This window comes from Panthera pardus, unplaced genomic scaffold (assembly GCF_024362965.1).
Source record: "Panthera pardus isolate Hobbes unplaced genomic scaffold, ASM2436296v1 HiC_scaffold_148, whole genome shotgun sequence".
In the NCBI taxonomy this organism is placed as follows: Eukaryota; Metazoa; Chordata; class Mammalia; order Carnivora; family Felidae; genus Panthera; species Panthera pardus.
The window spans coordinates 1-72,089 of NW_026526708.1; the positions used below are offsets into that span (position 1 = coordinate 1).

Consider the following 72,089-nt stretch of genomic DNA (forward strand, 5'->3'; position numbering starts at 1 on the left):
ATCTTTCTGCATTGGGTCTTGCCTGTGCTCTACCTTTACACTTTTATCAGGGCTATAGGTTTGGCTAATGGAACATGTTATAGTAATATTCTCAATAATTTTAAGTGAAATTGCCCTATCAATGCTGATCTAAGATTTTAGTCAATTTTCCTCTATTGTTTTGTGAACCAGCAATAAAGCAAAGACAGTATAGAATCCTCTGATGAGGGATAACACATAATTAACCAAGAGTTAGTCAGTGATTACCCTGGAAGTAACCACATATAATAAACATGGAGGACACTGACCATTCTCCAAAGCCTTTGATGGACTAATAAAACATCCACACACGATTGCCACTAACTGCTTACTTTTGAGATGTGATAAGAAACAAAATTAACCAGTAGACAGTTCTTGTACCAATTTGTATACTTGAACCTGAGGACCGTTCTTTTCACCTAAGATGTATACAAACATTGAAACATATTTATGTTTATATCTCTTATTTTCACTAATAAAACATTGAGGACAGTATTTTTCTGATAGTCTTTTAGTTTTTTCCTGTAAGTCTAGTAAAGATGGATTCTTAAGTAATCAAACACTTGATAGAGACAACAGAAAGCACAGGAAATAATTCTGATAAAGCACAGATTACTTAGAAGAGAAATAAAAACTCTCACAATCTTATCAAGATAGAGCAATAGTCCAAGAAACCTTCATGGCTTAGCAGATGAAGGAAAATTAAGTTTTAGTTCTACGTAAGCACACCTCGTCTGCCAGCCCCGAAGACAGCAGAGGGTGGACACCTGCCCTTTCTTCTCAAACCTCAGCTCTTCTAACTTTCTAACGCAAGCGTCAGTCTCTAGCTGTGTGTAGGTGACTAGGCAGGCTTCCCACAGCAGAGGCCAGCCCACCATGCAGCCACTTCTTTCGTACTTTGCAGCAGTCCCACAAACAGGGGCATCGAAGCAGCTGACGTCTGGGGGCATCTCTGCACTCAAGCGGCGGTCCACCAGCATCTACACACAGGCCACCCCTCCATACAGAGGTCACGGGCCAACTTGAGATTTCCCTCCCGATGCCTCTTTCCCGAGACTCCATTCTTAGGTCTCCTAGCTGGCTCACCAATTGTTGGTTCCTAAACTTGGGAATTACCTAGGTAACATCTAAAACTGGCCACTGTAGTCAGAGGGCAGGAGAGACTGAGGAAAGAGGCAGCCCACATCGTATGGCAGGTGGCAAGTTTAACAAAGAAGAAAACTTCCAGATAATGCTTCTTTGGGACAGCAGCATGATGAGCATCTCTCCACACCTGCCTGCTGGAATCTTTTAAAGTTTACTAATTTTTTGAGAGAGATAAAGATAGAGCATGAGCAGTGGAGGGTTAGAGAAAGAGAGAGGAAGGCAGAAGATCTCAAGTGGGCTCCGTGCGGTAAGTGCAGGGCCGGATGTGGGGCTCAAACCCAGGAACCATGAGATCATGACCTGAGCTAAAATCAAGAGTTGGACACTTAACCGACAGAGCCTCCCAGGCGCCCCCTTAAACGTTTATATAGGGGCCTTCACTGGGTTCAGTCACATACGCCATCCAGATCGTCTCAACAACACATTACTCCCTTGAGGATGCCTCCTTGAAAACAGCTCCCGCTCTGGACAGGTGGGCAGAGTGTACATTCCAAGGACCATGGGTGGGGGCCTCAGAGCCTCTGATTGCCCAGGTCCAGCTAGACAGTCAATGGGTAGCTACATCCTCTTGACGACCACCTCTAGTCAGCCAGTTAGCTAGCCATTATATTAAGCAATTATATCTTTTTTTTTAGTGTTTACATTCTTCAGAGGGAAAATTTTTCTCAATGTCAAAGTGAAGCATTTTCCTATAATAGAATTTGCTTTATCATCTTTTTCATATCATATCATTTCCTTCTCTTGAAGTTTCATAAAGTGTCATTTTCTTTATCTTTTCTTGTTGTTATTGTCCGTTTCCTTACCAGTTTTGGTTGGTTTCAAGTAGAAGAATGGGGCAAAATGGCTTTATACTACTTGATTAAAAAAATTAAGTTCATTTATTTATTTTGAGAGAGAGAGATAGAGGGAAAGAGAGAGAGCTGAGGAGGGGCAGCGAAAGAGGGAGAATCTCAAACAGGCTCCACAGTTAGCACGGAGCCTGATGCAGGGCATGAACCCACAAACCCTGAGGTCATGACCTGAGCTGGAATCAAGAATCAGATGCTTAACTGACTGAACCACGCACGTGCCCCTATTCTACCTCCTTTAAGCAAAGTGTATGATATAATTTAAATGCTACATTCAAATTATTATGGATTGTGAAATATTTTTGCTTTAATTTACACATCGCTCAAAAATGCTTACAGAATATGTCTTCTCAGCAACTCTCTGACATCAGGACTTCATAGGATATAGACCATTGTAAGACCATGTCCTTGACTCTTAAAAGTCAGATGACACTGGAGACGAGCTACTGGGGAAATGTTATGGCAGTTTCAGAGGTGGGAGATCATAACCCTTTTAGGGGATCATAGAAGGTTTTTGAGAGAAAGTGGTGACTGAGGTCATCCAACCTATGTGTTTTAGTTTCTCAATGCTGTCCTGACAAATTACCACAAGTTCAGTGGCTAAAACAACATAATGTTGTATACACAATGTATTGATTTAATGCTCTGCAGGCTAAGGAGTCCTACATGGGTCTCACCAGACTACAATCAGGTGTTGGCAGGATTGCATTGCTTCCTGGAATCTCTAGAGGAAAATGTTTCCCGCTTTCTCCAGCTATTAAACCCTGCCCACATTTCTTAGCTGATGGCCCCTTCCTTCATCTTCAAAACCCTCAGAGTTGCATATCTGCCCATGTTCCTTACTTACATCTCCTGAGAGAGCTCACAGATAATCTCATTCCAAGGTCCTTAAGTTAATAACATGGGTAAAGTCACTTTTTACCATGTAAGGTGACATGATCACCGGTCCCTGGGGTTAAGAGGTGGACATCACTGGAGACCATTATTCTGCCTATGCCACTATTCCCTCAATGTGATATTTTCTCTTCTCCTTCATGAAGCTTTATTCCAATCAAGTTGAATGTTCCTGCCTCCCTGCCTCTGTTCATCTCCTTAGTTCTACCTGAAATGTCTTTCCTCTCAATTTCAGGTCATCTCAAACTTGTCCACCTTTCCAAACCAATCTGCCCATGAAATATTTCCCAACCATTTTAGTGCACAATGACATCTCCTTCTTTGAAAAGTCTGTGCTTTGATTTACCTTGAACTCAGCCAGGGGTACTATGAACTTAAAGAAATGAGTATCCCCCATATTGATTAATAGCAAGTTTTGAAATACACTAGCAAGACTTCAGAATGAACCTGATCTGTGGGAACATAAACTCATTGTCCCAGTACCCCAGAGAGAGTGGTCTTTGGTTTAGTCCAGCTCTTCAGGTCACTAAATAACTGAGGTTTTGATCCCGATTTTAAGCCGGATCTTCTTCTCTCTTTCTGATACTTCAACGTCCAGGTAAATTCTCGGGTCACCGAATGTAGAAATGCAAAGGTCATAGAAATCGTCCCCCTTACAGGGGAGGCGGAGTCTTATTCCTGTTTGCGTGCTGAGCAATAGAAGGATGGAAGCACGTTCCCCTCACCAAACGCCCTCCCCTTGTTAGTCCACAAATGTCCACAACCACTGCCTGCCATTGCACGTAGATTTTGAACTGTGTTAGGCATGAAACGAAAGCAGTGTTTTTCCAACCACTTCAGCTCTCAGTGAAGAAGGGAGCTTTCTCTGAAATGCTGCGGCATATGTCGTCTTGGATTTATCAAACACTGCTTTGAAAAGTGGGCTTTCTTTTTATGCCCAGGCACTATTTCCCGCGATTGATTTTAGTGCTGCCATTAATAAGCAATTGCCCTGTGGAAAATGCATTCCACAGATAATTCTCAAGTAATGATAAACTCAGGGGGCACAAACATTATATTAACTATTGTTTTGTCACTGTAGCATTTCAGGGTTCACATCTTAATCACTGTATCTTCAAAGTGTGAATACTTTTTTTAATATAGGAAATTGTTTGACCTGGTAACAAACATATGAATCTGGACTCTTTCTTACGGATAATCCCACACCTTGTGTTTCTTACTGTCATTTTAAACAGCTTGATGTGTTTTTACTCAGTTGATGAGTCAGAAAAATACTTAAAAATTTTGTAACAATAAAAATGGTAAGCATTTCACACATTGTGTTAATAACATAGAGATCACCTGTCAGAATTTATGCCTTAAATAGGTTTATAAACATTACAGGGAATTAGGGGAAATAATTTTATTTCAATGAACAAAATATATTCATATATTCATGGAAATGTATGGTAACATTGCCGCTAATGATCACGTCAGTTGAGACTAGAGTGGATACTTATTTTTCTCTTGATTTCCATGGGAAGTTCCTATACAATATTTAATAGATTAATTAATCTCAAAGGAAGGGCATCTCAGTGCCTCCCAAACCATTATATTTCTTTTTTGAATTATATGATATGATTATATGAATTACACGATCTGGAAATTTCTTTGATTCATTTAACCCCAAACATGAATCCTCTGTTCCTATTTCTTTCTGCCATTTCTGTATTCATGATGGTTAAAGAGTAAATGTATCCAATCTCTCATTTGCAGGCCTGTCCTTTATAAATATAAAAATGACTATTATGAGTTTCCATAGAACTACCCCTTGTAAAGAATGCTACCGACATTTGTTGACATTTCTCTTTGTAAGCCTTTTATAAGGGGAAGAGATTAATATACACAGATATGAATGTTGTCCTCATTTCATCTGAATGGCACTATCCTCTCCATCAAAACAGGAACGGAAAGGGCTTTATTTCTGTTCTGTTTAGCCGGTCCCAAATGTCTATTATCAGGGTCTGAATTTTTCATCATTTCTTACAATCTCACTGGTTACGGTATTCCTAGGTAGGCATTGTTATTCTATCATGTGATAAAGATGAAATACAGATACTTATTCTCGTTTCAAATACAATTTTAGAACCCAAGGGAAATTTAGATTTGATACTTAGACTGCTCTTTGGATGGCAGAGGGTGCCGAATCCAAAAAGATCAAGTATAAATCGCCCAAGTTTGCACGGTGTCCCAAGGGACAGGAACTATTCCTCAGGAATACCGTTGCCAGTCCAGTGCTGTTTTCCTAACTGCCTCCTTTAGATTAAAAAACACTTGTAATACATTGAAGAAGCTATGATGAATATGGGGCAGCTGGGCGGCTCAGTCAGCTGAGCGACTGACTTCAGCTCAGGTCAGGATCTTATGGTTTGTGGTTTCAAGCCCCGTGTCAGGCTCTGTGCGGAAGCAGGAGCCTGCTTCAGGTTCTCTGTTCCCCATCTCTTTCTGCTCCTCCCCTTTTTGTGTTCTGTCTCTCTGTCCCAAAATAAATAAACATTAAATTTTTTTAAAAGAAGCAATTTTGTGTATGCTAATTAACATTGCAAAAATAAAATGTACTTTTAAATTTCTTACACAGGTTACAACTGACCAGTGAAAGTCTATGTATTTTTCTTAGCCCCTCGACCTTTTAGGTATTGTTCCTCTTCTTCCATTGCCCCCAAGATGCTGTGTGATATCTTTGCATAGAAAAAAGTCAGCTCTCTCAGGGTTGTACCACACAGATGTGGTTCTCTGGTTTCTTTGTGGTATCTGAATGTTTCTTCCTGACGTCCATGGCACATGACTGGTATTTGGCCATCGGTAAGCCCTTGTTGCATGCCCTCATTATGTCCCAGAGGGTCTCTGTGCAGCTGGTTGTAGGGCCTTATGGCATGGCTCTTCTAAGCAGCATGACCTATATGATATTGACTTTTTGCTTACCCTTGTGTGGTCCAAATATCATCAATCATTTTTTCTGTGATATTTCCCTTCTGCTTTCTCTTACATGTGCAAACACTTCCTTGACTCAACTTACATTTTTCTTTTTGGCTGGATCTACAGGAATCCTCAGTGCCCTGATCATGATGGTTTCCCATGTTTGCATCCTGGTGGCCATCTGGAAGAAGACTGCTCATGGGAGGCAGAACGCTTTCTCCACCTGCTCCTCTCACCTGGTAGTTGTCTCCATCCTGTATGGGACTCTTTTCTTTATCTCTGTTCGACCTGGCTCAAGTCCATCCCTGGATATCAATAAAGTGATTTCTCTGTTGTATACTGTGGTGATGCCCATGTTGAACCCCCTCGTCTACAGCTTGGGGAATAAGGAGGTAAGATATACATTTGGGACGAAGTTTGAAAGGAAAACTTCTCCAGCAGTTTTGGTAATTAGAACTCTGTTGTGTTGTACCTTAGATGTTGGTTTATAACATGCAAAAGAACACTGGGCTGAGAACTAGAAGTTCCCTTTATTCCTGAGTACTTACCAGGTTGCTTATAGACTACATATATTTTTTTCATCAGTCTTCTCCATTCCCCTTCCATAAAGTGAAGGGGAATACAAAATAATTTACAGATATATTAAAGGTACAAATGTACTATATGCCAACAGAAAGTACAGAGGAGCATTTATATAGTCTCATATGTGGGAGGACATTTATTCCAGATTAGAAGAGCAAATGTTGTAAGAGAAAGGTCAACAGTGTTCATTAATAAAGTTTCATACACTTTGTTCTGTTGAACAATGGAAAGTGAGAGGGCTTTTGCAAAGTAGGTGACTTACAATAAGGTAATGTCCCGATGAGAAAGTCCTGAACCCAAACGTACGTGTGTATGACACACAGTAGAGACATGGACCAGTAAATGGCTGTATGAGCAATGGGTACAGCAGGAAATGGGAATGGCCAAAAATATAAATATACTAAAAATTGCTGAACTTCACAATGGCTGGGAAAAATGAAATCACAATGACAAGACAGTGTTTCTTTTTCATTTGTCACGTTAGCAGACATCACAACGATTTGTGCAATGCTGGTAAGGTTGCCCACGAATGTTGACCACGACATTACACTTAGCGACATTGGCTAAGTATAGAACAGCTACATTTTCAGAAAGTAATTTGATGATTTCTGTTAAAATTCACATACTCGTTGACCTGGCTCTCTTACATTTGGAAATCTGTGCTGTCGCAATATCAACACCAGACATAAATGCTGCAACATCATTTGTAGGGGGGGAAAAGGAAACAACCTCAATTTGTATCATTAGGAGAAACATACATTCCTTGAAGTGTTGGGTGGCTAATTATTAAAAAAAGTAAATTAAATATTAATGTTTTGGTTCGGAGGAAACGTCCTGATACGATCATTGATAAGAAAAAAAATCAGGTCAAACCTTAATCTGTAGAACCGATCACAGTTTGTGTGGGTTTGCAACTTCCTGGGGAGCTTCCGCTGAAATCCACAACCGGCCCCATCACCAAAGGCAGGGAGAGACCAAAGAGAGAAGCAGGCCACTCCAGAATGGTAGGGAGCACGTTGACCAGACAAGAAAACTTACTTGCGAGGTTGTCCTGGTCGCAGCAGTAAGACCATAGCCCTTCTGCCTCCTGCCCAATCTTGAAAGATTAGATAGAGGCAGTCACACATGCCGTCCAGAGTGTCCAAGAACACATCACTGTCTCAAGGCTGTGTCCTTGGGGCAGCTTTTGGGAGCCGAGAAAGCAGGCAGAATGCACGTTCGAAGGACAGGGTCTGGGAGAGGAGCCTCCAGTTGCCAGGGTCCAGATCACAGATCAACCAGAGGTCAGATCTTCTCGTTGACCAACCCCCCAACATGTAAACAAAGGTGAACAAGGGGGGCGGGTAAAACCCACCTCATGTGTAAAAGACATTGGTGTGTGCCTATGGACATGATCATAGAGAGAATTGTGCAAAGTCACTGGCCACGCTGTTAACGTTGGTTACTTTAGTAACATGACATTGAAAGGAGCCACAGAGAGTGGGGGTGCTTCATGCTTGTCTGAGTGGTCGGACTTGTTTTGCAACAAATATGCTTAATTTCATAACTAAAATTTACTCTTGAAAAGCTGCCATCTGTGTCAAAACTGAATGAATGAATAAGTGAATGAATGAAAATAGCCATAAGTAAATAGATTTAGGCAGATGGACTCAATGACTTCTGGTGAAGCTATTTCTCCATGCTAACACTCTCTGGTTTAATCAAACACTTTTACCTACTGGTGACTGAAATCTTTGTCAAAAACTAAGTAAAAGCAAGAGATTCTTAGCAACTCTCTGCTCCCATCTCACTTTTTCCCTCTGAGGACCTGTGTCTCCCCTCATCCCTCCCCCTTCACCCCAGAACCTGTCATTTTTATACAAGGTGGTATGTTTTCTCCTTATTAAACACTTTGAAATGATAAAAAAAAATGCTGAATTCAAAATGACACAATGCAAATGATGCAATTTGAAAAGTAAACTACTAAGTGAATTAATTATTAATATTCAGGTAAATTTTATAGTTTTTGTAGCACAGCATTTCATACAAAGAATGTATGCTTCTCCTAGTGATACCCCTTCAGCTGGTTTCCTTTTATTCTCCCTACAAACGATGTTGCCACATGTGTATCTGAGATTTATATTTCTGTAGCACAGATTTCCAAATGTAAGAGAGCTAGGTCCCAGATTATGAATGAGTAACTTTGTCAGTTGTTGGGGGCGCCGGGGTGGCTGGGTCGGTTGAGCGTCCGATTCGGCTCAGGTCATGATCTCACAGCTCGTGAGATGGAGCCCCGCGTCAGGCTCTGTGCTGACAGCTCGGAGCCTGGAGCCTGCTTCAGATTCTGTGCCTCCCTCTCTCTGCCCCAACCCACTCACATTCTGTCTCTGTCCCTCTCAAAAATAAATAAACATCATTAAAAAAATTATAATTTGTTAGTTGCCAGTTTTGTGACATTTCCCAGCACCATTTTACTAAGACTTGATAAAACTTGGGCTTAGGTGAGCCAAAGGGAAATGTATTTTCATCGAGAAAGATCAACACTTTCTTCCCGGTCACACTTTGCCTTAAAATGACTCTGTCCTGCGTCTTCATTATATGACAGGCGTCAGATCTGTCACCTATTGAGATATGCATTGCCTAGTAGGAGAGCTGAAGTGTTTTCTTTGGTCCTAATTGCTTGGTAAACATTCGTGATGCAGGTGCTATTGAACGGGGATTGGGAGGAGAACAGCAGGAGGCAAGTGATAATTATAAATTTCCTGAATTGCTGTAAGGTCCTTGTCTAAGTGTATGCAAATATATTCAAACCAACTGTCTTCCTCTAGCTCTGGTTATTGCTGTTCTGATCTGCTCATGTATTCTGCCTACAATTCTCTTCCTGCCATATTCACATGGATTAACTACTTGCTTTTCATATACTGTTTCAGTGTTACCTCCACTGGGGACTCACCCTAAGGGATGATTAGAGACAGTGTCAGTTAGAGCCCGTGTATTGTCCTCTTACAGCACCATCTTCTTTTCCCTTAGACTTTATAGCTGTAACCCAGTGCATCTTAAAATACATTTTTGTTTTGTTTTTATTAGTAGGAAATGTTCCCGACTGATTCTTCCTAGAGGGCAGGGACAGAAATTCAAGTGCAGGTGCATTTTGCCCTTCATTTGTTTGTTCACCCCGGAAGTCGTTAAGTGGTTCTGCCTATTTTGTAAAGAATCGCCAGTTAGTCCCAGTATCAGAGGGAAATTGCCTGTCAGTTAAGGCCTCCACTCACTGAAGTCTCCCGATTTGTAAATTTGGCGCCCAGTAGACGGCCACTGACTTTTAGGAGGTGCGGTTTCTGAGAGATCAACTGTGATCCTTTGTTCCTCTGTAGGTGATGTGTCTTTCTGATTCTGCCTTCTTTGAAGACTGTTTTCTTTATTTCTGATTTTCTGTACTTTAAAAAGTGTATGCCTGGGGTGGTCTTTGCTGGCATTTGTTCTGCTTAGTGTTCTTTATGTTGTCACGCGGGGTGGGAACTCGGGGATGGTCACCCTGATGTGGATGGATTCCTGACTCCAGAAACCCATGTAGTTTTTCCTTGAAACGTTGTCCTTTGTGGGTGTATGCTCCTCTTCTTCCGCTGCTCCGTCGATGTGGTGTGATCCCTTTCGGGAGAGAAAAGTCATCTCCTTTGTGAGCTGTGCTGTACTGATGTGGTTTTTGGTCAGCTTGTAGTGACTAGCCTGTTTCCTCATGGTCGCCAAGCATGTGACCGGTACACAGCCATCTGCAAACCCTTGCCGCGTACAGTCATCATGTGCCAAAGGGCCCGTGTGCAGCTGGTGGCGGGGCCCTGTGCCACGGGTCCTCAAAGTGCCTTTGTCCATGAGACCTTCACTTTTGCTTAGGCTTCTGTGGTTCAAATGTGGTCAACCACCTTTTCTGTGACATTCCCCCTTTTCCCTCCCTGGCATGTGCTGCTACCCAGAAGAGTAAGTTGGTTCTTTCCATTATGGCTGGATTCATAGGAATCCTGTGTGCCCTCATCATCCCGGCCTCCTGTATTTTTATCCTTCAAACCTTCTGAATATCCAATCCGCTAAATGCAGGCAGCAAGTTTTCCCTACCTGCTCCTCGTGCTTGGCTGCTCTGGCCATCACGCATGGGACACTTTTCTTCCTTTGCATACTTCCTCGTTCAAGTTCATCTCAGTACGCTAATAAATTCGATTTTGCATTCTATTCCACATGGATGCCCACGTTGAGTCTGCTCCTTTACTGCCTGAGGAAGACGGATGTAAAAGAGGCATTTACGGGGACATTTGTTAGGAAGAATTTTCTACTGGGGAGGGAATTCGGACGGCGCTTTTACCAATGTTCAGGTGGAATTACAAAACGTGTACTAAGAAAGAGGTGGACTAGACTTAAGGCGTTGTCAGTTTGAACCTTGACTCTCCCCATTAGAAAGAGGATTAAAAGTTAACGTGCAGTGTTGGGTTCGTTTCCCGTGTACAACCTAGTAATGCGACAGTCTTCAATTTGCGTGTGCCTGGATATTAATTGGTAGTTACACTTTAATCATTCTTATTTCAGAGTGTACAGAATCATGACATGCTGGAGTTCTCTTTCAGATCGAAATAATTTTTAGACTAAAACCGTGCCATTTAAAATAAATTTCTCTGGCATTTCAAAAAGAAAAAAAGGATTAAAAGAGGATAAATTCTATACCATTTCTGGTTCTCAACGTCTTACTTTGTAAACTGAGGGTAATAGACTCAATGTCATTTATATTACTTTTTTATCTAAAGTTCTGCGATTGTACACAATATGTCCAACTCCTATGAATGCCATCTTTTTATACACTGGGAAAAAAAGAGAAAAAGAATTTCCTGGCAATGATACCACCCATTTTTCCAGTTTTCCTTTCTAGGGACTTGTTCTCCCTTTCCATTCCTTGATTCAATATATCAAATGCGAGACTTTACAACTCAGTATCTTATAGTCTCACACATCTTTGTTAAAAATAACTGAGCGCAAAAAAGTGTAATGAAACTATAACCTTTTAACAACAATACATTGAAGGCTTAGGTGGAAAATTGCAAGGAGGCCAGTGTCATGTGTGGTTTGTACACAGATTAATCGATGATACATATAAGAGCACCTAACACATAGGAAGTTCTCAAGAAAACATGTTAAGTGAGCGAGTGAACAAAACAAATATAAGGCACATAGTTACTTTAAGTCCTAATTGTCATCTTTCTTAACAACCTGGACCCAGGTGTGGTTTAAGGTCATACGTCTTTCCACATCAACTTCATCTCATTCTTTTTCTGCTCATTGATGTCTTACCTCTTTTAAATTTTTTCCAGCTTTATTGAGGCATATTGACAAATATAATTGTAAGATATTTAAATTGCAAATAATGTAATAAGGAAGGTTTGATATACGTGTACCCTGTGACGGGATTCTCCCCATCGAGTTAAATCGCACATCCCTCACCTCACATAGTTGCCTTTCGGGGGTGGCGAGAACCTTTCAGTTCTACTCTCTTGGCACATTTCACTTCATACAATACAGTGTTGTCAACCACAGTCACCATGTTTTCCATTAGATCCTCAGGCCTTATTCATGTTACAAGGGAAAGTGTGTGCCTTTGATGTCTTTTGCACCCAAGCTGTCGGAGGACCCTCATCACTCCTCCGGGAAGGATCACGCGCCAGGATTACTCTGCGTGCAAGTGCTTCTAGGTTACAGTCGAGTGTATTCCTGGCGATTTTTATTTCCACTGCTCTAGCTGCTGTGGTACTAGCAGCCTACTCTGCTCTTACATGGGATTTTGGAACTAAAGTTGTCTGTCCTTTCTTCCACTCTTCAAAGGCCAGCCATGGCCATTCGTCTCCTCAAGCAACATTTGTTCTTTTCTCCTTTCTTTTGTTCCCTTTTCTCTGCCTCTTTTCCCTCTGTTCCCATCCTTTCCCTTTCTGATCTTTCTCATGAGATTGGTGTATGAGAGATGATGTAGATTGCCCTTGATTTTCTTTGTTTTTTTTTTTTTTTTTGCCCTTGACTTTTGAGGAACTATCTCACTTCTAAACTGAGTCCTCCACAAATAGCCCAAATCATTGGCTCTATTTTTCTTTTTAATGTTACAGCATCTTGCATCTTCCTATGAGGAAACTCTTTTGTTTTTTCTTTTTTGAAGTTTTCTCTGAGACCTCAGATCAATTTCCTGGGTATTCGGAATGATTTGATATTTATCTCCCTGTGTTTGAAGGATAAGGCAAGCCTAGGGTCCTGCTAGTACTCCGCCATCTTATTCCCCCCCTCACCCGCCTGTTTTTTGTTTTGTTTTTTGTCCTTTGATGTCCTGAAAATAGCAAGTTTTCTCACTAAATGGTCCATGATTAGACTTCAACTCTCTCATGTGTTTCATGAGACCCTTCTTCTTTGAGGCTGGCACTCTTCTCAGAAAAATCACTTGCACACTATGGCTATTTGCATTAGTGCCTGTGGATTTGTAGGCTGGCTAAATCTAGGAAGGACCGGAAAATACGTTTATCGAGTTTTAAACTCAGTCTCTTGCTTTCTGCCACATCAGGGTCACACTTATGGGTTGTTTCTTCTGATGGTTCATGGAATGATAATAAATGTACAATGTCAAATTTATTTATAGACTCTTAAGTCTGTAAAGAAAAATAATGGGTTTTCAGGGAAGAGGAGTGGGCCTATTTTAGATGTCGTAACAGGAGGACCTGTGATGCAATGTTTATCTAATGCAGCAATTTGACTAGGCCACAAACAAGCTCATGTGATTGTTGATGAAGTTAGTTGTCCTGTTTCTTAGGAGGTTGATCATATTTTCAGAAGAGGTTTTGTGAATGCTGACACGAGGACTGACACATTCAACATACATGGAGCCCCAAATATTTTCATGGCTGTGATGTTGAGGATTTAATCACATCAACGGTTTTTTTTTTTTTTTTTTTCCTTTTAACTGATTTGCTCACTGATGTATCCAAAGCACCTGGAACATGCTTGCTACATCATGGGTAATCAGTAAATGTTGATGAATTGAATGAATACATACAAGGGTTTCATATGGAGCCAAAATATAATCCAGCATTTTCCTCTTAACCCCTTATTCAATCTGCTTCCACCTCTGTCCCCTTCATTGCTGTGACAACAGGGGAAATAAGAGGGGAAGTTCTGGGTCAGCCTCCAAGATTATCTGGTCTATCATCAATATGTTGTGATGTATACATTTAAATGGTCATTTAACCTCAGAAATCTCTGGTATTCTGAGTTCTCAGCTGTCATACTGTGCTGTCTATGGCTTCATGAATTCTACACCTCCTAATTCAGATATATTAAATTCTGTTAACCTTACATAGCCGAAGCAAGAAATATCAAAGTGTAGAGAGTGAGAGAAGATAGTCTCTCCCATAAAAATGAATTCCTTACCATGACACTAGCTGTCATGATAGTAGAACCGAAAAAAAAACAAAACCCCAATATAATAGAAAAGGATATCTAAAAACAGATAGATGAGTAGTTTGGGAATTTATGCATGATATGTTTAGCACTTCACATTCCATTTTTCAGTTTTCTTGTATAGGAAATTCACACCAGGCATGACAATCGGAAAGATAACTATGGAGCATCACCCTATTAGATAGAAAATATAAGATAACACATTAGCAATTAGAAATGTGGCAGTAAATTCCTTATTGTAGTATAACTGGGATGGCAGGAAAATAGTAAAGCATTCAAGTAAATACTAGAGAAGATGGGAGAATAAAAGATTTATGTTCTTTTAGTTAGATCGTCTCTGCCTGCTTTCTGGTAGTTTAGTGCTACAGACTGGTCTTTACTGTCTGGGGATCCTATTATCACCACGGACATTAGTTATCTCTGTATTTCTGTAACATTGTCTCCTACTGCCGGTCTGGTATAGAGAGAAGAGATACCACTAATCATATCAGTGAGACTAGTGTCCCATGTCTTTTCCAAAGACAGTAGAAATGGACTTGTATCTCTAAAGCCCAGTGATCTGTGCGGTGAGACCAAGTTTTGATCTTTTGGGCCAGTCGTGATCTTGGTGGAAAATAATTCCAGAAGGTGTATAAGGGAAGAAGTCAAAGTTCAGCTAGGCAGTTGAGGCCAAGGAAGATAGATAAGCATTGTCCCAAATCTGGCTCTTAGAATTGAACCTTGGCTCATCTCTCGCTCATCCAGCTGCAAACATATCCATCAGGTTTGATCTCCCTAGGATGGTCTCTCAAAGAAATAACTTAACTCCTTTCCATTCGCACAGGAAGTTCACATTACCCAACACCTAGAAGAAGTTAATCTCCTGATTTCTGTTCCTGCAGCCACATTCTTAAAATTATGTGTCCACTTATTAATGTCCTCATTGGTGTAAAAATATTAATTGAACACTTACTCCTTAAAGCACTAATCCAGAAGCTGGAGGTGTATTGTGGAAAAACGAAACAAAATTTATACTTGTTGTGATAGAGTGCTATGATGCAATACAAATTCAATGGTATGTAACGGTAATTGATTGAAGAAAAATAAACTAGATAAAGAGGGGAAGTGTAGGAGGGTTGGGGTGTGGTGAACTGTACTCTTTTACAAAGGATGATTAAAGGTGGCCTCCACGATGAGCAGAAGTCTGAAGAAAATTGCACAGATACCTGGAGGAAAATACAACAGGAGCCGAAGGACAAGAGAGGAAGATTCTGAGGTAGAATCCTGTTCTGCCTGTTCCAAGAATAGCAAGTGGACTGCATGAGGTGATGGCAGCTAAGAGAATCTAGATCTTTCTATTCATCCCCTCCATTGAGCTCTTAGGAGGACTAAATGGGTTAATACTCTCAAAGCACTTTGAAGAATGCCTTGCATAGAGTAAACTTCTCCTGTGACAAGACTGACGTTCTGTGGCAACTTTTCTTGTGTGTGTGTGAATAAATAGATGTCACCTGTTTTCTGAAATTCCTTGAAGGATTCCTTACTGCTTACAGATATAAATTCAAACTGCTTTGCTTCATGAAGTGTTTATGAAGTTTGATCCCAAACCCAGTCTTCTACCTTTGTATTTGAAATTTTTGTACCTGCAATGTCGACTGCTTTTGTCTCTCAAAAATTCTGTCCAAAGTGATAGCTCTCCTCTGCTGCATAACACCCCAATCCACCTTATTTTTATGTGCCTAGAGCTTCCTTCCCTTGAGATTAGTCACAACTAAGAGACTCTTTTCAACATCTCTGGTCACAACGATCCTACCATCCTCGTAAGTCATGGACTGACCACGGGGTCCCTCGTGCTGCTGTGTGCCCAGACTCACCTTCTGATTACAGACTTTCTGAGACCAGGCTTAATTTTAGATTCTCCAACCTGCACAGCACCAAGGGCCGGTGCTCATTATGCAACAGGGAAGGCTCAAAACGGGATTTGGAAGTGTGTGAGGGGGTAGTCTCAAAGGGAGAGGTAGGTTTATTTTGTACAATGACAATGGATTCAAGTCACAGTACTGTTCTCTTGAGAGAACTTGAATATCTTCTCTATAGGCCCAATCTCCTGAGCTTTTGATGCCCTGAGGGACTTGGCTCCAATTTACACACAGCCCGTTAGAAAAATCTCTCTGATGTGTTGTGCAGAATGGAGTCAATGAACCCCGTTTTAAAGCGCTGTTGGAATGCCCAGGCTTCAAGATGGTATCATTGTGTTGTTCATCTCCCTAGACACCTGAAGAAGCTGAGAAGAATGACCAGTCTACTACGTTTGTAGGGTAATTCATTTTCATGTCAGGGAATGCTACTTTCATAACTTACTATGACATAAGCAGGCAACGGCTGTAGGGATGTTTCTTCAGATGGGTACATTGAGTGAATTCCTAAATGGCTTTCAGGAGCGTAGGTATCAAAAAATATCAAAAAATGATTTTAGATGTCTGGAAAAGCATCGTCTCTAAGCTTACCACGAAGAACAATTTGGTGCAAGGGAAACATTCCATCCGTGTCTCTTGCTTTAAATGACCTAACTTGAATGAACATGTCGGTTGAATTTTGTGTTTGGCATAGAGGTAGTGAAATGTGCTGCAAGATTTATGGCGAATGGGACGCTCACGGGAACGAAGAGGCCTTGGCCTCTTTGGCTTTTAATTTCTTCACTTGCCCTACATGGAGTTTGAGAAGTAGAAAACAAACCACTGAATCTGCTGACCTGAATTCCATGCTGCTCTTACCCTAAGTCACACGCATATCTAGGATCACGATGGCTCTATGCTAGAATTTTTGCGTTAAGCAAGGTTGGAAAAAAGAAAGCAATATGCTTTTTGACAGTCAGAAACTATGGTTTTCACACGATAGTTTGAGTTGGTTGAGATCATAGATGGGGAAATTCTAGTTTCATCCTCATAAAATGTTTTCATAACCCAAATCTACTGTGGCACTGAAAACACTTTGTTTATACCTTCTTTGAGTAAATAGCAAATACACACATAAATGACCTGCAATGGCTTTGCATGTTTAGAAAATACTAAACTCTGGAAACATGTCACTAACTACAGTATAGCTTTTCTGACTATTCTTAAATTCTGCCCCACCAGGCCTTTCCTTTCCAAGCTCCATTGCTTCTGGGACAACGGGAGTGGGTTTTCATTTCATTACTTCCTGTTATTCAACTTCCTGTTAAGCAAAACCCCTTTCAAGCTTTCTTACCAGGGAAAAATGTTAGAATCCTGTCGATACTTCTCCTGCCGCACAGCCCATTGGTATTTTTGTGTGATTGTGCTGTTGTAATCATGATGATTATTTCAACATCCAGAATGTGCGTTTGTCTTCCTCAGTTTCCCGTTTTATTTGGGTATTACCCTTACTTCATGTTTCTCTCACTTCCCGTTCATTCACCCCCCTTTTCTTTTATAAAAGAGTGTTATTCTGAGATAAATTTTCATAAGCAGCTTCAAAGGTAGTACAGAGAGGCTCCCATCCCCTTCACCCAGGTTTCCCCAATGGCTACATCTTACCAACTACAGCGCAGCATCAAATACAGGAAATGGAGATTGGTGTGATGTGTGGATTGCTCTACACCATTTTTCTTCACGTGGAGAGAGATTTGTTTAACCAACTCAACCATCAAGGTACGGAATTCTTCCATCTCTACATGGATGTCCCTGTGCTACACCTTTACAGTCGCACCTTCACCCTCCCTGCCTTTCCCAATCTCAGACAACTACTAACCTGTTCTTCCTTTCTATAATTTTACCATTTTGAGAGGATAATGTAAAAATAGAGTTCTGAACTTTGAGATGGGCTTTTTTCAACTCAGTGTAATGACCTTGAGACTCATTCAGGCTTGTATCTGTATCATATTTTTTCCTCTTTCTGACGGAATAGTATTCCCTGGTATGGACATTCCAGATTGTGTAACCATTTATGTGTGGTAGGAATTTGCGTTGTTCCAGATTTCTGGCCATTATGAATAGAGCTTGTGTCAACAAAATTTACAGGCTTTTGTGTGGGCATAAATTTTCTTTTCTTTGGGATAAATGCTCATGTGTGTCCTTTTCATCCCTAAATTATTGTTTTTCTTTTCCAGCTCCTATTAGTACTTAATTGGTTACAACACTTACTCAATATTTAAGAACTAGTTTATTCTTTGATGAACTAACAAATTTGATGGACTTTGATGAGATTAATGGGTACACACACCAATGGCTGGAGGAATGTAGCTGTTTGTAAGGTGTCACCAAGGAGATCCTGTGGAAGATTTTAATCCCTGGTCGAAGCCATCCTCCCAGGTATGAGCTTGCCCTCCTTTTTGGAATCACAAGTCTGTCTTTTACACACCACAACTGACTGTTTATCTAGAGTCTAAAGGAACCGGCAAAGAAGTTACATTTCTAATACCCTGAACCTACAGTTAGGGTAGATAAGGTATTTGCCTGAGTTCATAAAAATTCACATAATGCTTTTTGTCTAGAAGATGTTTCTTAAAGGATACTGTGTGCAATGTAGGAATTTTAAAAAATGGGATCTGGCACAGTTAGAGGACTTGCTTTAGAAGGTCACCAAAGGTCACATCGCGGTCTAAACTTCTGTGATTTTCTTCAAAAATCTTGTGATCGGGAATAAAGTCAAGTGCTGAGAGAGGTTCAGTGTTTAGTATCACACAGATAGCAAATACTGAGGATGGCCATTTGGAGGTAGAAGTCAAGAGTGTGATCTCTCAGTCTACCCTATGAACTTGAAAAATGTTGGAAGTTAAATTCAGTTTTTTACATTGATTTGTTTATTTTGAGAGAGAGGGTGCACGCCCGAGAGTGAGGGAGGGGCCAAGAGAGAGGCAAGGGAGGGAGTCCCAGGAGGGTCCATGCTGTCAGCTTGGAGCCTGACTAGGTGCTCAAATCCAAGCACCATGAAATCATGACCTGAGCCAAAATTAAGAGTCAGACACTTAGCCAACTACTTAGTCAACTACTTAGCCAACGACTTAGCCAACTCCCAGCTACCCAGGTGCCCCAAAGAAGTTAAATTCATTTTTAAAAACAATTTAATTATAAATTAATTGTAATGAAAAATCTTTCTCTCATTACAGATTAAATCAGAGAAATGGAATTCAGAAATCAAACTTTGGTGACTGAGTTTTTATTCGTGGGCTTAACAAATTGCTTCCAGCACCAGGTTGTTCTGTTTGTGGTGTTTCTCTTGGTTTATCTGGTCACTCTTCTGGGAAATGTGGGGATGATCACCCTCATTTGGATGGATTCCCGGCTCCACACTCCCATGTACTTTTTTCTCAGCCACTTGTCCTTTGTGGATGTCTGCTCCTCTTCTGTCATTGGTCCCAGGATGTTGACAGACATCTTTGTGAAAAAAAAAGTAATCTCTTTCTTGGGTTGTGCTGCCCAGTTATGGTGTTTTGGTCAGTTTGTAGTGACAGAGTGTTTCCTGTTGGCCTCCATGGCTTATGACAGGTATATGGCCATCTGTAAGCCCTTGTTGTATACACTCATTATGTCCCGGCGAATCTGTGTGCAGCTGGTGATAGGGCCTTATACCATGGGTCTTATAAGCGCCATAACGCATACGACATTTGCCTTTCGTCTGCCTTACTGTGGTCCAAATACCATCAATCACTTCTTCTGTGACCTTCTTCCTGTTCTCTCCCTGGCATGTGCAGACACTCAGGTCAATCAGGTTTTACTTTTCATCTTGGCTGGAGCTCTAGGAGTGCTCAGTGGTGTGATCATCCTGGTTTCCTACATTTACATCATGGTCACTATCTTGAGGATCCGCTCTGCTGAGGGGAGGCGCAAAGCCTTCTCCACCTGCTCTTCACACCTGACTGCTGTCTCCATCCTGTATGGGACACTCTTCTTTATCTACGTACGCCCCAGTTCTAGTTTCTCCCTGGACATCAATAAAGTGGTTTCTGTGTTCTACACAGCCGTGATCCCCATGTTGAACCCCCTTATCTACAGCCTGAGAAACAAAGAGGTCAAAGATTCATTCAGGAGGACGTGTGAGAAGAAGAATCTTCTTCTGAGTAGGTAAACTAGATACCATTTGTACTACAGATTGAGAGGTGATATAGACACAAGATGTAGGGCATGGGCTGGGTGATGGGAGTCCTACTTTTGTGTTAAGATTCAATTTTTATTACTGTGTGTCATTGAGAAGTGATATATCTTCAGATTACAATTTTCTCACTTGTTATTGAACAGAAATGAGTTTTAAAATGTTAAACTGAAGTACATGGATTATTGAACCCCAATGCTTTAAGAATACGTTCCGTGTTGGGGCGCCTGGGTGGCTCGGTCAGTTCAGCCTCCAACTCTTGGTTTTGGCTCAGGTCATGATCTCATGGTTTGTGTTCAAGCCCTACATCAGGCTCTGCACTGGTAGTGCTGAGCCTGTTTGGGATTCTTTCTCTCTCCCTCTCTTTCTGTCCTTCCCATGCCTTCTTTCTCTTTCCTCTGTCATAATAAATAAAATAAAATAAAAAATATTCTCAGTGTTTGTGACTAGGGTATGAGAGGCTCTTTGCTAAGTCCTGTTAAATTATTATTATGTTAGAATCATAATCAGTGACTTGACGCTACTTCTGTTTAGCTCACAAGGTGCTGAGATCCCTCAATTTTCTGGAAGCTTAGCCTTGACTCTTTAAACAAAAGCCAATAACAAGTATATTATGGTTAAAGATAGAAACTTCTACTTGCAAGGTAAATATGTCTTGGGAATGTAATATAAACATGGTGACTATAGTTAACAATAGTGTACATTTGTTTGTTGTTAAAAGAGCAGATCTTAAAAGTTCTCTTCACAAGAAAAAAATTAATAACTACATAAAGTTATTTATGTTAACTAAACTTATTGTGGTTATCATTTTGCGAAATATATGTATATCAAACAATTATGTTGTACACCTGGGACTAATACAATGTGATATGTCAACTATGTATCAACAAAATGAGAAAAAGTTAATTATTCAGGAAGTATGTAGCCATAGCACTCTCTAATAGCACCTTCCCGTTTGGAGTAGATAATTTGCAAAGGGCCTTTTACATTCCTGATCCTCTCTACTTATATAATACCTTGCTGAGATTTTGTCACTGTATTTACACTTATGCATGTAAAATTCAGAATGCATTGCAAGTCTTTAATAAAGTGTTGTCTATGCTCTAGTGATTTATTGATTTTTGTGTCCTAAGAAGGAGGTGAATTCTATTTTTACAGATGTTCAGCCTGGCACACATGAAGAATCAATGCCCATGACCTCATAACTTGGGTCACACTCTTATTTTTTCCAGGTACAATACTCTTTCAACCATACTTCTGTGTTTTGTTTTCTGGAATGTAGCAACAAATCCAAGAAATTAGCAGATAAACCATGTTTTGTGTAACCTATGACTCATTGAAAGCCACACTCTGTCCTCTCTTGAAGGCCTTTTTAAAAAAAGCATTTAATATGGCTCAAATTAACAACTCAAAACAACAGATGTTGGCAATGATGCAGAGAAAGGGGAACACTTCTGCACTGTTGGTAGGAATGCAAAGGGGTGCAGCCACTCTGGTAAAGAGTATGGGGGTTCCTCAAAAAATTAAGAGTAGAACTACCATATGACCCAGCAATTGTACTACTAGGTATTTATCCAAAGGGTACAGGTGTGCTCTTTTGAAGGGACACATGTACCCCAATGTTTATAGCAGCATTATTGACAATAGCCAAAGTATGGAAGGAGCCCAAATATCCATCGACTGATAAATGTGTAAAGAAGATGTGGTAAAGAAGATATTGCAACAACATGAATGGAACTAGAGTGTATTATGCTAAGCAAAGTAAGTCAGTCAGAGAAAGACAAATATCATATGATTTTACTCATATGTGCAATTTAAGAAACAAAACAGATGAACATAAGGGAAAGGGATGAAAAAATAAAAAGAGAGACAGAGGCAAACAATAAGAGACTCTTAAATACAAAGAACAAACTGATGGTTTCTGGAGGAGAGGTGGGTAGAGGGATGAGCTAAATGAGGGATGAGCTAAATGAGCTAAATGAGGTGGGTAGAGGGATGAGCTTAATGATGGGCATTAAGGAGGGCATTTGTTGGGATGAGCACTGAGTGTTTTCTATAAACTGGGTTTATAGAAACCCACTGGGTTCTACTACTAAAACCAATACTACACTGTATGTTAACTAACTTGAATTTAAATAAATAAAACCTTTAAAAAAGCATTTAATTTTAGTCCACTGACTTTGAAGGAGGTCAATTGCCTCTAAGACCTTAGAATATTTTGGCTTGTCTTTATTGTTTTCATCACGATTTCTGCCAGTTTTTGTGCCTGTGTTGGGTTATGACATGGGTCAAGATGCTATTTAATAAATAGGAAATGGGACTCAAAGAATGTTACAATCAATAATTAATTCAACAAATTTTTACATATGCCTCTCACGTGCCTGACACTTTACTGGGTACTGTTCACATTGAGAGGCAAAGTCCTCCTGGAGGTCAGGCTAGTGCAGTTGAAAGACAAACAAAGAGATTAAAAATGGTTATATACCCATGGTTATTTCGGTGATAAAGATAATCAAGGAACCAAGAGAGAATGTAACAGAATATTTTAGCCAGGGTAATAAAAAAATAAAAGCCTCTTTAAAGAAAGTAGGGATTGAGAAAGATGAAAGAAATTATTTTTACAGTACGGCTTTCCAAGGAGTCCAGAGGTCACTATTTGGATCATAAATGAAGAAAGGGCCCAGCAAAATAGTAACAAACCCTACTGGGGTGCCTGGGTGGCTCAGCTGGTTAAGCATCTGACTTCGGCTCAAGGTCATGATCTTGTGGTTTGCGAGTTCAGGCTCTGTGTCAGGCTCTCCCTGTAGATGAGATTAATGAAAAAGGACGTTCATGGTCATCACTTAATGCTTGATGCCCCAGCCTGGCATGTAATAGGTGTTCAATGTATGTTTGGTGATTGAATGAACAATAAATATATAGTCAAAACTATATTGTTTTATTCCATGAATGCTATAGCTTGACAGACATAGGCTCAATTATCAACTCTGGCCATGTTTCTTTGCATAGTTTATGGCTTATATGCAGATTTAAAAATGCATCTGAATTGAATAATATACATATGCACATAAATACATGTAATTATCTTCTGTTTGTTTTACTTCCTTGCCTTTCACATCTGATCTCCAGCCCGCAGGAGTTCATTAGTGTGTGTTGTGAAATGCGGTAATATTCCACTTGTTTTCCACGTAGTACTTAGAAATGACACCATACTATATCATTCTGTTTTTCCATTATTTCCTTTGCTTACCACACGTTGGTAGGGAAACTATCATATTTTAGGATTTAACAGGCATTATCAAAGTCAGTTATAGGTGTATACTTGTATGTTCTGAGTCATCATGTATATGAGGATGCTACTTATGTAGGGAGAAACCTGCTGTCAGGCAACCAAGCCACTCAAAGTGTACCTGCATTTCCAAAGAAAAATACATTAAAATTCACAAAACATATTTATTAGAACCAGTCTGCAAAAACTGTCTTCCCAAAGTGTACTGCAAAACTTGGAAAAACTGATAACCTTTGGTTCTTTAAACAGAATTCTTTTATTTTTATCTTTCAATGGACATTTATTTTGTTCCCTTATCTTGGTTATTTTGAATCACACTGCAATAAACACGAGAGTATAGGTATTGTTTTGAAATCTTATTACAATTCTTTTGAATAAACACTCAGAAGTGGGATTGCCAGAATATACGGTAGTTCTATTTGTCATTTTTTGAGGAACCTGTATATTGTTTCCCAAGATGAATGCACAAATGCACATTCCCATCAATAATATAACAGAGTTTCCTTTGCTTTACATCCTCACAAATATTTCTTAAATATTGACTTTTTCAAGCCTTCTAGCAAGCCCAAGATGACATTTCACTATGGCTTTCTTTTTCTTTTTTCTTTTTGTATTTCCTCCCATATTTTGTGTTATCTTTAAGTTTTTATTTAAATTTCAGTTAGAGTGCACTTTCAAGAAATGATAGACGGAAGAGCCAAGATGGCGGAATAGCGTGGAAGTTTTTTGTGTGCCTCACATCCATGCAATATAGCCAGACCAAAACTAAGTCATCCTACACACCTAGAAAACTGACTGGAGGATTAACACAACAATCTGCACAGCCTGAACTACAGAATTCAGCAGGTATGCAGCACGAAGAAGTGAACTTGGGGAGTGAGAAGGTACAGGAAGGGAGGTGCTTTAGTGAATGGAGAGAGGATGGAGACGGGGTTGGGGGGGGAGAGAATACAGAAAATCACCTCTCCCCAAAAGCAGCTGGAGTGAAAGTGGAAAATTGGAAACAGCTGCAGTGACTAAAATAAAAAGGGAGAAAGGAGAAAGGAGAGGGTTTAAATTCCATTAAGACTGTAAACAAGGGGACAGCAGTCTGCAACTCCACAGCTCAATACCTGGCGGTGCTCTGGTAGGAAGGGCAAATCCCCAGGAGCAGAATGGGGTCTGGGAGGTTCTCAGGCCACAGGGGGAAAAGCGGTTCCACTGCTGGAAGGACATTCCGTTGAGACTGTTGAAGCCACCTGGCCCCAGCGGACCCCAGAAAATGGCCACATTCGCTAGTGCTGGAACAAGGTCATTAAGGGTGAAGCCTGGTGCCAGATGTGTGTTGTGATTTTCCATAATCCCTCAAACACTGCTGCTACATTATCTCGTGAACTTTTTCTGGGGCAGGCTGGCATCTGGCCGCAGTTTTGGGGCACCGGCAGCAGCAGGGTCCAGCAAGTGTTCCTGGGTGCAGCCAAAATTTGGCCATGGCTCATTTGGCCGTTGTTCGGTGAGACCCTCTAGCACAGGGGCAGAACGGGTCAAAGCCGCAGTCCTTCGGAAATAAGGGGCCAGAGAAAACAGCCACATCTGAGACAAAACTTGGGAGAAGGTACTGCCTGGGGCCTGGTCATGGAGAGTGAAAAAGCGGGGAGTGGATGAAAGCTGAAGACAGAGGACGGGTACGTGATTGCTGATCCGGGAAAACAGAATGGGTAGCTGGGTGGTGCCATTTTCACCACTCCTGCGCATGTGCATACGCATCTACAAGCGTGGCAACAATCTGCCCCAGTAGGCTAGCAGCGACATCTAGTGGAGAGCGGAGCCATTACACTGAGCTCCGTCCACCTGGGCCAACTTCACTTTCAAGAACACAAGTCTCACCGCCGGCTTAGTTTGTGGACTATAAAGTGCTACATAGACTGACTTCTAGGGGAAAATGAAATAATTTCAGTCCTACTTCAATCTGTTAGCAGATCCATCTATTCAATTTTCTTTCTTCTCTTTTTTTCTCTTTTACACTTCTTTTCTTTTTCTTGAATACAGAAAGAGAAAAACCTCATTTTTATTTTCAATTTTTATTAAAAATATTTTTCTTTAATTTTTATTACCATATTTTTACTTTTGTGTAAATTTTTCAAATTCTACTTTACTTCCATCATTTTATTTTAATCTACTTCAGTGTATTCACCTTTTCAAATTTTCACACAATTTCCTTTTTTTTCTTTTTTTCTCTTCTTTTTTCTTTTTTGTTTCTTTTCCTTTTCTTGAATGCAGAAAGAGAAAAACTTCATTTTTAATTTCAATTTCTATTAAAAATATTTTTCTTTAATTTTTTTGATATTTTTTGTTTTATGTAAATTTTTTCAAATTCTATTTACTTCCATCACTTTATTTTAGTCTACTACAGTGTAATCACTTTTTCAAATTTTCAAACGATTTCCTTTTTTTTCTTTTTTTAAATCTATTTTCTCTCTTTTGTTTCTTTTCTTGAATATAGAAAAAGAAAATATTCATATTTATTTTTAATTTTTTTAATTTTCTTTAATTTTTCTACCTTATTATTTACTTTTTCATATATTTTTTCAAATTCTATTTTACTCCCATCATCTCATTTTCATCTACTTCAGTGTATTCGTTCTTCAAATTCTCAAACCGTTTCCTTTTTTTAATTTTTTAATTTTTCTCTTCCCCCCCCTTTTTTTTCTTTATTTTTTCTTTTTCTCTAATCTGTCAAATCACTTTCAACACTGAGACAAAACACACATAGAATTTAGCGTCATTTATTTGATTTTTGTGTGTATGTGTGTGTTTTTAATTTTTTAATTTTAATATTTCTTTAATTTTAATATTTTGTCATTTTAATTTTTCTACCTCATGAATTCCTTTTCTCCCTTCAAAATGACAAAACGAAGGCATTCACTCCCCAAAAAAGAGCATGAAGAAATGACAGCCAGGGATTTAACCAACACAGATACAAGCAAGATGTCTGAAACAAAATTTAGAATCACGATAATAAGAATACTAGCTGGAGTCAAAACTGGATTAGACTCCCTTTCTGCAGAGATAAAAGAAGTAAAAAAATAGCCAGAATGAAATTCAAATGCTATAACTGAGCTGCAATCATGGATGGATGCAGTGGTGGCAAGGATGGATGAGACAGAACAGAGAATCAGCGATATAGAGGACAAACTTATAGAGAATAATGAAGCAGAAAAAAAGAGAGATTAAGGCAAAAGAGCACAATTTAAGAATTAGAGAAATCAGTGACTCATTAAAAAGGAACAACATCAGAATCATAAGAGTCCCAGAAGAGGAAGAGAGGAAATAGGGGTAGAAGGGTTATGTGAGCAAATCATAACAGAAAAGTTTCCTAACCTGGGGAAAGACACAGACATCAAAACCCAGGAAGCACAAAGGTCCCCCATTAGATTCAACAAAAACCGGCCATAAACAAGGCATATTATAGTCAAATTCACAAAATACTCAGGCAAGGAGAGAATCATGAAAGCAGCAAGGGAAAAAAGTCCTTAACCTACTAGGGAAGACAGATCAGGTTTGCAGCAGACCTATCCACAGAAACTTGGCAGGCCAGAAAGCAGTGGCAGGATATATTCAATGAGCTGAATCAGAAAAATATGCAGCCAAGAATTCTTTATCCAGAAAGGCTGTCATTCAAAATAGAAGGAGAGATCAAAATTTTCCCAGACAAATGAAAATTAAAGGAGTTTGTAACCACTAAACCAGCCCTGCAAGAAATTTCAAGGGGGACTCTCTGAGGGGAGAAAAGATGAATTTATATATGTGTATATATATATATATATATATATATATATATATATATATATATGTATATATATATAAAGTAACAAAGATTAGAAAAGACCAGAGAACACCACCAGAAACTCCAACTCTACAAGTATCATAATGGCAATAAATTCATATGTTTCAGTACTCACTGTAAATGTCAATGGACTCAATGCTCCAGTCAAAAGACATAGGGTAACAGAATGGATAAGAAAACAATATCCTTCGATATGCTGTTTACAAGAGAACCACTTTAGACCTAAAGACACCTTCAGATTGAAAATAAGGGGATGGAGAACCATCTATCATGCTAATGGTCAACAAAAGAAAGCCAAAGTAGCCACACTTATATCAGACAATCTAGACTTTAAAATAAGGACTGTATCAAGGGATGCAGAAGGGCATTATATCATAATCAAGGGGTCTATCCACCAAGAAGACCTAACAATTGTAAACATTTATGCGCCAAATGTGAGAGCACCCAAATATATAAATCAATTAATCACAAACATTAAGAAACTCATCGATAGTAATACCTTAATAGTAGGAGACTTCAACATCCCACTCACAGCAATGGACAGATCATCTAATCAAAAAATCCACAAGGAAACAATGGCTTTGAATGACACACTGGACCAGATGGACTTAACATATATATTCAGAACATTTCATCCTAAAGCAGCAGAATATACATTCTTCTCCAGTGCACATGGAACATTCTCCAGAATAGACCATATACTGGGACACAAACCAGCCCTAAGTAAGTACAAAAAGATCAAGATCATACCATGCATATTTTCAGACCACAACGCTATAAAACTCAAATCAACCACAAGAAAAAAATTGGAAAGGTAATAAATACTTGGAGACTGAAGAATGTCATACCAAAGAATGAATGGGCTAATCAAGAAATTAAAGAGGAAATTAAAAAGTATATGGAGGTCAATGAAAATGATAACACCACAACCCAAAACCTCTGGGACACAGCAAAGGTGGTCATAAGAGGAAAGTATAAAGCAATCCAGGAAGAAAGATCTCAGATACACAACCTAACCTTACGCCTTAAGGAGCTGGGAAAAAGAACAGCAAATAAAACCCAAAACCAGCAGAAGACTGGAAATAACAAAGATGAGAGCAAAAATTAATGCTATCAAAACCAAAAAAGCAGTAGAACTGATCAATGAAACCAGAAGCTGGTTCTTCAAAAGAATTAACAAAATTGATAAACCACTAGCCAGTTTGATGAAAAAGAAAAAGGAAAGGACTCAAATAAATAAAACCAAGAATGAAAGAGGAGAGATCACAACCAGCACAGTAGAAATAAAAACAATAAGAGAATATTATGAGAAATTATATGCCAATAAAATGGGCAATCTGGAAAAAGTGGACAAATTCCTAGAAACATATACATTACCAAAACTGAAACAGGAAGAAATAGAAAATTTGAACAGACCCATAACCAGTAAGGAAATCGAATTAGTAATCAAAAATCTGCCAAAAAACAAGAGTCCAGGGCCAGATGGCTTTCTAGGGGAATTCTACCAAACATTTAAGGAAGAGTTAACACCTATTCTCTTGAAACTGTTCCAAAAAATAGAAATGGAAGGAAAACTTCCAAACTCTTTCTATGAAGCCAGCATTACCTTGATTCCAAAACCAGAGACCCCATGAAAAAAGAGAACTATAGACCAATTTCCCTGATGAACATGGATGCAAAAATCCTCAACAAGATATTAGCCAATCGGCTCCAACAATACATTAAAAAAATTATTCACCACGACCAAGTGGGATTTATACCTGGGATGCAGGGCTGGTTCAATATCTGCAAAACAATTAGCGTGATTCATCACATCAATAAAAGAAAGGACACGAATCATATGATCCTCTCAATAGATGCAGAGAAAGCATTTGACAAAATACAGCATCCTTTCTTGATAATAACCCTCAAGAAAGTAGGGATATAGGGAACATACCTCGAGATCATAAAAGCCAGCTATGAACGACCCAACACTAATATCATCCTCACTGGGGAAAAACTGAGTGCTTTTCCTAACGTCAGGAATGAGACAGGGATGTCCACTCTCATCACTGTCATTCAACATTGTATTTGAAGTCTTAGCCTCTGCAGTCAGACAACACAAAGAAATAAAAGGCATCCAAATCAGCCAGGAGGAGGTCAAACTTTCACTCTTTGCAGATGGCGTGATATTCTATATGGAAAACCCCAAAGATTCCACCAAAAAACTGCTAGAACTGATTCATGAATTCAGCAGAGTCTCAGGATATAAAATCAATGCACAGAAATTGGTTGCATTCCTATACACCAACAATGTAGAAACAGAGAAATCAAGGAATCAATCCCATTTACAATTGCACCAAAAACCATAAAATACCTAGGAATAAATCTAACCAAAGAGGTGACAAATCTATACACTGAAAACTATAGAAAGCTTAGGAAAGAAGTTGAAGAAGATACAAAAAAATGGAAAAAGATTCCATGCTACTGGATAGGAAGAATAAATATTGTTAAAATGTCGATACTACCCAAAGCAATCTTCATATTCAATGCAATCCCTATCAAAATAACACCAGCATTCTTCACAGAGCTAGAACAAATAATCCTGAAATTTGTAAGGAACCAGATAAGACCCCGAATAGCCAAAGCGATCTTGAAAAAGAAAACCAAAGCAGGAGGGATCACAATCCCAGACTTCAAGCTATGTTACAAAGCTGTAATCATCATGACAGTATGGTACTGGCACAAGAACACTCATGTCAATGGAACAGAATGGAGAACCCAGAAATGGACCCACAAATGTATGGGCAACTAATCTTTGACAAAGCAGGAAAGAATATCCAATGGAATAAAGACAGTCTCTTCAGCAAGTGGTGCTGGGAATACTGGACAGCGACATGCAGAAGAATGAACCTGGACCACTTTCTTACACCATCCACAAAAATAAACTCAAAATGGATGAAAGACCTCAATGTAAGACAGGAAGCCATCAAAATCCTCCAGGAGAAAGCAGGCAAAAACCTCTTTGATCTTGCCCGCAGCAACTTCTTACTCAACACGTCTCTGGAGGCAAGGGAACCAAAGCAAAAATGAACTATTGGGACCCCATCAAAATAAAAAGCTTCTGCACAGCGAAGGAAACAATCAGCAAAACTAAAGGGCAACCGACAGAATGGGAGAAGATATTTGCAAACGACATATCAGATAAAGGGTTAGTATCCAAAATCTATAAAGAACTTATCAAACTCAACACCCAAAAAACAAAGAATATAGTGAAGAAATGGGCAAAAAACATGAATAGACACTTCTCCGAGGAAGACATCCAGATGGCCAACTGACACATGAAAAAATGATCAACATCACTCATCATCAGGGAAATACAAATCAAAACCACAATGAGATCCCACCTTATACCTGTCAGAATGGCTAACATTAACAACTCAGGCAACAACAGATGTTGGTGAGGATTCGGAGAAAGAGGATCTCTTTTTCATTGTTGGTGGGAATGCAAGCTGGTGCAGCTACTCTGGAAAACAGTATGGAGGTTCCTCAAAAAACTAAAAATAGAACTACCCTACAACCCAGCAATTGCACTACTAGGAATTTATCCAAAGGATACAGGTGTGCTGTTTTGAAGGGACACATGCACCCCCATGTTTATAGCAGCACTATCAACAATAGCCAAAGTATGGAAAGCCCAAATGTCCATCGATAGATGAGTGGATAAAGAAGATGTGGTATATATATCTATAATGGAGTATTACTCGGCAATCAAAAAGAATGAAATCTTGCCATTTGCAACTACGCAGATGGAACTGGAGGGTATTATGCTAAGTGAAATTAGTTAGTCAGAGAAAGACAAAAATCATAGGACTTCACTCATATGAGGACTTTAAGAGACAAAACAGATGAACACAAGGGAAGGGAAGCCAAAAGAATATAAAAACAGGGAGGGCGACAAATCATGAGAGACACATAAATATGGAGAACAAACAGAGGGTTACTGGAGGGGTTGTGGGAGGGGGGATGGCTAAATGGGTAAGAGGCACTAAGGAATCTACCCCTGAAATCAGTGTTGCATTATATGCTAATTTGGATGTAAATTAAAAATAAAATTAAAAAAACAAAAAAAATCAACAAAAAAAAGAAATATAAATAAATAAATAAATAAATAGATAAATAAATAAATAAATAAATTGCAGTTAGCATGCAGTGTAATATTAGTTTTAAATGTGCAATATAGCAATTCTACACTTCCATACAATTTCCGGTGCTCATCACAGTGCACTCCTTAATCTCCATCACCTATTTCACCCATCCCCCAACCAACTTACCCTCCAATAACCATCACTGTGTTCTCTATAGTTAAAAGTCTGTTTCTTGGTTTGTCTCTCTCTCTCTCTCTCTCTTTTTTCATGTGCCCCTTTCTTCTGTCTCTTAAATTCCACATATAAGTGAAATCATATGCTATTTTTCTGTCGTAGACTCTGGGTCTAGAGTTCTTTCTTGTCCAGCAAGAAAGCAGGACACAGGATTAAAATGTGAGAGATGGCTAATGTCTGGGAGAAGACAAGAGTCCCGATTAAAGGTACTTGCTCCATTTTTATTAGGATCAGAAGGCTTACAAACAAGGTGATGGATGTGCACAAAGAGACAATAAAACTGTGAACATTAACTCAGGGGGGTGATGGAATGGAGGTTTTGAAAATATGCAGCGCTAGGGGTTTGGGTTAATATAAAACAAAACCCTGGCACTGGGTAGAAGGTTGTTTATAGCAGGTTGTTTACCTCTGTTTACCTAAACTGGCCTAAGGGACAAGAAAGACAGAGCTTGCCACCTCAGGGTCAACAAGGCACCTTTCTGTTGTTAATTAGCTCCATTCTGGGCACCTTCCCCATCAGTGGTCTATAGCCTATTTACCTGTTTACCTACATTGGTCCTTCCTTCCTGTGAAAGCAGCTTTCTGTTATTGTACTAAGCTGGGGGGTGGGGAGGGGGGGAGGTGGGATATCTGCCTTGAATACCTAATCTTGTTTACCTCATATACCTTTGTACTATATTGGGGCCTTGCCTGCTGTCTCTACACTGGGGCCTTTGCCCTGCCCTCTCTATACCTATTCACCTATTCTTGTTTACCCAAACTTGGGTGTGAGCATCCTATGGCTTTCTAATTCTCTATGCCTTGTTAACCCATCAGTGCAGGCTCAGGGAATTCCAAAGCTTATTCCCCACATTTGTCTTTCTCTGACTGACTTCATTTAACATTATACTCTGTAACTTCATCCATATTGTTCCAACTGGCAAGATTCTATTCCTTTTATTGCATAGTTTTACAAAATATTATCAGAATATTATTCAAGAATACTTTCTAAATCATTTTGTCTTCATTTTGTCTGGAACAATAAATGTAAGAAAAATTTTGAGGGAAAAATGCAAAACTCCTATCCTACTGAATGACATTACTCTGTCTACATGAAACGACTCAGACTTTGGAGGACACAAGTATAGTTAAAAACCACCTGTTCTATTCAGAAGATCTCTTACCTAAAACATGTGCTAAAGCTTTCTGATGCCCCAGTTTCTCCAGCTCTAATGAGGACCTAAGAAACCAACCACAAATGAGGACTAAAATATTCACTGAGATGTTAATGAAACCTTTACCACAGTGTGTATGATATAGCAAATCCTCACCAAATGGATGAAATAGCATTACTATTATGAAATAAATATTCTGTATTAATGAGTGCTTCAAAAATTATATTAGCATAAATTTAAAATTTATATTAGCATAAAAATAAAAATAACACAACTGCATGCTCAGGAAGGAAAATACACACACACACACACACACACACACACACACACACACACACATATCACAAATTAGCAAGAACAACCTCAAATGTCAATTCTACCCCTTACAGACTACTGTTCTTTAGCATAATGTTTATTCTGTGAGTATAAGGATGGGTGGCAGAATTCCTAAGAGGGTCCTGTTAAGATCCCTAATCTTTGCCCTGATCCCAGGAATCTCTGCATATGATGAAATACCACTCATATGATTATGTTACACTATGAGGCACAGTTAACCTTCAAAGAGACATGAACCTAGATGAGCTGGTGGGTCCCAAGCTTTCTCCAGCTGAGAGCAGAAGAGTCAGAGAGGCTGGAAATATGGGAAGGGCTAGACAAGTCCCTGCTAGTCTGAAGCTAGAGGGACCACAAAAGGAAAGCAGGGAAGACCTAAGGAGCTGAGAGAGGCAGCTGGCTGACAGCTCCTGGGGAACCAGGCACCACAGCCCTACAACCACAAGGACTGAATTTCCTCAAACACACCAGTGAGCTTGGAAACGAGTCTTCCCCACAACCTCCAGAAAGAAGCCAGGCCCTGCCAACATGTTGATTTCAGCCTTGTGAGACCCTGAGCAGATAATCAGACCACAATGGATCCAGACCCAAGGCCCAGGGAAAATGAGAGGTGGTACCTTCGTGTGGTTAGGACTTACTAGCTTTGTGGTTATTTGTTATGCAGCAGTAGAAACTGACTACAGGAGCATGTTCATCTTTAAAATAATGGAAACAACCATATTTTACTTGAGTGCATATCTATACTAACAGAGATATCAGAGATGACAATTCTGGAAAGAACATAGTGTGCTTCCTCCTACACTGTGGAAGTTCAATCAATGATATTTGTTATCAGGACTATTCCACAAGTGGAATTATGCTGGCTATCAAAACAGAATCATTTAAACATGACCAAGAGCCTCAATTAACATTTTAATTGAAATAAAATCCCAATTTAAGCTAGTCCCCCCTCCTGAGGTATGCTAAATAATGAATGCTAAGCTTAGATCATATGGAAGACGTTATTACAGAGAAGGACAATAAATACTGAATACTTTGGTAATCAAAGAAAAATTAAACAATATATCAGAGTTCCTCAGTTGTGAGCAACAGACCTAGGAAATTCACCAGAAGTATATTGGGTAGCTCGGAGCATCAGCTAGACAAGAACCAAGAAAACTCTGGGCATAGCAGAGACCATTTGTTTACTCAGGAGACCTTGGCCAGAATGAATGAGCTCCAATCATTTCCCTGCCATTGTGTCATTCTCCTGACCTCTCCAAATCCAAGTAGAAGTAGTTCAAGTTTAGTTCATATGCTGTTAACTTGCTATAGGAAGGCAGGGACCTGAGTTACAATCCTATCATGACTGTTATCTATAGGTAAGAGATAAATCTCCAAAAGGAAATCAGGTATCTACTATTGTAGACATAAATAGAGCGAATGGATGTCTATAAGGGAGAAACAACTACGAATTATAGGAAAAAATTGCAACATATGACACTCCACCAAATATCATACTTAAATCATATCACTATCATTTCCATACAGTGAAAAATGGAATAAAATCATAATTTTTAAAAATATGCTCCAAAAAATTACCACTCTTATTACTGTTGCTTGCCAAACTCTGTGTTAAGTCACACACGTGCATATGTATGCATATTTCCAATGATGAAACATTATTCATCCTTCGGACAAGCCTTGCATCCACGGAAACAGAGCCAGAGTGGATACTTGAACATAGGCCTGTTGAACTATAATGGGCAGAGCATAAAGAATATTGTTTTCACCACAAATTTATTGTTCAATCCACTAACACATTGGGCACCCATTATGTGCTGGGCTATGGAGGCATGGATAAAGCAGTGAACGTAAACATCCTTCTCTTGTGAATCTCATGCGCTGCAAGGAGAGACACAAAATAATGAAACAAGTAAATAGACAATAATGAGTATGTATAAGTATTTCAAAAAATATGAAAGAAAAAAGGGGAAATTTTTGGAATATGATAGGAGCAGAGAATTGTTTTAGTGTAAGAGGTCCAAATGGCCTCTTCAATGGCATCACATTTGAGCAGAGATGCAGAGGAGGTAAAGACTGACCCGCAACACTGCCCCAGGATGAGGAAACAGAAAATGGAAAGGACACATAAGACCCCGAGAATGACTGAAGATATCCCACAGAGGAAGCCTCTGGATGGTGCACAGATCACTGTATGGGAATGTGCCCTAAGGGATGTGGCCCTCTCAAAAACAGCAATCAGACTGTGCTGTTAAAGGCTACCAAGGCAATCTGCTCAGCTTTCTGTTTGGTTTTACATTCATGATGCATGGAGACTCGGAGTGAGGAGGAACTAGACCACAATGAACCCAGCATCAAATGCCTGGAAGATCTTACAGATTGATGAAGCAAAGAGTCACCTGGTGAGAGATAACAAGTATTTCACTCTATGCTCAAAAGTGATCGTTTGCGTCAGCACTCATACCGCTCATAATTAGTCCCTTCTCCCAATAGGCACTATGTGCTATGCAAACTTGCCCATCCCACAACCTGCATATCATAAGGCAATGAGGAAAAATACCTTGAGAGTCAGAACAAATTAGCTCTCAGTCTTTGCCCGCAGCCTTGGAAAACTTGGTTACTTATTTGGGGAGGGCTTTTTTCCTTTTTTGACCTAACTCATGGTATCCATCCTCTGCGGAAAATTTAACCTAAAACACAACTTATTCCTGTTTTCTAGCCCCTTCCTCTTTACAGAGAGTTTTCTGTACCACCCTTTTCTAAAGATACCCTAAATCTCTATGTTGGCTCCTGGATTGGTTTTGTCATAAAAATCACCATGGATATACACTGAATTATTTATTTATTTATTTATTTATTTATTTATTTATTTATTTATTTATCATACTGAATTTTACTTTTGTTTGTTCACAAGCCTCTAACTTCCATGAAGATATTTTCACTCAATATGAATACCACCCAATAAAGTGTCAGGCACATAAGAGGCATATGTAACAATTAGTTGTTAATTAAATGTTGCACCATTAACTGAGTTCCATTCATTCTTAATTAAATGGCATCTTACTGCATTTCATCCTGAGTCATTAGCCATTACAGGCACCATTACTGGCAGAAAGCATGGGGAAGAAATGTGGAAAAAAATAAAGACAAAATTCTAGGCATTAGAAGCTATTTACATTCTTCAAAGTCAGCAGATTAAAATTAAATGCCTCTGGAAGAAGACCTTCAAGAGAAGGCACTAAAATTCTGTATGAGTTTTCAATTTATACAAGACACATGCTCCATCACATCATTCTAGCATTTGTTGCTGTGTTAAAAACAAAACAAAACAAAACAAAACAAAAACAAAACAGGAGAGTTGCAAGAACATTGTACGCACAGAGAAAAATGTGGGAACAGTAAGAAGTCATGGGCAATCCACTGAGTCTTCTTAGCTATCAGGCCCATCATCTATAAAATGGAAATTAATTCCCTGCTGATGACATAAAAAATCAACAAATAACAATAATAATTACTACCACTTTCTTAAAGATGTGCAATACAGTCCTCACTTTACATTCATGAATCACATGAATACAGTGGCAAAACCTCAACAAGTTGTTACTATGAGCAGAAACTATACCAGGTACACAAGGCCTTTCTCAAACATCTACTCCAACCATGCAGGTGTCATTAGGGAGTGCTATGGTTACATATCACCAGAAAAATACCCTTTATACCATTTTTATTAAAATAATGAAAGGTAAACTTGCAAAGAATTGACAGTTCTCAACATCTTGTAAAGGAAAACAGAGATACTCTTAGGTGTTTTGGTTAAGATTTTTCCACTTATTTCATATATAACAAAGCATATCTCATTTTCCACTATAAAATATATTTTCTAAAGCTTTGGAGTTCTCTAAGCCACTCATTGCACTTTAAAGCTCATCATTTTAGTCCTGTGAATTGAGAAATAAAAACATTGAATGAGAACATCGTGACCTACAGCTGCTGTGTGACTTCTCAATGACACAGTAATAATAAGTGAATCTCAACATAAAAGTAGGACTCCCATCACCCAGCCCATGCTCCTGCATCTTGTGTCTATATCACCTCTCAATCTGTAGTACAAATGACATCTAGTTTACCTACTCAGAAGATTCTTCTTCTCAAACGTCCTCCTGAATGAATCCTTGACCTCTTTGTTTCTCAGGCTGTAGATAAGGGGGTTCAACATGGGGATCACGGCTGTGTAGAACACAGAAACCACTTTATTGATGTCCAGGGAGAAACTAGAACTGGGGCGTACATAGATAAAGAAGAGTGTCCCATACAGGATGGAGACAGCAGTCAGGTGTGAAGAGCAGGTGGAGAAGGCTTTGCGCCTCCCCTCAGCAGAGCGGATCCTCAAGATAGTGACCACGATGTAAATGTAGGAAACCAGGATGATCACACCACTGAGCACTCCTAGAGCTCCAGCCAAGATGAAAAGTAAAACCTGATTGACCTGAGTGTCTGCACATGCCAGGGAGAGAACAGGAAGAAGGTCACAGAAGAAGTGATTGATGGTATTTGGACCACAGTAAGGCAGGCGAAAGGTGAACGTCGTGTGGGTCATGGTGCTTATAAGACCCATGGTATAAGGCCCTACCACCAGCTGCACACAGATTCGCCGGGACATAATGAGTGTATACAACAAGGGCTTACAGATGGCCATATACCTGTCATATGCCATGGAGGCCAACAGGAAACACTCTGTCACTACAAACTGACCAAAAAACCAGATCTGGGCAGCACAACCCAAGAAAGAGATTACTTTTTTTTTCACAAAGATGTCTGTCAACATCCTGGGACCAATGACAGAAGAGGAGCAGACATCCACAAAGGACAAGTGGCTGAGAAAAAAGTACATGGGAGTGTGGAGCCGAGAATCCATCCAAATGAGGGTGATCATCCCCACATTTCCCAGAAGAGTGACCAGATAAACCAAGAGAAACACCACAAACAGAACAACCTGGTGCTGGAAGCAATTTGTTAAGCCCACAAATAAAAACTCAGTCACCAAAGTTTGATTTCTGAATTCCATTTCTCTGATTTAATCTGTAATGAGAGAAAGATTTTTCATTACAATTAATTTATAATTAAATTGTTTTTAAAAATGAATTTAACTTCTTTGGGGCACCTGGGTAGCTGGGAGTTGGCTAAGTCGTTGGCTAAGTAGTTGACTAAGTAGTTGGCTAAGTGTCTGACTCTTAATTTTGGCTCAGGTCATGATTTCATGGTGCTTGGATTTGAGCACCTAGTCAGGCTCCAAGCTGACAGCATGGACCCTCCTGGGACTCCCTCCCTTGCCTCTCTCTTGGCCCCTCCCTCACTCTCGGGCGTGCACCCTCTCTCTCAAAATAAACAAATCAATGTAAAAAACTGAATTTAACTTCCAACATTTTTCAAGTTCATAGGGTAGACTGAGAGATCACACTCTTGACTTCTACCTCCAAATGGCCATCCTCAGTATTTGCTATCTGTGTGATACTAAACACTGAACCTCTCTCAGCACTTGACTTTATTCCCGATCACAAGATTTTTGAAGAAAATCACAGAAGTTTAGACCGCGATGTGACCTTTGGTGACCTTCTAAAGCAAGTCCTCTAACTGTGCCAGATCCCATTTTTTAAAATTCCTACATTGCACACAGTATCCTTTAAGAAACATCTTCTAGACAAAAAGCATTATGTGAATTTTTATGAACTCAGGCAAATACCTTATCTACCCTAACTGTAGGTTCAGGGTATTAGAAATGTAACTTCTTTGCCGGTTCCTTTAGACTCTAGATAAACAGTCAGTTGTGGTGTGTAAAAGACAGACTTGTGATTCCAAAAAGGAGGGCAAGCTCATACCTGGGAGGATGGCTTCGACCAGGGATTAAAATCTTCCACAGGATCTCCTTGGTGACACCTTACAAACAGCTACATTCCTCCAGCCATTGGTGTGTGTACCCATTAATCTCATCAAAGTCCATCAAATTTGTTAGTTCATCAAAGAATAAACTAGTTCTTAAATATTGAGTAAGTGTTGTAACCAATTAAGTACTAATAGGAGCTGGAAAAGAAAAACAATAATTTAGGGATGAAAAGGACACACATGAGCATTTATCCCAAAGAAAAGAAAATTTATGCCCACACAAAAGCCTGTAAATTTTGTTGACACAAGCTCTATTCATAATGGCCAGAAATCTGGAACAACGCAAATTCCTACCACACATAAATGGTTACACAATCTGGAATGTCCATACCAGGGAATACTATTCCGTCAGAAAGAGGAAAAAATATGATACAGATACAAGCCTGAATGAGTCTCAAGGTCATTACACTGAGTTGAAAAAAGCCCATCTCAAAGTTCAGAACTCTATTTTTACATTATCCTCTCAAAATGGTAAAATTATAGAAAGGAAGAACAGGTTAGTAGTTGTCTGAGATTGGGAAAGGCAGGGAGGGTGAAGGTGCGACTGTAAAGGTGTAGCACAGGGACATCCATGTAGAGATGGAAGAATTCCGTACCTTGATGGTTGAGTTGGTTAAACAAATCTCTCTCCACGTGAAGAAAAATGGTGTAGAGCAATCCACACATCACACCAATCTCCATTTCCTGTATTTGATGCTGCGCTGTAGTTGGTAAGATGTAGCCATTGGGGAAACCTGGGTGAAGGGGATGGGAGCCTCTCTGTACTACCTTTGAAGCTGCTTATGAAAATTTATCTCAGAATAACACTCTTTTATAAAAGAAAAGGGGGGTGAATGAACGGGAAGTGAGAGAAACATGAAGTAAGGGTAATACCCAAATAAAACGGGAAACTGAGGAAGACAAACGCACATTCTGGATGTTGAAATAATCATCATGATTACAACAGCACAATCACACAAAAATACCAATGGGCTGTGCGGCAGGAGAAGTATCGACAGAATTCTAACATTTTTCCCTGGTAAGAAAGCTTGAAAGGGGTTTTGCTTAACAGGAAGTTGAATAACAGGAAGTAATGAAATGAAAACCCACTCCCGTTGTCCCAGAAGCAATGGAGCTTGGAAAGGAAAGGCCTGGTGGGGCAGAATTTAAGAATAGTCAGAAAAGCTATACTGTAGTTAGTGACATGTTTCCAGAGTTTAGTATTTTCTAAACATGCAAAGCCATTGCAGGTCATTTATGTGTGTATTTGCTATTTACTCAAAGAAGGTATAAACAAAGTGTTTTCAGTGCCACAGTAGATTTGGGTTATGAAAACATTTTATGAGGATGAAACTAGAATTTCCCCATCTATGATCTCAACCAACTCAAACTATCGTGTGAAAACCATAGTTTCTGACTGTCAAAAAGCATATTGCTTTCTTTTTTCCAACCTTGCTTAACGCAAAAATTCTAGCATAGAGCCATCGTGATCCTAGATATGCGTGTGACTTAGGGTAAGAGCAGCATGGAATTCAGGTCAGCAGATTCAGTGGTTTGTTTTCTACTTCTCAAACTCCATGTAGGGCAAGTGAAGAAATTAAAAGCCAAAGAGGCCAAGGCCTCTTCGTTCCCGTGAGCGTCCCATTCGCCATAAATCTTGCAGCACATTTCACTACCTCTATGCCAAACACAAAATTCAACCGACATGTTCATTCAAGTTAGGTCATTTAAAGCAAGAGACACGGATGGAATGTTTCCCTTGCACCAAATTGTTCTTCGTGGTAAGCTTAGAGACGATGCTTTTCCAGACATCTAAAATCATTTTTTGATATTTTTTGATACCTACGCTCCTGAAAGCCATTTAGGAATTCACTCAATGTACCCATCTGAAGAAACATCCCTACAGCCGTTGCCTGCTTATGTCATAGTAAGTTATGAAAGTAGCATTCCCTGACATGAAAATGAATTACCCTACAAACGTAGTAGACTGGTCATTCTTCTCAGCTTCTTCAGGTGTCTAGGGAGATGAACAACACAATGATACCATCTTGAAGCCTGGGCATTCCAACAGCGCTTTAAAACGGGGTTCATTGACTCCATTCTGCACAACACATCAGAGAGATTTTTCTAACGGGCTGTGTGTAAATTGGAGCCAAGTCCCTCAGGGCATCAAAAGCTCAGGAGATTGGGCCTATAGAGAAGATATTCAAGTTCTCTCAAGAGAACAGTACTGTGACTTGAATCCATTGTCATTGTACAAAATAAACCTACCTCTCCCTTTGAGACTACCCCCTCACACACTTCCAAATCCCGTTTTGAGCCTTCCCTGTTGCATAATGAGCACCGGCCCTTGGTGCTGTGCAGGTTGGAGAATCTAAAATTAAGCCTGGTCTCAGAAAGTCTGTAATCAGAAGGTGAGTCTGGGCACACAGCAGCACGAGGGACCCCGTGGTCAGTCCATGACTTACGAGGATGGTAGGATCGTTGTGACCAGAGATGTTGAAAAGAGTCTCTTAGTTGTGACTAATCTCAAGGGAAGGAAGCTCTAGGCACATAAAAATAAGGTGGATTGGGGTGTTATGCAGCAGAGGAGAGCTATCACTTTGGACAGAATTTTTGAGAGACAAAAGCAGTCGACATTGCAGGTACAAAAATTTCAAATACAAAGGTAGAAGACTGGGTTTGGGATCAAACTTCATAAACACTTCATGAAGCAAAGCAGTTTGAATTTATATCTGTAAGCAGTAAGGAATCCTTCAAGGAATTTCAGAAAACAGGTGACATCTATTTATTCACACACACACAAGAAAAGTTGCCACAGAACGTCAGTCTTGTCACAGGAGAAGTTTACTCTATGCAAGGCATTCTTCAAAGTGCTTTGAGAGTATTAACCCATTTAGTCCTCCTAAGAGCTCAATGGAGGGGATGAATAGAAAGATCTAGATTCTCTTAGCTGCCATCACCTCATGCAGTCCACTTGCTATTCTTGGAACAGGCAGAACAGGATTCTACCTCAGAATCTTCCTCTCTTGTCCTTCGGCTCCTGTTGTATTTTCCTCCAGGTATCTGTGCAATTTTCTTCAGACTTCTGCTCATCGTGGAGGCCACCTTTAATCATCCTTTGTAAAAGAGTACAGTTCACCACACCCCAACCCTCCTACACTTCCCCTCTTTATCTAGTTTATTTTTCTTCAATCAATTACCGTTACATACCATTGAATTTGTATTGCATCATAGCACTCTATCACAACAAGTATAAATTTTGTTTCGTTTTTCCACAATACACCTCCAGCTTCTGGATTAGTGCTTTAAGGAGTAAGTGTTCAATTAATATTTTTACACCAATGAGGACATTAATAAGTGGACACATAATTTTAAGAATGTGGCTGCAGGAACAGAAATCAGGAGATTAACTTCTTCTAGGTGTTGGGTAATGTGAACTTCCTGTGCGAATGGAAAGGAGTTAAGTTATTTCTTTGAGAGACCATCCTAGGGAGATCAAACCTGATGGATATGTTTGCAGCTGGATGAGCGAGAGATGAGCCAAGGTTCAATTCTAAGAGCCAGATTTGGGACAATGCTTATCTATCTTCCTTGGCCTCAACTGCCTAGCTGAACTTTGACTTCTTCCCTTATACACCTTCTGGAATTATTTTCCACCAAGATCACGACTGGCCCAAAAGATCAAAACTTGGTCTCACCGCACAGATCACTGGGCTTTAGAGATACAAGTCCATTTCTACTGTCTTTGGAAAAGACATGGGACACTAGTCTCACTGATATGATTAGTGGTATCTCTTCTCTCTATACCAGACCGGCAGTAGGAGACAATGTTACAGAAATACAGAGATAACTAATGTCCGTGGTGATAATAGGATCCCCAGACAGTAAAGACCAGTCTGTAGCACTAAACTACCAGAAAGCAGGCAGAGACGATCTAACTAAAAGAACATAAATCTTTTATTCTCCCATCTTCTCTAGTATTTACTTGAATGCTTTACTATTTTCCTGCCATCCCAGTTATACTACAATAAGGAATTTACTGCCACATTTCTAATTGCTAATGTGTTATCTTATATTTTCTATCTAATAGGGTGATGCTCCATAGTTATCTTTCCGATTGTCATGCCTGGTGTGAATTTCCTATACAAGAAAACTGAAAAATGGAATGTGAAGTGCTAAACATATCATGCATAAATTCCCAAACTACTCATCTATCTGTTTTTAGATATCCTTTTCTATTATATTGGGTTTTTGTTTTTTTTTTCGGTTCTACTATCATGACAGCTAGTGTCATGGTAAGGAATTCATTTTTATGGGAGAGACTATCTTCTCTCACTCTCTACACTTTGATATTTCTTGCTTCGGCTATGTAAGGTTAACAGAATTTAATATATCTGAATTAGGAGGTGTAGAATTCATGAAGCCATAGACAGCACAGTATGACAGCTGAGAACTCAGAATACCAGAGATTTCTGAGGTTAAATGACCATTTAAATGTATACATCACAACATATTGATGATAGACCAGATAATCTTGGAGGTTGACCCAGAACTTCCCCTCTTATTTCCCCTGTTGTCACAGCAATGAAGGGGACAGAGGTGGAAGCAGATTGAATAAGGGGTTAAGAGGAAAATGCTGGATTATATTTTGGCTCCATAGGAAACCCTTGTATGTATTCATTCAATTCATCAACATTTACTGATTACCCATGATGTAGCAAGCATGTTCCAGGTGCTTTGGATACATCAGTGAGCAAATCAGTTAAAAGGAAAAAAAAAAAAAACCAAACCGTTGATGTGATTAAATCCTCAACATCACAGCCATGAAAATATTTGGGGCTCCATGTATGTTGAATGTGTCAGTCCTCGTGTCAGCATTCACAAAACCTCTTCTGAAAATATGATCAACCTCCTAAGAAACAGGACAACTAACTTCATCAACAATCACATGAGCTTGTTTGCGGCCTAGTCAAATTGCTGCATTAGATAAACATTGCATCACAGGTCCTCCTGTTACCACATCTAAAATATGCCCACTCCTCTTCCCTGAAAACCCATTATTTTTCTTTATAGACTTAAGAGTCTATAAATAAATTTGACATTGTACATTTATTATCATTCCATGAAACATCAGAAGAAACAACCCATAAGTGTGACCCTGATGTGGAAGAAAGCAAGAGACTGAGTTTAAAACTTGATAAAAGTATTTTCCGGTCCTTCCTAGATTTAGCCAGCCTACAAATCCACAGGCACTAATGCAAATAGCCATAGTGTGCAAGTGATTTTTCTGAGAAGAGTGCCAGCCTCAAAGAAGAAGGGTCTCATGAAACACATGAGAGAGTTAAGTCTAATCATGGATCATTTAGTGAGAAAACTTGCTATTTTCAGGACATCAAAGGACAAAAAACAACAACAAAAAACGGGCGGGTGGGGGGGGGGAATAAGATGGCGGAGTACTAGCAAGACCCTAGGCTTGTCTTATCCTTCAAACACAGGGAGATAAATATCAAATCATTCCGAATACCCAGGAAATTGATCTGAGGTCTCAGAGAAAACTTCAAAAAAGAAAAAACAAAAGAGTTTCCTCATAGGAAGATGCAAGATGCTGTAACATTAAAAAGAAAAATAGAGCCAATGATTTGGGCTATTTGTGGAGGACTCAGTTTAGAAGTGAGATAGTTCCTCAAAAGTCAAGGGCAAAAAAAAAAAAACAAAGAAAATCAAGGGCAATCTACATCATCTCTCATACACCAATCTCATGAGAAAGATCAGAAAGGGAAAGGATGGGAACAGAGGGAAAAGAGGCAGAGAAAAGGGAACAAAAGAAAGGAGAAAAGAACAAATGTTGCTTGAGGAGACGAATGGCCATGGCTGGCCTTTGAAGAGTGGAAGAAAGGACAGACAACTTTAGTTCCAAAATCCCATGTAAGAGCAGAGTAGGCTGCTAGTACCACAGCAGCTAGAGCAGTGGAAATAAAAGTCGTCAGGAATACACTCGACTGTAACCTAGAAGCACTTGCACGCAGAGTAATCCTGGCGGGTGATCCTTTCCAGAGGAGTGATGAGGGTCCTCCGACAGCTTGGGTGCAAAAGACTTCAAAGGCATACACTTTCCCTTGTAACGTGAATAAGGCCTGAGGATCTAATGGAAAACATGGTGACTGTGGTTGACAACACTGTATTGTATGAAGTGAAATGTGCCAAGAGAGTAGAACTGAAAGGTTCTCGCCACCCCCAGAAGGCAACTATGTGAGGTGAGGGATGTGCGATTTAACTCGATGGGGAGAATCCCGTCACAGGGTACACGTATATCAAACCTTCCTTACTACATTATTTGCAATATAAATATCTTACAATTATATTTGTCAATATGCCTCAATAAAGCTGGAAAAAATTTAAAAGAGGTAAGACATCAATGAGCAGAAAAAGAATGAGATGAAGTTGATGTGGAAAGACGTATGACCTTAAACCACACCTGGGTCCAGGTTGTTAAGAAAGATGACAATTAGGACTTAAAGTAACTATGTGCCTTATATTTGTTTTGTTCACTCGCTCACTTAACATGTTTTCTTGAGAACTTCCTATGTGTTAGGTGCTCTTATATGTATCATCGATTAATCTGTGTACAAACCATACATGACACTGGCCTCCTTGCAATTTTCCACCTAAGGCCTCAATGTATTGTTGTTAAAGGGTTATAGTTTCATTACACTTTTTTGCGCTCAGTTATTTTTAACAAAGATGTGTGAGACTATAAGATACTGAGTTGTAAAGTCTCGCATTTGATATATTGAATCAAGGAATGGAAAGGGAGAACAAGTCCCTAGAAAGGAAAACTGAAAAATGGGTGGTATCATTGCCAGGAAATTCTTTTTTTCTTTTCTTCCCAGTGTATAAAAAGATGGCATTCATAGGAGTTGGACATATTGTGTACAATCGCAGAACTTTAGATAAAAAAGTAATATAAATGACATTGAGTCTGTTACCCTCAGTTTACAAAGTAAGACATTGAGAACCAGAAATGGTATAGAATTTATCCTCTTTTAATCCTTTTTTCTTTTCGAAATGCCAGAGAAATTTATTTTAAATGGCACAGTTTTAGTCTAAAAATTATTTCGATCTGAAAGAGAACTCCAGCATGTCATGATTCTGTACACTCTGAAATAAGAATGATTAAAGTGTAACTACCAATTAATATCCAGGCACACGCAAATTGAAGACTGTCGCATTACTAGGTTGTACACGGGAAACGAACCCAACACTGCACGTTAACTTTTAATCTTCTTTCTAATGGGAAGAGTCAAGGTTCAAACTGACAACTCCTTAAGTCTAGTCCACCTCTTTCTTAGTACACGTTTTGCAATTCCACCTGAACATTGGTAAAAGCACCGTCCGAATTCCCTCCCCAGCAGAAAATTCTTCCTAGCAAATGTCCCCGTAAATGCCTCTTTTACATCCGTCTTCCTCAGGCAGTAAAGGAGCAGACTCAACGTGGGCATCCATGTGGAATAGAATGCAAAATCGAATTTATTAGCGTACTGAGATGAACTTGAACGAGGAAGTATGCAAAGGAAGAAAAGTGTCCCATGCGTGATGGCCAGAGCAGCCAAGCACGAGGAGCAGATAGGGAAAACTTGCTGCCTGCATTTAGCGGATTGGATATTCAGAAGGTTTGAAGGATAAAAATGCAGGAGGCCCGGATGATGAGGGCACACAGGATTCCTATGAATCCAGCCATAATGGAAAGAACCAACTTACTCTTCTGGGTAGCAGCACATGCCAGGGAGGGAAAAGGAGGAATGTCAGAGAAAAGGTGGTTGACCACATTTGAACCACAGAAGCCTAGGCAAAAGTGAAGGTCTCATGGACAATGGCACTTTGAGGACCCGTGGCACAGGGCCCCGCCACCAGCTGCACACGGGCCCTTTGGCACATGATGACTGTACGCGGCAAGGGTTTGCAGATGGCTGTGTACCGGTCACATGCTTGGCGGCCATGAGGAAACAGGCTAGTCACTACAAGCTGACCAAAAACCACATCAGTACAGCACAGCTCACAAAGGAGATGACTTTTCTCTCCCGAAAGGGATCACACCACATCGACGGAGCAGCGGAAGAAGAGGAGCATACACCCACAAAGGACAACGTTTCAAGGAAAAACTACATGGGTTTCTGGAGTCAGGAATCCATCCACATCAGGGTGACCATCCCCGAGTTCCCACCCCGCGTGACAACATAAAGAACACTAAGCAGAACAAATGCCAGCAAAGACCACCCCAGGCATACACTTTTTAAAGTACAGAAAATCAGAAATAAAGAAAACAATCTTCAAAGAAGGCAGAATCAGAAAGACACATCACCTACAGAGGAACAAAGAGGATCACAGTTGATCTCTCAGAAACCGCACCTCCTAAAAGTCAGTGGCCGTCTACTGGGCGCCAAATTTACAAATCGGGAGACTTCAGTGAGTGGAGGCCTTAACTGACAGGCAATTTCCCTCTGATACTGGGACTAACTGGCGATTCTTTACAAAATAGGCAGAACCACTTAACGACTTCCGGGGTGAACAAACAAATGAAGGGCAAAATGCACCTGCACTTGAATTTCTGTCCCTGCCCTCTAGGAAGAATCAGTCGGGAACATTTCCTACTAATAAAAACAAAACAAAAATGTATTTTAAGATGCACTGGGTTACAGCTATAAAGTCTAAGGGAAAAGAAGATGGTGCTGTAAGAGGACAATACACGGGCTCTAACTGACACTGTCTCTAATCATCCCTTAGGGTGAGTCCCCAGTGGAGGTAACACTGAAACAGTATATGAAAAGCAAGTAGTTAATCCATGTGAATATGGCAGGAAGAGAATTGTAGGCAGAATACATGAGCAGATCAGAACAGCAATAACCAGAGCTAGAGGAAGACAGTTGGTTTGAATATATTTGCATACACTTAGACAAGGACCTTACAGCAATTCAGGAAATTTATAATTATCACTTGCCTCCTGCTGTTCTCCTCCCAATCCCCGTTCAATAGCACCTGCATCACGAATGTTTACCAAGCAATTAGGACCAAAGAAAACACTTCAGCTCTCCTACTAGGCAATGCATATCTCAATAGGTGACAGATCTGACGCCTGTCATATAATGAAGACGCAGGACAGAGTCATTTTAAGGCAAAGTGTGACCGGGAAGAAAGTGTTGATCTTTCTCGATGAAAATACATTTCCCTTTGGCTCACCTAAGCCCAAGTTTTATCAAGTCTTAGTAAAATGGTGCTGGGAAATGTCACAAAACTGGCAACTAACAAATTATAATTTTTTTAATGATGTTTATTTATTTTTGAGAGGGACAGAGACAGAATGTGAGTGGGTTGGGGCAGAGAGAGGGAGGCACAGAATCTGAAGCAGGCTCCAGGCTCCGAGCTGTCAGCACAGAGCCTGACGCGGGGCTCCATCTCACGAGCTGTGAGATCATGACCTGAGCCGAATCGGACGCTCAACCGACCCAGCCACCCCGGCGCCCCCAACAACTGACAAAGTTACTCATTCATAATCTGGGACCTAGCTCTCTTACATTTGGAAATCTGTGCTACAGAAATATAAATCTCAGATACACATGTGGCAACATCGTTTGTAGGGAGAATAAAAGGAAACCAGCTGAAGGGGTATCACTAGGAGAAGCATACATTCTTTGTATGAAATGCTGTGCTACAAAAACTATAAAATTTACCTGAATATTAATAATTAATTCACTTAGTAGTTTACTTTTCAAATTGCATCATTTGCATTGTGTCATTTTGAATTCAGCATTTTTTTTTATCATTTCAAAGTGTTTAATAAGGAGAAAACATACCACCTTGTATAAAAATGACAGGTTCTGGGGTGAAGGGGGAGGGATGAGGGGAGACACAGGTCCTCAGAGGGAAAAAGTGAGATGGGAGCAGAGAGTTGCTAAGAATCTCTTGCTTTTACTTAGTTTTTGACAAAGATTTCAGTCACCAGTAGGTAAAAGTGTTTGATTAAACCAGAGAGTGTTAGCATGGAGAAATAGCTTCACCAGAAGTCATTGAGTCCATCTGCCTAAATCTATTTACTTATGGCTATTTTCATTCATTCACTTATTCATTCATTCAGTTTTGACACAGATGGCAGCTTTTCAAGAGTAAATTTTAGTTATGAAATTAAGCATATTTGTTGCAAAACAAGTCCGACCACTCAGACAAGCATGAAGCACCCCCACTCTCTGTGGCTCCTTTCAATGTCATGTTACTAAAGTAACCAACGTTAACAGCGTGGCCAGTGACTTTGCACAATTCTCTCTATGATCATGTCCATAGGCACACACCAATGTCTTTTACACATGAGGTGGGTTTTACCCGCCCCCCTTGTTCACCTTTGTTTACATGTTGGGGGGTTGGTCAACGAGAAGATCTGACCTCTGGTTGATCTGTGATCTGGACCCTGGCAACTGGAGGCTCCTCTCCCAGACCCTGTCCTTCGAACGTGCATTCTGCCTGCTTTCTCGGCTCCCAAAAGCTGCCCCAAGGACACAGCCTTGAGACAGTGATGTGTTCTTGGACACTCTGGACGGCATGTGTGACTGCCTCTATCTAATCTTTCAAGATTGGGCAGGAGGCAGAAGGGCTATGGTCTTACTGCTGCGACCAGGACAACCTCGCAAGTAAGTTTTCTTGTCTGGTCAACGTGCTCCCTACCATTCTGGAGTGGCCTGCTTCTCTCTTTGGTCTCTCCCTGCCTTTGGTGATGGGGCCGGTTGTGGATTTCAGCGGAAGCTCCCCAGGAAGTTGCAAACCCACACAAACTGTGATCGGTTCTACAGATTAAGGTTTGACCTGATTTTTTTTCTTATCAATGATCGTATCAGGACGTTTCCTCCGAACCAAAACATTAATATTTAATTTACTTTTTTTAATAATTAGCCACCCAACACTTCAAGGAATGTATGTTTCTCCTAATGATACAAATTGAGGTTGTTTCCTTTTCCCCCCCTACAAATGATGTTGCAGCATTTATGTCTGGTGTTGATATTGCGACAGCACAGATTTCCAAATGTAAGAGAGCCAGGTCAACGAGTATGTGAATTTTAACAGAAATCATCAAATTACTTTCTGAAAATGTAGCTGTTCTATACTTAGCCAATGTCGCTAAGTGTAATGTCGTGGTCAACATTCGTGGGCAACCTTACCAGCATTGCACAAATCGTTGTGATGTCTGCTAACGTGACAAATGAAAAAGAAACACTGTCTTGTCATTGTGATTTCATTTTTCCCAGCCATTGTGAAGTTCAGCAATTTTTAGTATATTTATATTTTTGGCCATTCCCATTTCCTGCTGTACCCATTGCTCATACAGCCATTTACTGGTCCATGTCTCTACTGTGTGTCATACACACGTACGTTTGGGTTCAGGACTTTCTCATCGGGACATTACCTTATTGTAAGTCACCTACTTTGCAAAAGCCCTCTCACTTTCCATTGTTCAACAGAACAAAGTGTATGAAACTTTATTAATGAACACTGTTGACCTTTCTCTTACAACATTTGCTCTTCTAATCTGGAATAAATGTCCTCCCACATATGAGACTATATAAATGCTCCTCTGTACTTTCTGTTGGCATATAGTACATTTGTACCTTTAATATATCTGTAAATTATTTTGTATTCCCCTTCACTTTATGGAAGGGGAATGGAGAAGACTGATGAAAAAAATATATGTAGTCTATAAGCAACCTGGTAAGTACTCAGGAATAAAGGGAACTTCTAGTTCTCAGCCCAGTGTTCTTTTGCATGTTATAAACCAACATCTAAGGTACAACACAACAGAGTTCTAATTACCAAAACTGCTGGAGAAGTTTTCCTTTCAAACTTCGTCCCAAATGTATATCTTACCTCCTTATTCCCCAAGCTGTAGACGAGGGGGTTCAACATGGGCATCACCACAGTATACAACAGAGAAATCACTTTATTGATATCCAGGGATGGACTTGAGCCAGGTCGAACAGAGATAAAGAAAAGAGTCCCATACAGGATGGAGACAACTACCAGGTGAGAGGAGCAGGTGGAGAAAGCGTTCTGCCTCCCATGAGCAGTCTTCTTCCAGATGGCCACCAGGATGCAAACATGGGAAACCATCATGATCAGGGCACTGAGGATTCCTGTAGATCCAGCCAAAAAGAAAAATGTAAGTTGAGTCAAGGAAGTGTTTGCACATGTAAGAGAAAGCAGAAGGGAAATATCACAGAAAAAATGATTGATGATATTTGGACCACACAAGGGTAAGCAAAAAGTCAATATCATATAGGTCATGCTGCTTAGAAGAGCCATGCCATAAGGCCCTACAACCAGCTGCACAGAGACCCTCTGGGACATAATGAGGGCATGCAACAAGGGCTTACCGATGGCCAAATACCAGTCATGTGCCATGGACGTCAGGAAGAAACATTCAGATACCACAAAGAAACCAGAGAACCACATCTGTGTGGTACAACCCTGAGAGAGCTGACTTTTTTCTATGCAAAGATATCACACAGCATCTTGGGGGCAATGGAAGAAGAGGAACAATACCTAAAAGGTCGAGGGGCTAAGAAAAATACATAGACTTTCACTGGTCAGTTGTAACCTGTGTAAGAAATTTAAAAGTACATTTTATTTTTGCAATGTTAATTAGCATACACAAAATTGCTTCTTTTAAAAAAATTTAATGTTTATTTATTTTGGGACAGAGAGACAGAACACAAAAAGGGGAGGAGCAGAAAGAGATGGGGAACAGAGAACCTGAAGCAGGCTCCTGCTTCCGCACAGAGCCTGACACGGGGCTTGAAACCACAAACCATAAGATCCTGACCTGAGCTGAAGTCAGTCGCTCAGCTGACTGAGCCGCCCAGCTGCCCCATATTCATCATAGCTTCTTCAATGTATTACAAGTGTTTTTTAATCTAAAGGAGGCAGTTAGGAAAACAGCACTGGACTGGCAACGGTATTCCTGAGGAATAGTTCCTGTCCCTTGGGACACCGTGCAAACTTGGGCGATTTATACTTGATCTTTTTGGATTCGGCACCCTCTGCCATCCAAAGAGCAGTCTAAGTATCAAATCTAAATTTCCCTTGGGTTCTAAAATTGTATTTGAAACGAGAATAAGTATCTGTATTTCATCTTTATCACATGATAGAATAACAATGCCTACCTAGGAATACCGTAACCAGTGAGATTGTAAGAAATGATGAAAAATTCAGACCCTGATAATAGACATTTGGGACCGGCTAAACAGAACAGAAATAAAGCCCTTTCCGTTCCTGTTTTGATGGAGAGGATAGTGCCATTCAGATGAAATGAGGACAACATTCATATCTGTGTATATTAATCTCTTCCCCTTATAAAAGGCTTACAAAGAGAAATGTCAACAAATGTCGGTAGCATTCTTTACAAGGGGTAGTTCTATGGAAACTCATAATAGTCATTTTTATATTTATAAAGGACAGGCCTGCAAATGAGAGATTGGATACATTTACTCTTTAACCATCATGAATACAGAAATGGCAGAAAGAAATAGGAACAGAGGATTCATGTTTGGGGTTAAATGAATCAAAGAAATTTCCAGATCGTGTAATTCATATAATCATATCATATAATTCAAAAAAGAAATATAATGGTTTGGGAGGCACTGAGATGCCCTTCCTTTGAGATTAATTAATCTATTAAATATTGTATAGGAACTTCCCATGGAAATCAAGAGAAAAATAAGTATCCACTCTAGTCTCAACTGACGTGATCATTAGCGGCAATGTTACCATACATTTCCATGAATATATGAATATATTTTGTTCATTGAAATAAAATTATTTCCCCTAATTCCCTGTAATGTTTATAAACCTATTTAAGGCATAAATTCTGACAGGTGATCTCTATGTTATTAACACAATGTGTGAAATGCTTACCATTTTTATTGTTACAAAATTTTTAAGTATTTTTCTGACTCATCAACTGAGTAAAAACACATCAAGCTGTTTAAAATGACAGTAAGAAACACAAGGTGTGGGATTATCCGTAAGAAAGAGTCCAGATTCATATGTTTGTTACCAGGTCAAACAATTTCCTATATTAAAAAAAGTATTCACACTTTGAAGATACAGTGATTAAGATGTGAACCCTGAAATGCTACAGTGACAAAACAATAGTTAATATAATGTTTGTGCCCCCTGAGTTTATCATTACTTGAGAATTATCTGTGGAATGCATTTTCCACAGGGCAATTGCTTATTAATGGCAGCACTAAAATCAATCGCGGGAAATAGTGCCTGGGCATAAAAAGAAAGCCCACTTTTCAAAGCAGTGTTTGATAAATCCAAGACGACATATGCCGCAGCATTTCAGAGAAAGCTCCCTTCTTCACTGAGAGCTGAAGTGGTTGGAAAAACACTGCTTTCGTTTCATGCCTAACACAGTTCAAAATCTACGTGCAATGGCAGGCAGTGGTTGTGGACATTTGTGGACTAACAAGGGGAGGGCGTTTGGTGAGGGGAACGTGCTTCCATCCTTCTATTGCTCAGCACGCAAACAGGAATAAGACTCCGCCTCCCCTGTAAGGGGGACGATTTCTATGACCTTTGCATTTCTACATTCGGTGACCCGAGAATTTACCTGGACGTTGAAGTATCAGAAAGAGAGAAGAAGATCCGGCTTAAAATCGGGATCAAAACCTCAGTTATTTAGTGACCTGAAGAGCTGGACTAAACCAAAGACCACTCTCTCTGGGGTACTGGGACAATGAGTTTATGTTCCCACAGATCAGGTTCATTCTGAAGTCTTGCTAGTGTATTTCAAAACTTGCTATTAATCAATATGGGGGATACTCATTTCTTTAAGTTCATAGTACCCCTGGCTGAGTTCAAGGTAAATCAAAGCACAGACTTTTCAAAGAAGGAGATGTCATTGTGCACTAAAATGGTTGGGAAATATTTCATGGGCAGATTGGTTTGGAAAGGTGGACAAGTTTGAGATGACCTGAAATTGAGAGGAAAGACATTTCAGGTAGAACTAAGGAGATGAACAGAGGCAGGGAGGCAGGAACATTCAACTTGATTGGAATAAAGCTTCATGAAGGAGAAGAGAAAATATCACATTGAGGGAATAGTGGCATAGGCAGAATAATGGTCTCCAGTGATGTCCACCTCTTAACCCCAGGGACCGGTGATCATGTCACCTTACATGGTAAAAAGTGACTTTACCCATGTTATTAACTTAAGGACCTTGGAATGAGATTATCTGTGAGCTCTCTCAGGAGATGTAAGTAAGGAACATGGGCAGATATGCAACTCTGAGGGTTTTGAAGATGAAGGAAGGGGCCATCAGCTAAGAAATGTGGGCAGGGTTTAATAGCTGGAGAAAGCGGGAAACATTTTCCTCTAGAGATTCCAGGAAGCAATGCAATCCTGCCAACACCTGATTGTAGTCTGGTGAGACCCATGTAGGACTCCTTAGCCTGCAGAGCATTAAATCAATACATTGTGTATACAACATTATGTTGTTTTAGCCACTGAACTTGTGGTAATTTGTCAGGACAGCATTGAGAAACTAAAACACATAGGTTGGATGACCTCAGTCACCACTTTCTCTCAAAAACCTTCTATGATCCCCTAAAAGGGTTATGATCTCCCACCTCTGAAACTGCCATAACATTTCCCCAGTAGCTCGTCTCCAGTGTCATCTGACTTTTAAGAGTCAAGGACATGGTCTTACAATGGTCTATATCCTATGAAGTCCTGATGTCAGAGAGTTGCTGAGAAGACATATTCTGTAAGCATTTTTGAGCGATGTGTAAATTAAAGCAAAAATATTTCACAATCCATAATAATTTGAATGTAGCATTTAAATTATATCATACACTTTGCTTAAAGGAGGTAGAATAGGGGCACGTGCGTGGTTCAGTCAGTTAAGCATCTGATTCTTGATTCCAGCTCAGGTCATGACCTCAGGGTTTGTGGGTTCATGCCCTGCATCAGGCTCCGTGCTAACTGTGGAGCCTGTTTGAGATTCTCCCTCTTTCGCTGCCCCTCCTCAGCTCTCTCTCTTTCCCTCTATCTCTCTCTCTCAAAATAAATAAATGAACTTAATTTTTTTAATCAAGTAGTATAAAGCCATTTTGCCCCATTCTTCTACTTGAAACCAACCAAAACTGGTAAGGAAACGGACAATAACAACAAGAAAAGATAAAGAAAATGACACTTTATGAAACTTCAAGAGAAGGAAATGATATGATATGAAAAAGATGATAAAGCAAATTCTATTATAGGAAAATGCTTCACTTTGACATTGAGAAAAATTTTCCCTCTGAAGAATGTAAACACTAAAAAAAAAGATATAATTGCTTAATATAATGGCTAGCTAACTGGCTGACTAGAGGTGGTCGTCAAGAGGATGTAGCTACCCATTGACTGTCTAGCTGGACCTGGGCAATCAGAGGCTCTGAGGCCCCCACCCATGGTCCTTGGAATGTACACTCTGCCCACCTGTCCAGAGCGGGAGCTGTTTTCAAGGAGGCATCCTCAAGGGAGTAATGTGTTGTTGAGACGATCTGGATGGCGTATGTGACTGAACCCAGTGAAGGCCCCTATATAAACGTTTAAGGGGGCGCCTGGGAGGCTCTGTCGGTTAAGTGTCCAACTCTTGATTTTAGCTCAGGTCATGATCTCATGGTTCCTGGGTTTGAGCCCCACATCCGGCCCTGCACTTACCGCACGGAGCCCACTTGAGATCTTCTGCCTTCCTCTCTCTTTCTCTAACCCTCCACTGCTCATGCTCTATCTTTATCTCTCTCAAAAAATTAGTAAACTTTAAAAGATTCCAGCAGGCAGGTGTGGAGAGATGCTCATCATGCTGCTGTCCCAAAGAAGCATTATCTGGAAGTTTTCTTCTTTGTTAAACTTGCCACCTGCCATACGATGTGGGCTGCCTCTTTCCTCAGTCTCTCCTGCCCTCTGACTACAGTGGCCAGTTTTAGATGTTACCTAGGTAATTCCCAAGTTTAGGAACCAACAATTGGTGAGCCAGCTAGGAGACCTAAGAATGGAGTCTCGGGAAAGAGGCATCGGGAGGGAAATCTCAAGTTGGCCCGTGACCTCTGTATGGAGGGGTGGCCTGTGTGTAGATGCTGGTGGACCGCCGCTTGAGTGCAGAGATGCCCCCAGACGTCAGCTGCTTCGATGCCCCTGTTTGTGGGACTGCTGCAAAGTACGAAAGAAGTGGCTGCATGGTGGGCTGGCCTCTGCTGTGGGAAGCCTGCCTAGTCACCTACACACAGCTAGAGACTGACGCTTGCGTTAGAAAGTTAGAAGAGCTGAGGTTTGAGAAGAAAGGGCAGGTGTCCACCCTCTGCTGTCTTCGGGGCTGGCAGACGAGGTGTGCTTACGTAGAACTAAAACTTAATTTTCCTTCATCTGCTAAGCCATGAAGGTTTCTTGGACTATTGCTCTATCTTGATAAGATTGTGAGAGTTTTTATTTCTCTTCTAAGTAATCTGTGCTTTATCAGAATTATTTCCTGTGCTTTCTGTTGTCTCTATCAAGTGTTTGATTACTTAAGAATCCATCTTTACTAGACTTACAGGAAAAAACTAAAAGACTATCAGAAAAATACTGTCCTCAATGTTTTATTAGTGAAAATAAGAGATATAAACATAAATATGTTTCAATGTTTGTATACATCTTAGGTGAAAAGAACGGTCCTCAGGTTCAAGTATACAAATTGGTACAAGAACTGTCTACTGGTTAATTTTGTTTCTTATCACATCTCAAAAGTAAGCAGTTAGTGGCAATCGTGTGTGGATGTTTTATTAGTCCATCAAAGGCTTTGGAGAATGGTCAGTGTCCTCCATGTTTATTATATGTGGTTACTTCCAGGGTAATCACTGACTAACTCTTGGTTAATTATGTGTTATCCCTCATCAGAGGATTCTATACTGTCTTTGCTTTATTGCTGGTTCACAAAACAATAGAGGAAAATTGACTAAAATCTTAGATCAGCATTGATAGGGCAATTTCACTTAAAATTATTGAGAATATTACTATAACATGTTCCATTAGCCAAACCTATAGCCCTGATAAAAGTGTAAAGGTAGAGCACAGGCAAGACCCAATGCAGAAAGATCATGTGAACATCGCAAATGCATTTTGTTTTATTTTTATTTTTTAAAGTTTACTTATTTGAGAGAGAGAGAGAGAGAGCGAGCAGGGAAGGGACAGAGAGAGAGGGAGACACAGAATCTGAGGCAGGCTCCACGCTCCAAGCTTTCAACACAGGGCCCGACTCGGGGCTTGAACTCACAGGCTGGGAGATCATGACCTGAGCCGAAGTCGGATGCTTAACTGATTGAGCCACCCGGGCACCCTGCAAATGCATTTTAAACAATTGCCTTCAATCCTTCGGATGTGCTTTCTTGGTTGAGACTAGGAATGGTAAGTGGGGGGACTAAAGAGACGTGTCACAGTCTACCAATGATACTATTTCGTGGGTTCCTTACCACTGTAATCCCATATTTTATAGTGCCTAGAGTGTAAATGCCTCTGTGTATCTGCTAACTACTAACTCAAGAGATAAGTGCGATCATCCCAGACAATCACAATACTAAACCTTAGCTATCCTGCAAAATTCGTAGCTTCCAAATGTTCCCGCAACCTCTTATCCCTAAATGCACTTAAGCAGCCAATAACTGTTACCCTGAGATTCCATCTTCCTGTTCGTACCTTCTGTCCCATGACTAAGATGACTCATTTCCTCCTACTTTCCAAGAATTTGCGCAGGGAATAATTCTTAGAAGAAAATTAAGTTTCGAATGACCATCCCCAATCAGCCTTAAAATCGTTCAGCTACTTGCTCCCCGCAGAACACTCATGTTAAGCTACTCCCCACATTTTAGCACTCTTAATACATGCTTGATTAAAGACTTTGGGTTGATATTTTCTTTCTTTCAGTGTAGGATTTACCTTAAAGAGTTGTAAATATAAAATGTTAGCAAACATTTTAGCAGAGAACAGGCTTCATAGCAGTTCCTCCATAAACGGTAGTAATACTGATGCTTCCAATAATTAAAAACATTTGTAGCTGATTTCATCGGAGGATGACGATGACGATGATGACGATGACGATGATGACGATGACGATGATGATGAAGACTAGGAAAGGAAACCGCCAATAATTGGGAGCGACTTGGAACAATCACAGTGGAACAGTAAACTTTTTGAGGCTAGAGCAAACCCAACAGTAGGGCACATTGCCAGCAGTAAACTGAAATGCAAACAGCAAATTACTCTGATGCTTAAATTATTGTTTTCCTTGGTGATACCACACAGTGTTGCAGATTTCAGGCCGTTGTTTCTTTACTGATACACATCTCCGTGTTGCTTGCCGGCATTTTTGAAAGGGAATTTTATAGACTTCTTGTTAGAGATTTCCGTCTCAAGCCTCTAGAAACAAGCCAGGTCCTTTCCTGCCACGTAAGCCTCTGCCATTAGGATACAAGTAATAACGGAGCATTTTTTACCGTCACAGTTAGAAGAAGGCCGAAAAATTTGTAGTCTTACCCTTTGACACTGAAATGGGAGATGAAATGAGGTCACATATGTCTAGGGGTTTTTAAATGGAGCCAGGAGGCCAGAAAGGAGATGGGCCTTTTGTGCGTCCTCATCAGTGAAACCATCAACTTTTGGACGGGGCTAAACCACAAATATTCCAAGGATTCAGCCCAAACACCTGCAACTTGCTACACTAGGAAACTTTGCTTAGTGATAGCCTTAGCAACAAATTATATTCAGTTTCGTTTTCTGCCTCCAACACCAATCAAAATTCTTTGTAAACAACAAATACAAGCCATCTCTTATGTCTTCATAACCTCTTGACTTTTGTTCTCTGAGAGGACACAGTTTGGGCTGCTACCCAAATCTGTGTCCCCCAAATTGCAGTTCTGAGACCCCCAAATATAATGCTTGGTTTTATTTTAGCTTTGCCTCTTTCCTTGGTCAACGCCAAGTTTTTAGAGTTAAATAAAAGACTTCTACATCTTTGAAAAATGCCTGTATTCAATGAGTGGATTTACTTTTTAAAGTGCCCAGGGAAACAGTGCATGAAACTTCAAACCACGGAAAGGCCAACCTTGCTTTGACTTGGTCTGTGGGACTGCAGCAAAGTATTTGGGCAGAGTCCTCTTCTCTGCCCAGGGAAGCAGGCTTGGCAGAGAAGAGATCGGTGGCAATGAATTCCTTGCATTTGTAAAGGAAGTTGCTTGTGAAGTTTATTCTTAAGCTATGCCACTTGAGATCCAGATCTCTTTTTTGTTGTTTAATGTTTTTAATTTTTATATTTTATTATTTTCATTTTTCATTATTGAAGTATATTTGATATACAATGTTATATTAGTTTTGAGTGTACAATATATTATGTCAACAATATACATTACTCAGTGCCCACTATGATAAATGTAGTCACCATCTGTCACCATACACTATTTACTAAAATTTTTATGCTGCGCTTCCTTTTTTTTTTCAAATGAAAATACCTTTATCTTACGAATTTTAGAAAACAAAAAAGGAAGAGGAGAAAAATGTTACCCAGAATCTTACCATCCAAGGACAAGCAATTATAACATTTGAGCCAATTTTCTTTCAGTTTTTTATTCTGCTTAGCTACTTTTTCATAATTATGACTTTTTAATCCACATTTAAAAAATTAATGTTTACTTATTTTTGAGAGAGGGAACCTGAAGCAGGCTCCAGGCTCTGAGCTGTCAGCACAGAGTCCGATGTGGGACTTGAACCCATGAATCATGAAACGTGAGCTGAAGTCCAGTGCTTAACCGACTGAGCCACCCAGACACCCCTTTAACCTACATTTTAATTCACATTATGTATTATTACTTTTTTTTATCAGTTCAAGTATAATTAACATACAGTGCTTTCTTAGTGCCAGGTGGACATTATAATGATTCAACAATTTTATACATTACTCAGTTCTCATCATGATAAGTGTACTCTTAATTTCCTTCACCTATTTCATTCATCCCCCCACCCCCACCTCCACTCTAGAAACCACCAGTTTGTTGTCTATATATAAAACTCTGTTTTTTTTTTGTTTGCCTATTTATTTATTTATTTATTTACTTACTCACTTATTTATGTTTCTTAAATTCTACATATGAGTGAAATCATATAATAGTTGTCATTCTCTGACTGACTTATTTCATTAGCATTAAACCCTCTAGACACATAAATTTGATTACTAATGGCAACATTTTATTTTGTGGCTCAGTTAATGGCCGAGAACTTCTATTGTGCATATAAACTACAAATGCTATAATTTATTTTATTTATTTTTTTAGCTTTAGCTTGAAGTACTTGTTATTTTTTTAAAATTTTTATTCATTTAGTTTACTTTTTATTTTATTTTATTTATTTATTTTTTTAAGTTTACATCCAAATTAGTTAGCATTTAGTGCAACAATGATTTCAGGAGTAGATTCCTTAATGCCTCTTACCCATTTAGCCCATCCCCCCCCACACCCCCTCCAGCAACCCTCTGTTTGTCTCCATATTTAATAGTCTCTTATGTTTTGTCCCCCTCCCTGTTTTACAGTATTTTTGTTTCCTTTCCCTTGTGTTCATCTCTTCTGTGTCTTTAAGTCCTCATATGAGTGAAGTCATATATTTGTCTTTCTCTGACTGACTAGTTTCCAAATGCTGTAATTGATTAAGTGAATTGTCCTTTATTCTTGTAGCCAGACTCTTTAGAGAACTCTGTGCTAGGTTCAAGTTTTAGAGATGCTGAGTCTGTTCTTAATGGAGTCTCCTCTTGTCGTCCAAGAGGTAAATGAGAGTTAAAATGCCTAAGGGCAAGCAGTTTCTAAAGGATATTTTTTTTTGTAATATAGTTATCCAAAATTTTATTAGGAATTGTTTTCCATATCTCTTTGTATTATAAATTCATTGAACTATCCAGGTAAGTGGATTGAGTTATTTCAGATGCCTGTACCATGTTAAACTATGAGGGTTTTTTGTTTATTTATAATATGGGTGCTAAATTTTGTTCAGCTTTGTAATTCCAACAGCTTTTATTGGGTTACCTCATACATGACCATAGCTTATTACCTCCTTTCTTATAAATGTGTGCTATTCCTCCATTGAAAGACTGAGGTTTTTTCCCTTGCCTTTGAATGTAGGCTGCCCTTAGTAACTTGCTTGATCAATGAATTCAGCAGATTCTTGGGCGGAATTCTGGAATCAGATCACTCACTGGACACCTGGCAGCAAGAGTCCCTTAATGGTGGAATGGGGCAGTCATAACCACTAGCATGCCCAAGCATTGCAATCACTAAGACCAGTGGATTGGGTTGGGGTACAGGTGAAACCTACACATTGAATTATTTAATTATCTCTAGGCTGTGAAAGCGCAGAAGATATGGTAACTATTGGACTATGAAGTTTGTTGTTAAATGAATACCTCTCACATGCTAAAGGATGAAAATAACAGGCCAATTTCCAATGCATGATATGATGTCAAAATCAGATAGGCAACATTTAAAAAGGTCTTCATCTCCTACAGTTAGAGACCAGACTGCATAGAAGCTCAATCCAACAACCTGATACTGGAAAACAGAATAAGAAAGGAGCTGAATTCATACCTCTGTAAGTTTCCAGTATAAAAGTCAGGATTCTGATAGGGAAGGAGTTGGACACTGAGAATAGGGAATAAGACATCTGATGTGTTTGAGATATTCCATTTTTCCCAAATCTTCTGACCCTGTAAAGTAGCCCTCTCCCCCTTGCTGGAAGAGACCAACCTTCCGCTGCCAGAGACAATAAAGAGCCCTCACCTGAGGGAGGTGTGACACAAGATAATAAATATTTTTCTCAATATCTTGTCCCACCTCCCCTTTTAGCTTTTCGACCTAAACCAAGAGCAAGGCTTAGAATGGTTTGGTCTGAAGACTAAAGAGAATTGGCCACAAAAAGAGTTACAGGGCTTGGCTAATAAGTACCAGCCAGAAATGGAAAAGAGCTTGAAGGTAATGTGCTTAGGGAGGGAGGAATATAAAGCTGGATGAGGAAGAATTTACTGATGCAGAACTCCAGTGACTCAAAAGTTACCTTCTAGGCAAGACACCAGGAGTGTATTCTTATGTACTATCAGGGTATCTCCTTGAGCTTTGAAACGAATGACAGCCTACAGTAAGTGCAGTAGAAATAACATTATTACCGTGGGAGAGTATTGAAGAAGGGGCCCAAAGGCTCAGAGATGTTAGGACGCTTGAAAGGAATTATGATATAAGTAAATATATATGATGATGATGATGCTATCAGGAATCCATTAAAAAGATCCCAAGGGACTATGTTCCCTGAGAGGACACTTCTTCCACTGAAACAATAAAGAAAGGCACTAATAAGAGGGGCTCCAGCTGGTGGGAAGCCAGTGGTATGAGATATTGTTATGCATCCAGGCTTCCTAGAGCCAGGGAGAATGATAGGATTCCAGAACACGTGAATAAAGAAATTAATGCCACCACCAAAGACATAGAGGATACAGCAGAAGTAATCATATTATCTCTCTATTTAAGTCAGCAGTCTGGCCATCCAGAAATCAGATGGCTCTTAGAGAATGGCTGTAGACTGCTTAAAGTTCAACCAAATAGTGGCCCAATAGCAGCTCCATACCTTACATGGGATCGTTTACAAGGTCTCCCATGCATGGTATGCAGTTAATGACTTGGGAAATGTATCCTTTTCTATTCTGCCTAGAATGGAGGATGAGAAACAATTTATATTCATATGAGATGAACAACAATATTGATTTACAATTTTTCCTCAAGGCTGTATTAACTCGCCTCCCCTCCTTAATATAGTCCCCAGGTATGTGGCCCCCTAAGGTATTTGGCCTCCTACCTACTACACTTAGTGGATACTAATTGTAATGTCTACTATATTGGTAATATCATGCTGATAGAGCAGGTTACACAAGCAGATGCTGGAACATTGGAGACCTTGATAAGACACCTGCGCTCCAGAGGGTGGGAGACAGAACACAAACACACAAACACCTATTAGGATTCAGGAACTTGAAATGTCGGGTGAGTTTTACAGGTCCAGTGGTTAGGGGTATGCTAGAATACTCCATTCAAAGTAAAATTTATGAAGAAAGAACCAGAGGGTCCCAGTAGGCCTCTTTGGGTCTTGGAGGCAGCCTATTCCACAGCTAGGAATAGATCTCCAACAAGGATACCAAATGGCACAGAAGGCTGTAGGCATTAAGCGGGATGCAGAACAGGAGAGGCTCTGCAGCAGGTCCAGGTATAGTGCAAGCAGCCCTGCCCCTTGGGCCACGTGATACAACAGGATCTATAAGGAAAGTGATGGTCATGGGAAAAAAGCAACATGGAGCTTATTACAAACCTCAGTGGGAATGCTGCTGGTCCTGAGCTTCAGGAGCCATTCTATACCATTGGCAAAAAGAATGCTATGGCTTTTGAGAAAGAGCTCCTGGTATGTTTGTGGGCCGTAATAAAAGCGAAGTCTTGTCCAGAAGCCACCATGTGTGTATGTATCCAGGACTGCTCTAATGCTGTGGGTCCTGTCAGATCCTCCAATAAAGTACAATTGGCAAAGCAGAAATCATAAGATGTAAATGGAACTCCATATAAATGGAGCCCAAGTAAAGGCAGAGGGCGTGATTAAGCAGCAATTCAAATGTACATGAATAAAACTTCTCCTTTCCCACCTCAAATGCAGCTCCCATTGAAGTGATCAATGTCAACAGCTTGCTGTGCATCCTTTATAGTTCTCCCTGTACTCATTTACACCTGCATGCACATGCACATTTTATTATACAGCTTTCGTCCTTGTTCTTAGTGATCGTAACTACACTTTGATCTTCAGCTTGAGTTTTTTTCCACCTGACAGTGACTGCATACAATTGTCCTCTCCAGGTCAGTCTATAATTACCTTATCTAATCTTTTCATTTGTTGTGCATTTTGCACACACACACACACACACACACACACACACACACACACAAACACAACTTGACTTTTCTTATAATGATGTAAGAACTATTTTCTTTATTTTATTTTTCCATGCATAATTGTTATATATACGTAATCTTATTCATTGGCCTTTACATTTCTGTTGTTCAGATTTATAAAGGAGAAATTCTACGTCAAATGCTGTGTAAATTGATCATTTTATATAGAAACTACCAGATTTTTTGGGTAATGGGGAATTCATATTATAAACAGAAAATACAGAATGTACATGGCCAAACAGGAACTTCATCGTCATTGAAAACTAATAATATTTCATCTCTATTAAAAGGCACTGCACTGACATTTTAATTTCATTTCACTTACTTGACCAATGATGATAGTGAACCTTTTTTCCATACATTTCTGTGTAGGGATCACCATTTCTGTGAATTGCTTGTTCATTTTTTCCCCATTTATCTAGTTTTGTTTCCATTGAATTTTAGACTGTTCTTTCATTATTAGGGATATTATCTCATTATTTGGCACATGTCACAAACATTTTCTCATTTTATTGTTTACTTTTTAATATTGTTTGTGGTACTCTGAACTTTTTATTATAACTTTTGGTTTTCTTGTCTGGATAAAATAGTATTCAAATATCCATGATAGTAAAATATTCACCTAAGTTTTCTTTCAGTATATTTTCACATTAATATTCTCAATATTTCACTATTTTGTTTTGAAACTCTTGTCATGTCACAGACAACAAGATGGGGCAGAAAAAATATTTAAGTACTAGTCCATTTTTCAAATCACTTATGACCCGGCAGTGGACAAATTCACATGTAGCTTCTGATTTCCACTTCAGTGATCTTTCTCCTACACAGCCTGCACCAACATCTATGGTACAACACGGCAGGGTTCTATTTTGCCAAAACCATTAGAGAATTTTTCCTTTCAAACTTCCTCCTGAGTGCATTTTTTACCTCCTTGTTCCTCAGGCTGTAGATGAGGGGGTTCAACATGGGGATCACCACGGTATAAAACAGAGAAATCACTTTATCGATATCCAGGGAGGGACTTGAGCCAGGCTGAACATAGGTAAAGAAAAGAGTCCCATACAGGATGGAGACAACTGCCAGGTGAGAAGAGCAGGTGGAGAAAGCTTTCCTTCTCCCATCAGCAGTCTGCATCTTCAAGATGGCCGCCAGGATGCAAACATAGGAGACCATGATGATCAAGCCACTGAGCATTACTACAGCTCCAGCCAAGATGAACAGCACTAATTTATTGATCAAGATGTCTGCACATGCTAAGGAAAGCAATGGTGAAATGTCACAGAAGAAGTGATTGATGATATTTGTACCACAGAAGGGTAAGCGAAAAGTGAGAATTGTATGGGTCATTGTGCTTAGAAGAGCCATGGCATAAGGCCCTACTACCAGCTGCACACAGACCCTCTGGGACATGATGAGTGTATACAACAAGGGCTTACAGATGGCCATGTACCGGTCATATGCCATGGAAGCCAGGAGGAAACATTCAGTTGCCACAAAGAAACCAGAGAACCACATCTGTGTAGCACAACCCATGAAAGAGATACCTTTTTTCTCTGCAAAGATATCATACAGCATCTTGGGGGCAATGGAAGAAGAGGAACAAATATCTACAAAGGACAAGTGGCTGAGAAAAAAGTACATAGGAGTGTGGAATCTGAGATCAGTCCATATGAGAATGATCATCCCTATGTTACCCCCCAGGGTGACAAGATAGACAATGAAGAGCATGACAAAGAGGACAATCTGCTCTTGGAGAATGTCTGTGAGACCCAAGAAAAGAAATTCAGTCACTTCAGTCTGATTCTTATTTTCCATTGGTCAGTTTTAACCTGTTACAAGAAGCAAAAACATTTAAAAAATCAATCATCAATAGTTACAAATAATATTTTAACCTAATGACAGATTACCCCAAACAGGTCTCTAACAGGAAGTTATGGAAATATTATTGACCTGGAAGACAGTATTTCCATGTACTAGTTCTGGGAGTTGTGCAAAGATACTGTGTAAACTTGGACAATTCATCCCTGATCTCTTTGGATTTGGTACTCTCTCCCATAAAAAGAAGAGTTCAAGTGTATGGTTTAAATCTCCCTCAAGTTATAAAATCATATTTGAAATGGGAATTAGTCTCCATATTTCATTTTACTGGATTATGGGATAACAAAACTCTCTTAGAATATCTTTACTGGGAATGCTGCCAAATCTCACCAGTGTGATATTCAGATCCTGACATTAGACATCTGGGAAAGACTAAGCAGGAGAATTCCTGTTCTTATTGAAAGATCAGTACCATTCTATTATTGTTAGGACATAGTTCATAGATGGGCTTATCAGTCTACTCTGTACTTTCACTGGTAATGGCAGGTGGAAAGGATAATACACAATTGACAAAGGTGATTCATATAAAGGCATATGGTGTCATGGAAGAAATAGAGAGGCCTTGCCTTTGAGATCAAGTGATCTGGCAAATGTGAGACGGCAACTTTTCATGGAAATTGTGTAGAAAATTAAGACTTTGGTGCATCTAAATAATGTAGAGTTGTTTTTTTGTGATTTCCCATATATTCCGTAAACTGATTTTGAGACATTTTTCTGGAAATTTGTTAGGCAATTACAATTTATTCATTATAACTATAACTGTAATTATGTATGTAAAATATCAAATGAGTAATACTTTATTCAGCAAATACCCTCAAAAAAATGTTAGGTTTTGACTCAATAGTAAAGGAAGAAAAAATCAAGCTGTTCAAAATGCCTAGGAAAGATCACTGTGTAGGATAATTTATATGAAAAACAATTGGTTCTAAGTAACATGTATTATCACTTCATTTAATGTCCTCTTAAAATAAAAGCAATATACTACAGTGGAATTATACTATAATTATATTTGGAGCTTCATACATGATATAAGTAGTGACTGTATGTATTTAATTTATGATTGTTTTATCATTATCATGATTATTTGCTTCATGCCATATGGCATATATTTTCAGCAGTCAAAAAGGCAATTATAGGCTTTAGGAGCATTACACAGGGCATAATTGTTTTCGTTTGTGACAATCCAAATGTGGATAATATAGGTGTGTGCTGTTTGGGATGGTACGATCACACTACTTCTTTTTTTTTTTTTAATTTTTAAAGGTTTATTTATTTTTGAGAGAGAGAAAGAGAGAGAGAGAGAGAATGAATGAGTAGGGGAGGAGCAGAGAGAGAGGGAGACACAGGATCTGAAGCAGGCTCCAGGCTCTGAGCTGTCAGCACAGAGGCTGACGTGGGGCTCAAACTCACAAACGGTGAGATTATGACCTGAGCTGAAGTTGGACACTTAATCAATTGAACCACTCAGGCATCGCACAATCACACTACTTTTAACTTTGATCCTTCCTTCCTTCCTTCCTTCCTTCCTTCCTTCCTTCCTTCCTCCCTCCCTCCCTCCCTCCCTCCCTTCCTAAGTTCTTTTCTTTCTTTCTTCTTTCTTTCTTTCTTTCTTTCTTTCTTTCTTTCTTTCTTTCTTCTTCTCTCTTTCTTTCTTTCTTTCTCTTTTTCTTTCTCTTTCTTTCTTTCTTTCTTTTTCTTTTCTTTTCTCTGTCTTTCCTTCTTTCTTACTTCTTTCTTTGAATAAGTTATTTTGAGTGTTTACAAAACAAGAATGATCTCTATGCCCCTTCAATAACTACATTCTGTGATCTTAGAAATCCTCATGAACATTGCCATGTCTTTATATTACAAAGAAATAAGCAGGAAATTGAGTTTAAAAAAAGTCACACAAAACAGTTGTTTAGTCTCAGGAGGATATGAACAAAATGCCAAAGTCTGCTCTCTTTAGAGAGCCTGTGCTAGGAAGGTTATTTTCCTGACATTCAAACTCATCCTGATGTTCCTCCACCAGATTTCAAAGCTTCACATTATCCAAAATGCAATGTACTCAGTTATTATTATTTTTGTTTTGAGAGGGAGAGAGAGAGAGAGAGAGAGAGAGCGTGCACTCACTAATGAGCAGGGGAGGGGCAGAGGGAGAGGGAGGGAGAGAATCTTAAGCAAGCCCCATGGTCAGCATGGAGCCCAACACTGGGCTCCATCTCACAACCCTGAGATCATGACCTGAGCCAAAACCAAGAGTCAGACACTTAACCAACTGAGCCATCTAGGTGTCCCTGTACTCACTTCTTTAAGGATATCCTGCATGTAGCTCCTTTAACTGCTTCAAAGGAAGTGATCATTTTCTAGAAGAATGGAACACTAACTTCCTTTGTGGTGGTAACTTCTTCCAAGTAACATGACTTTCTAAATACTTGGTGAAGAAGACAAATATCCATCTTGAAGAGTCTGGGAGTAAAGAGATACTGTACCTGCACATTAATACACGTACTGTACAGAATAAGGGAAATTTTCTCAGGAGTTTACAATAGCTTGGGTCCCCAAAGAACTAAAACCTCAAGAGTTTACACCTAAAGGGACAAAATTAAGAAAAATATCAGTGGCGTATAGACCAAGTATTATTTCCTAACTACATCTTTTGTCAAAGAAGATTCCTAAGAAAACAGTGTGAATTTTTCTCCCACTTTGGGATCTTTCTTGCCAAAAAGAGTCTCTTTTCTATCAGTGGGGAGTTATTCACTGAGCTTCCAGAACCAGCTGGGAGGAAGTAGTTTATTGCCTAGATTCTGGAGACACGTCACCTGGTGTTAATCTCAATTCCACGGCTCTACTGCTTATGTCACTTCCCACAAGTTTTTAAGTCTCTCTGTGCCTCATTCTGTTAATCAATCTTTACAACAGTATCTAGTTTACAGATATCTTGGAAATATCTAATGAAGTAATACTTTTAAAGTCTTTAAAGAGTATCCAGCACACAATCAGTGCTCATGAAAGTTATGTGTCATTATTAGGGATTTATAGCATAGCTGGGACACAATATCTAGACATTAAAAAAAACCACAGCAGTACAAGGTAGATTTTTCTTCTTTCTAGGCAAAATAAAACACAGTCACTGGACTCCAAAGAAAGGATGGATCACTATAAAACTGGAATACAGGAGACTACTCAAGGAAGGAATTGCTCTGGAAAGATAAATAAAATTTAGATAAACCGAAGTTAAAAAAAAAAAAAGTATTCCAGGCAGTGCTAATGAAATCCACAGAAGCAGGAAGAGAAGCAAGGAAGTTGTTTGGGATGAAAGGGTCATGCAAGAGAGAAGCAAGTGTAGAGTCTGATGATACAGATTAAACTATTCCAATCACCACCTTATCTGAGAGTTTATTGTTTATCCCATGGGAAAGAGTTGATATCTCTCTAACCCCTGTAACGTTTCATTGGAAGCTCATTTTTTAACCCCAGAAGGTTGTCAATAATTAGTTTGCACAAATATTTGTTCAATTAGTAGAAAATAAACCTCCAAAATCAATAATTCATAATGGTTTATGTTTAGCAATTAAAATTATGTTATATACTTTTGTTTTAAGAATGTAAGTAAAGGTATGTTTATCTGTTATTCTCAAAACAAATTAAAAGCAATAAAAACAACCAACAAAAACAGATTTTAAATAAAAAGAAAAGAACACTTCATCAGCCCTAAAAAGGAAAAAGTAATATGGAAAATAATAATAAAGAGCATTTTATTAACAGAGAAAATTATAACAAAACTCTTTTATTATGGTTTTTTAAAATAAAAACATCCACTGATGGAACAGCAAGGTTGAAAAAAGAAATAACAAACTTATATTAGATAATGGGAAGTAAACTGGCTGAGACCAGTAAACAAAATTATATGAGAACTATCAGTTGGGGTGCCTGGGTGGGTCAGTCAGTTGAATGTCCAACTCTTGGTTGTGGCTCAGGTCATGATCTCACAGTTCTTTGGATTGAGCCCTGAATAGGATTCTGCTCTGACAACGTGGATCCTGCTTGGGATTCTCTCTCCTTCTTTTTATACCCCTCCTCTTGCTCACATGCTCGCTCTCTCTCTCTCTCTCAAAATAAATAAATAAACTTAAAAAAAGAATTGTCAGCACATGAAACAAAACAAAAAGCCATAAAGACAGTACTAACATAATCCTGGGAGATGTTTGAGAAAATTTAAAAAGTAAAGTTTAAAAATAAGTTGCCACTTCAAAATGTTTAGGGAGAAAATACTAAGGCAGAAAGGAAGACCTAACATACAAACAATTGGTATCTATGAAGAAGATAGATGTCATATGTAAAAAACTTTTTAAAATGTAAGAAAGTCTATATCTGTGGAATAAAAGCATACAATATGTCTTAATGAAAAGACAATAAAATTACCATAAAGTGACTGGACTTATTAATTATTTTATTAATTAAAGAGGAAATAATTCAAACTGTTCTCAAAATGCTCCACAATTTCATTCCACCCTACAGTCAGTACAGTGAATAGTATTAGAGAAGGAACCAAGATTGGGCAACAGTGAGGATTATAGGAAACGGTGATATGACAATTGTAATATAATCAACAATGATATCGATATGGCTAATACAATAGTAATATTATCAAAACACACTGGAAATGAAAGAAGATGGAGTTTTATGGGTTTTGTTGCCTGCAAATCTCCTACCCTCAGTGTAGAGAGTTATTAAATACAAATTAAATGTGATAAATACAGTATTTTAGATGTAGGAATATCCTAAGACATAGAAAATTTGCCACTGGGAGTGTTAAGAATAATAATATATCCAAATCAACCTATGGAAGGAAAATAAGAAATACAATGTAGGACAAATCTAATACTAACTAATGTTAGCATCTTATATAATTCAAGACATAGAAGTTTAATATATATAATCTGAAGACTAACATCAGAAGTGATATAAATGAATTATATCATTTTCAAATTATTAGAAGAAATGCACATACTTTACATATGTCTCAAAACATGAAAAAAGTCATGCTATGAAAATATTTTTAAAATAATTATTCAAAACAGAAAGCTTTAAAAATAGGATGGCAAGGTTAAGAAAAAGCCTATTTATTGTTGCAGTATTAGTTAAAATAGCAAGAAATTGGAAATAATTTTTTACCAATAAGGGAGAGCTTAAATAGTTTTTAAATGAGTAAGAGCTATGTGTTTTGATATGACATAATATTCTAGAAAATATTTGACTTAAAGTAGCAAAGGATAAAATAACATGATCCTCTCAATAGACGCAGAAAAAGCATTTGACAACATCTTCTCATGATGAAAACTCTTAATAGATTGGGAGTACAAAGAACATATCTTAATGTAACAAAGGCCAAATGTGACAAACCCATAGGTAAAATTGCATTCAATGTAGAAATATGGAAAGGTTTTCCTCTGAGATCAGGAACAAGACAAGGATGCCCACTCTCACCATCCTTATTTAGTATTGCACTGGAAGTTTTAGCTAGAGCAATTAGACAAGACAGAGAAATAAAAGGCATCCAAAATGGAAAGGAAATACTAAAATTCTCACACTTTGTTGAATAAGTGACTTTATTTACAGAAAACCCCAAAGAGTCAATCAATAAACTGTTGGAACTAATTAACAATTTCAGTAATTGGCAGATTATAAAATCAACATATAGAAATAATTTGCCTTTCATCCTTATGAATAATGAAACATCTGAAAAATAAAGAAAACTTTCCTATTCACAGTAGCATCAAGAGCAATAAATACTTAGGAATAAATTAAACTGAGGAATTGAAAGATCTGTACAATGAAAAATAAAAAAAAAACTCTGCTGAAAGAAATTAAAGAAAACAAAAAGGGAAACACATTGCCTGTTCATGGATCAGAAGAATTAATAGTGTTAAAATTTCCATACTGTCCGAAACCCTCTATAGATTCAAAGTAATCCCCATCAAAATATAAAAGTCATTCTTCACAGAAATGGAAGACCCAAGCAAAAATGTGTGTGGATGCCAAAGTTATTATGTTTCCTGGTTAAAACTATACTTCAAAGATATAATAATAAAAATAATATGGTACTGACACAAAAATAGACACATAGACTGATGAAATAGAATAGAGGGGCCAGAGTTAAATCCCAGCATATACAGTCATCTAATATCCATCAAGGAGACAAAAATACTCAATTGGGGAAAGACATTCTCTTCAACAAATAGTGCTGGGAAAACTGGAGAAACCCATGCAAAATGATCTCATT

At 39.2% G+C, this 72,089-nt stretch overlaps 4 protein-coding genes and 1 pseudogene across 4 annotated transcripts; 2 read left to right on the plus strand and 3 right to left on the minus strand.

Moving 5' to 3' along the window:
- The first annotated feature begins 3,373 nt into the window (after nt 1-3,373).
- On the plus strand, nt 3,374-15,271 carry LOC128776963 (olfactory receptor 5G3-like; annotated as a pseudogene).
- Nucleotides 15,272-18,014: 2,743 nt separating this feature from the next.
- LOC109245147 (olfactory receptor 1002-like) lies at nt 18,015-21,091 on the plus strand. Its single transcript, XM_053901900.1, has one exon. The coding sequence runs from the start codon at nt 19,017-19,019 to the stop codon at nt 19,959-19,961; it is 945 nt and encodes a 314-aa protein (XP_053757875.1). The 5' UTR covers nt 18,015-19,016; the 3' UTR covers nt 19,962-21,091.
- A 15,916-nt stretch (nt 21,092-37,007) lies between these two features.
- LOC128776961 (olfactory receptor 1002-like) lies at nt 37,008-39,018 on the minus strand. The gene has a single exon (XM_053901901.1). The coding sequence runs from the start codon at nt 38,014-38,016 to the stop codon at nt 37,075-37,077; it is 942 nt and encodes a 313-aa protein (XP_053757876.1). The 5' UTR covers nt 38,017-39,018; the 3' UTR covers nt 37,008-37,074.
- An 11,660-nt stretch (nt 39,019-50,678) lies between these two features.
- LOC128776964 (olfactory receptor 5G3-like) lies at nt 50,679-58,972 on the minus strand. Its single transcript, XM_053901903.1, has 2 exons — nt 57,867-58,972; nt 50,679-51,468 (listed from the first exon to the last, which is right to left on the minus strand). The coding sequence occupies exon 2, from the start codon at nt 51,360-51,362 to the stop codon at nt 50,679-50,681; it is 684 nt and encodes a 227-aa protein (XP_053757878.1). The 5' UTR covers nt 51,363-51,468; nt 57,867-58,972.
- A 5,838-nt stretch (nt 58,973-64,810) lies between these two features.
- LOC128776962 (olfactory receptor 5G3-like) lies at nt 64,811-65,761 on the minus strand. The gene has a single exon (XM_053901902.1). It carries the CDS (start codon nt 65,759-65,761, stop codon nt 64,811-64,813), a length of 951 nt encoding a protein of 316 aa, XP_053757877.1.
- Between the last annotated feature and the right edge of the window lie 6,328 nt (nt 65,762-72,089).

Bases quoted from the DNA above. Each gene is read 5' to 3' on its own strand.
- LOC109245147 (XM_053901900.1), top strand. From the start codon at position 19,017: ATGGAATTCAGAAATCAAACTTTGGTGACTGAGTTTTTATTCGTGGGC.
- LOC128776961 (XM_053901901.1), bottom strand. From the start codon at position 38,016: ATGGAATTCAGAAATCAAACTTTGGTGACTGAGTTTTTATTTGTGGGC.
- LOC128776964 (XM_053901903.1), bottom strand. From the start codon at position 51,362: ATGTGGTTCTCTGGTTTCTTTGTGGTATCTGAATGTTTCTTCCTGACG.
- LOC128776962 (XM_053901902.1), bottom strand. From the start codon at position 65,761: ATGGAAAATAAGAATCAGACTGAAGTGACTGAATTTCTTTTCTTGGGT.